This window comes from Simochromis diagramma, unplaced genomic scaffold, assembly GCF_900408965.1.
Source record: "Simochromis diagramma unplaced genomic scaffold, fSimDia1.1 OVJJ01000483.1, whole genome shotgun sequence".
NCBI lineage: Eukaryota > Metazoa > Chordata > Actinopteri > Cichliformes > Cichlidae > Simochromis > Simochromis diagramma.
In genome coordinates, this window is record NW_024386835.1 from 331718 (window position 1) to 390628 (window position 58911).

Sequence of the window (58911 nt, forward strand, 5' to 3'; positions counted from 1 at the left end):
TTTTGTTTTCATTATGATAAAAGAATTCAAGTATGTTTATGTTAAAACTTTATTGTATAGTGATTTCAATACTGTTTCTTCTGTCTGCAGGATGAACGCAGACGAATTGGGACTCCGACAGCGAGAGCAAGGGTTTGTGAAGTCTTCGGCATAGACATAGATTGTTTTTTGATTTTGATTTTTTGGCTGATTTAGTTGCATTTCATGTGAGGAAGAAGCAGTGCAAATATGTTTTTCCCTCCCCTGAAGGTAACAATGGAGTTTGGCTTGGACAAACGGGCACAGACTCTTCAGGGTCTTGCGTTTCCTTTACAAGAAGAGGCCAAACGAGCTCTGCAGCAACTCAGGCATAAACGCATCAACTACATCCAGCTGGTGAGCCCCCATAGAAAACATTTATAGCTCATTAAACAGTGAATATTTACATGTATACAGTAAAAAGTATACAACATATATTTGATAACAACATCTAAGGGTATGTTTTTGCCAGTGAAACTAACTGCACGTGACTTGACCCCTCAAAAGTAATTACATTTGCTTGCGTATTTTGTGTTGCAGAGGCTGGATGTAGACAGAGAGACCATCGAGCTGGTTCACACTAAACCTACAGAAATCCACGAACTTCCCTACAGGATTCCCACAGATTCACCTAGATACCACTTTTTCATCTTCAAACATTCCCATCAGGGCCAGCAGGAGGAAGCTCTGGGTCAGTAAAAACTCACTGAGTTCCTCACGCACTGTCTGTGACTTGTAAAGCACTAATTTGGTGCTATAAAAGTGAAGGGCAATGAAAGTATCTTACAGAGTTCACACATATTGTTTTAACTATCATCACCTCCACTTTTTTCAGGATGTTAGTCTCTCCTAACTTCTTCTAATTCTTGCTGAGTGACACCATGTGGTTTGCCAACCACAAGTTAAACTGTACATAAAGACTGGCTTTAGCTATTGTGACATCATCAATTGGTTTGGGGACCATTATTTTGAAGCTTTGAGGTCATCCAGGTGAATTTCTTTTAGCTAACACTAGCAAGTTTAGTTAGGCCTCAGTCACACAGGTCTAGAGACTGGTCAGTAACCCCACTGGCAAACTCCAGGAGGCTGGGGAAAAATGCATACTCTCCGACGGGTTGGTTGTTGAGTGGTTGCTGGGTAAAACTGGTCCCAAAGTGGGTGCTACACCAAAAATCTCCCAGTGATTGCTTTGGTCCCCCATAGTTTGCATGAAAGATGCCAACTCATCTACAACCACTACCTATATGCCAGATTGATTGATTGATTGATTGATTGATTGATTGATTGATTGATTGATTGATTGATTTTAAACATGAAAATAAAAATTACAAAAATAATTAACAAGTGTGCACAATACGCATATAAAAAAGGGCAATGAATTGCCGCCAACAACACTGCACCGCTCAGTTTATTCACTTCAAAAATAAGTGTTTTTATAGATACTGACAAATCACATTTGCTGTGTAATGTGAACTCTGCAGTGTCCTCAGGTCTGTGGGGGATTTTATCATCTTTCGCCTCGTTGTTTGGTTCTGTTGTTTATGTTCTCTGCTTTCACTGGCCTGATTTCAAGTAACAGGCAGCTGTGAAGAAGCTCTGATAAAGCCAGCACCAATAAGCAGACACAAACAGTTAGAATTATGAACATTGATGACCGAGCTACAGATATAGCAGCTATTTCTGTCAGCGGCTGGGCCAAAAAGCCAAAAAGATTTGAGTGTTAACTTGGACTTGACTAGTCCAGTCTCCATAACAGCTGCAAATAAATGCTTGTTTTGTTCCAGTACACGTGTAAATGAATTACCATTGACAGTGACAGAGGAGATATAAGCTTGTGTCTCCTTTTCATGCGAAACCTATTTAAAAACATTGTTTGTTTTATATAATCAGCTGCCGAGCTGTTAATCTAGTTTGAACCTTTTGTACAAGCGATTTTTATACTGAACAAATGAGCTGGAATTATTCAGTTAGTTACTCTGAAAAGCAGTGTGGGGTTAGCCTCATGTGTGCTTAATTATAGGATGTTCCAGTCGGATCTACAATATGTAACGTTTGCAGCTATCTAGGCCTGTGTCTCTTTTTATTTAAAACCCACTATGGTCTTGCGCATTTTCATGTCATGAATGATGCTTATGTACAAATGAGGAAATCAGCACAGTACGTCATCTATAACAGAAAGTAGTGAAGTAGCTAGTGAAGCTGATTGTGTGAGGCAGAAAATATCAACAGATCAGCTTCATCTTTGTTTCAGTGTTTATATACTCGATGCCTGGGTACACCTGTAGCATCAAGGAGCGGATGTTATACTCCAGCTGTAAGAACAGGCTACTGGACGAGGTGGAGAGAGACTACCAGCTGGAAGTCACTAAAAAGGTACAGCTCTCCCACAGAGACGGTGACAAATAATCTGTAGTACCACTGTCACTGTGTAAACTGTCTAATGACTGTCTACTCTCCATACCTGCTTAGATGGAGATAGACAGTGGTGATGGTCTGACAGAAGACTTCCTGTATGAGGAGGTGCACCCCATGGAGCACACTTTAAAGCAGGCATTTGTCAAGCCCCGTGGCCCGGGAGGGAAAAGGGGCAACAAACGCCTCATCAAGGGTGCTGGAGAAAACGGGGAAGAAAATTAGACATTACACACATTTGCATAACACAAGCACACAACACGATATCTAAGAATTGACTTGTTATTTGATTTGAATTTATTCATGTCTAGTTTCTTAATCTAATCATTTTTTTAAAGGGGATGCATCATCATCATGAAACTGTAAATTCTTGTTAAAAGTCATTTTAAATCATGCAGCAGACATTATAAAGCTTACATTGCATTGTAGGTTTTCACTGTGCAGCCTTATCTCTGTGTAAAGCTCTAAAAATAGACAATAGCAACATACAATAACATGTAAAAGTCTTGGGCCACACGTCATTTCTTTAGATTTTGGTTGGAAGGAGTCAGGCTTTCTGCAGGTCTTTTATAGTTTTTTTTCTCTCAACACTGAATGCTTTTTCAGTTATTTTGCGTCCAGTCCTTGACCATTTTCAGGAGATTTTTTTTTTTACTTATTTGTTAAGACTCTTAACACTGACCTATGAATCATTTGAATCATTCAAATATATAATTAAAAAAACTTAAGGAGTAAAACAGTTTTGTTTTACAACAACAAAGAACTGATTTCTTTAGTTCAAATCTATGAAAGACGTCAGCTCAAATAGCTTTTAGCCAAAATCTTGGCTTATCTCAACATGGTGTGCAGTGTGTCTGTAAAAACGCTGATAAAGCGGAACAAGTGGAGGATAAATGTGGCTTAAAAACTTCTTTAAAACTATCAACAGCAGATGAACAGTCTCTGAAATTCATGTCCTGAAGAAGTGGGAAAAAATCCAACAAAGACCTGAAACATGACCTGAGAAATGCATCTGGCCCTTCAGCTAACCCTTCTACTGTTCACTAAAACCTCTCCAGAGCCCAGACCTGATAATTAATAAAGCAGTGTGTGATAATGTTGATAGAGAACAGAACAAAAGGCAGCCAACAAAGAAAAAAGCTGAATGTCCTCCAGAACTATTGCTGAATAGTACTTAAAGAAAATACAGAAAAGAAAATACTAGAGTTTAGACTGTGCTGAAGATTTTCGAAGTTGGTCACATAAATTATTGACTTTCAAGCTCATTATAATCATACAGACATTGTTTTTGCCTTATGTACTGGGGCGATCGTGGCTCAAGAGTTGGGAGTTCGCCTTGTAATTGGAAGGTTGCTGGTTCGAGCCCCGGCTTTGACAGTCTCGGTTGTTGTGTCCTTGGGCGAGACACTTCACCCGCCACCTACTGGTGGTGGTCAGAGGGCCTGGTGGCGCCAGTGTTCAGCCTTGCCTCTGTCAGTGCGCCCCAGGGTGGCTGTGACTACAATGTAGCTTGTCATCACCAGTGTGTGGATGACTGGATGTGTAAAGTGCTTTGGGGTCCTTAGGGACTAGTAAAGCGCTATACATCATTTACCATTTACATACCCCATTTCCGTGTATGATTGCACATTTCAAATTTAGATACACCAATTTCCAAGCAAAATATAAAGAAAAGGGGGCTGGCTCGAGATTTTTACATAGTACTGTAACTGTTGGGGGTAGCCTCTCTGACATTGGTCATTTGACTTCAAAGTCTCAGCTGCTGCCGTCTTGTTTTAAGACATCTAGAGTTTTAAAAAAAATCTAGATGTGTCAGTCTGAGAGGATATTCCACACTCATCTGATCGACTAACTTGTCGATCACAGGGTAACTACTCCCTACAGCATATTCTGCTTTATCGACTGTTTTACTCTGCATGTGACTATGAGCAACGTGTAGTTTCAAAGCTTACTGGAAACTATCAATCAAGATCAAAATCTCATCAGTGGCTGCAGATCAAGAGAGCAGTGAGGTCACTTTCTCATTCGGCTCTCTGTCGCCCCCTGCTGACCATTAGAAACAGTGCAGACTATAATGAGCTGCCAGTTAAACCATATCTGTGTTGTTGTATACAGTATGAACTGGACTGCTCTGCTGGTCTCCAGAATAAAGCTGGGGGAGGGGGGGGGGGGTTAAGGGTTAAAATTTTCTTTTACTCTCCACTCATCCCCTGCCTTTTTCTTTCCATCTTTTTTGATCGCCTGACTAATAATTAGTTCAGCTCATCAAGATCTGTGGGGGAAGTTACATGAATTTCTTTGCTTCAGGGTGGAGTATCCTTTACAGTACACTACCCAGGCATGTGCTGTGCCCACAGACCACGCTTTAGCAGACACAAACTCATCCACATTATTTACAGTTGCATTCATCAGTGACCTGATTGAGCTCTGACAGATGAGGGCTGTTCTTTTACAATGGTTCTACAATAAAATGTTTTCTGTATTTTCTAGTGTGTGTGTCCTCATTTCTTTCCCTCTAATTGTGCACATGTGTTGGTGATAAAAAAAAAAATCATGCAGGAAAGCAGCAGCAGGGGTCACAGTTCAGCAGCAGAGGTCAGCTGGTTGTATGTGTATGTGTGCAGCATGTGTGTGTGGGTGTGTGCGTGCGTGTTGGTGTTTTCCGGGAATGCGCTCTACTCGGAAGCCTTCAGCTGTGCGTTCTGCTGCTTTTGTATCTCATAGGAAACTGAGTTGATTTGAGCTTGTTTTCTTGGAAAACTGGTTCAGAGCTGAATAGCAGCTTTCATGAGGTCATTATCTCTGCACATGGAAACTGTGGGGTACATTAGGATGAACCTGTTTGAAGACATACTAATTTTAAGCACATTAGCTCATCTGCAAGAGGGAAGGCGCCACACCTAATTTTCTTCATGATAACATAACACATTTAGTACAGAAATAAAGAGCTGAAGAATTAAATATTAACATGCTGCAATGTTTGGACATAATCTTCACCGAGTGTCATACAATAAAATAATAACTACAGTCTGCACACTTAAAGTTGGTATTGCGTAATATCACAGTCTTGCGCAGAGTAATTGTAAATAAACAATATTTCCTTCGAGCATGACAGCAGCACTTATCACAGCAGCATGGTAAGCTGAACATAACCGGAAGCTTTCAAAATAAGAGGTTGACTTTGTCAATACACGCTTTAATGCAGCCAGTGTAGCGTACCAGTGATGTTTTGTTGTAATAAAGGCTACCTTTAAAATAATTTTGTTACTATGTATTATATGATAAGTTCCACAGACTTTGTTTATTTCTCAACATTTTTATTATTTACAAAAAAATATTATTTATAATATTATAGGGTATAATCAAATTTATCAATTTTCCATTTAAAATCTACAACTTTATTTATAGTTATTATTATCATGGTACATGTGGTGTTATCTTCTCAGCATTTTGAGTTAGAAGTCTCAGACCAACCCTAACCCTTATGTAACTTGAAATTTAGAAATTCTAAGTCCATTTTGACTTACGGGCACAAAAGACAGATATACAAACAAATATGTGTTTTTCTAAATAAAGAAAAGAAAACGTCAGTGGCGGAAGCAAACCTCTATGGCTGTTATTTCTTAGCTTTTTTTTTTAAATTGCACCTGCAGTGTTAAAAGATTAAAACTAACTAATTTTAACATTAAAAAAGAATCAAAACGAAAACTAAATCCTGCAAACGTGACAGCAAACAATGAGGCCATTTAACAGCGCCCAGCTCGTTGCGGTTCCGATGCAATTCATCCCGTTTAGTTAAGAGTTGAGAGGGTCTTTTACATCTTATTTTGAAAGGCTTGGCGGAAGTTGTGCTTATTGACGGAGCCCGACGCAGAGGTTGCCAGCAGCGGGCGGCTCTTGCGTCCCTGCGGGCGTTGAAACACAAAACCTTTCTTGGAAACAGATTCCGGGAACCTCGGTGAGTCCGGATGAACCGAGCTGCTGTCTCCTCTGCGCCTCACTCAGTGAGGGGAGCGCTTCAGTCGCACATCCAGCGCTCAGCACGCTTATATATATTTGAATCATTTTGAAGGACTGAACCGAAAACTTTGGAGGACCGTTTATTATTATTTTATAAATAATATTCTAAATATTCACTGCAGGGCTGTTTTTACACTGGTTTCAATCCTTATGGTTTTTCCTGATTTGAGGTAAGAACATTTCTAATATGATTTGGGTAATTATGGGTATTTTATTGCAGTATGCATGATTCAAAGTAAGGTACAAAATAAGGTGAAGAGACGAGTTATTATGAACTGGCGCAGTATAAATAAAGCTGGATTCGGCGTAACTGAATTGGCACATTTACTTGAGTTGTGTGTGTGTGTGTGTGTGTGTGTGTGTGTGTGTGTGTGTGTGTGTGTGTGTGTGTGTGTGTGTGTGTGTAAATATAGATGGGTGTCTTTTTAAAGGTGCTCTTTAACCCTGTGGTGAGGGGACCCTGTTTGTAACCTTAGCGGCAGGCTTCACTGTAAATAAGCACAAAGGTTTTCTGACTGATCACTTTTCCCATTGTCCTGATGGGAATGGTCACTTTCATGATTATAATGCTTCCATCAGTAGGGTGGTGGAGTGTCGACAGATCTCCAACCAGCTAACACTACGGGGAGATTTGGGACAGACATATTTGACATAAGCAACTCAATTCGCATTAATTAAGGGAATATAGTTCAGATGATCTCTTAGTTAACTTTCCTACATGGTCATCATCGTCTCCACAGGTGTGCTGTCAGTCAGCAATGGTTGTACAGGCGGTGACCATTTTCCATCATGAGGAACAAAGAAAGTCATCCTGCTCGGATCCTGCCCCTTCATCCTGGGACCCAGCAGATGACCTCCGCTGCATCACCACCACCTTCCAGTATCTGCAGACTTCTGGTATGCCAGCCACATTTAAACACTTCTAGTGTCAGTGTCCATGTGGCTATAAAAAAACAAAAAAAACAAAACACTAATAACTGAACTGTCTTTTTCCCCAGGTTGGTACTGGGGTCCCATCTCAGCAAGTAAAGCTCGGGAAGCTCTCCTCACAAAGTCTGAAGGCACATTCCTGGTGCGGGACAGCAGCCATCCACAGTACATGCTGGCTCTGTCAGTGAAGACTCGCTGTGGACCTACCAGCGTGCGTATAGAGTACAGCAAGGGCTGTTTCTGGCTGGACTCTGTCTCCCCTGGCCTGCCTCAGCTGCAGTCCTTCCCAGATGTTCTCAGCCTTATACAGCACTACACCAGCTCAGGCCACGCAGCACAGGACCAGACATCTAGTGACATTCACCCCCAAATGGAACCTGACCCTTCCCAGCACGCAGCTAAAGACAGAGGAGTACCCCTGAAGCTGAAGCACCCGCTTCACAAACTGGAGGTTTTCCCTTCTTTGCAGCACCTGACACGCCTCACCATCAACAGGCACACTAACTGCCCCAACCAGCTGCCCCTCCCAAAGCCTCTGCTCTTCTACTTGCAGGACTATCCTTTCTCTATATAATACCTGCCCCTCAGCGACAGGACAGTCAGACTGGAATATGGTCGCGTCGTTGAGCGGATACTGTGAATCGGGGACTCTTTGATATATTTATGTATAATAAACCACTCTTGACCTCACTGCTCATGAATGAGCTTATTCTTACTGCACTGCTGCTGGTATTCTTCAAAAAATATTCAATTATTTTTACATGCCGACCCCAGCTACTGTGAAATGTGCAATGCCAATATGTGAGTTGTTTTCTTTCCTTCTTTTTTTGATAATGTGGCCCAGTGAGAAGAAAGCAGCTCCTAAATCAGCTGTATCGAGTGTTCTTCAATAAGGTAGCCTCCACTTATAAATAATAAATCAGTGAAGAAAACAGCTACTCTGTGCTTTGTTGCTCTAGCAGAGATGACAGTAACAATTTGGGGTTTCGTAACTTAAAAGCAGTTTTTCTCCGTGCCGGAGCCCAGTGGAAGAGATTAAAACTCCAAAATATACACAAACAGATGTGTAAACTGCAAAACGAGACAAAACAACATGTGAGACAAATAAAGGAACTATGCAGAGTCTGTACCCAGAGTTCTGCTGTCAATTCAGTGTTTGCATATAATGTGATGTGGACTTCTTTAGTGTTCACAATCCTGACAGAAATCTGATATCTTTCATTTCCAGAAAGGAAACATAAACAAATCAAATGCTCTTCAACGAATGCAAAAGCCAACAAAGAGGGCCTGTTTGTAGCTTGTAGAAGAGGATTATAAATACCATTTCTGAGAATTAAATCTCGGAAATGTTTGTTTTTCCAGCTGTTGTGTGTGTGTGTGTGTCTTTCCCTCCCTCCCCTCTTCTGAATTACTGGTCACTTGAGCACACAGATAAATGTGAGGTATTACTGTTTTCATGGAAGCGCATCTGAGCTCGTTTCCACGAGTTGGAACTGAGCAGCGCAGAAAAAGCCTCTTATCAGGATTAGAGTAAGTGCTGCGGTTATTAATACACTGCTGCACTGCCAGCTCGCGCTCTGTTTGTGTGCCTTTCAGCTCCAACCTGCCGCCGAAAGGCTTAAATCATTTCTCAGGCCACAGTTAAATGATCGGGATAAGCAGAATAAAATCTCTATCGAGATCACATTGATATTTATCAGAATTAGGCTCCTTCATTGGGATTTACTGCAATATTAAATGAAGCCATGTGCCATTTAAGAGCTATATGCTGATACAGGAGGAGAGCTCAGGATGAAGTAAATGTTGCAGCAGCTCAGTGTAGAAATACTTCATTACAATTTAAAATTCTATTTAAGTAGTGACTAAAGTAAATGAACTTAAAGGATCAGACCATTAATACTCATGATACAGATAAGTCAGTCTACAGTAAATTCTTACTGGCAGCTGGATGTCAGTAAAGTTACTGTAAAAAGTGACAGTAAAAACTTTTTACAGTAAAAAAAACCCTTCTGTAAATGATGTAATTGCATTTACAATAAAGTTGCTGTAATTTGATTTCACAGTAATTTTTCTGTAATTTCTATATGCAGTAACAATACTGTCATTGAATAAAGATCAGACTTCTACTATACTGTACTCTATAATCTCTTAAATCAGACTTTATAAGATGCTCATGTTTTTTGTAGTCTTTACAAAAGTGTATAACAGCGTGAACACAGTGCTGTCATGGAAAAATGAGATTTCATATCCACTGACATGAAAGCACTGATGGGCTGAACTTTATCTCTGGATCTCAAAGCTGTGAAGCAGATTTATTAGAAGTGATCACAGAAAACATTTTGGCACGTCACCCTTTTTCCTGCTTCAGTTTCACGCTGTCAGGCGTGCCTGTGGCCTATTGAAAAGGACATTTAGTCGATGCATTGACTTTCATGGTGCGTACGCCTAAAATAGTTTAGGATTATTTTAAAATGTTGCAGCGTTACCTATCAAAAATCAGTTAGCAGACTAAATCCAGGTAATACTCTAGAAACAAAACTGAAAGCCAGCAATTGATTTTTACTCTAAATCCAACAAAGGTAAAAAAAAAATTTAAGACTGATAAGGATACCGATATTTGATCATTTTAAAATTACGATATTCTGAAATATCAGCTGGGATTGTTTTCATTTCAGACAAACAGATTTCCACAACACTTACATGTAGTTATTATTTACTCATTTAGGCCTTGATTATTCTCCATTGCAGACATGAACACAGACAGCTGGAAACCCGACAGCCAACTAGCCATTATTTATTATACTTCTCTGAAGTCCACTTAAAGTCCATGACCTTGGGTGCATGCATAGTTGATGTGCTGTAATATAAACAAAAAACAGGCAGGTACACAGACAACCACACTGACTCTCGTATTCACAGCCTGATGAGGAAATTTACGTCACGCTGACCCTAGTGGCTCATGGACATGGAAAGTGTAATCCCACCTTTACTCTTTGCCCCACTGCTTGGATCACTTTGTTGTCGTTGTTTGCAGACTTCAAAACAGGTGTTTCCAACAGGAAGTTGCCTCTGGTGGACAAACTATGAAACATCAACACTCAGAACCAGGTTGAAGGGTGTTTCTCTTGTCTGTCCTTTAATTTTTACAGTGTGTGTGTGTGTGATCATTCTCTCTGTTCTTCCTACCTTGCATTTCCATATTCATTATGTTATGGAGTCCAATATATTCACTATCCCCCCTTTGCACCTGTCCAGAGTATCTCAGCTTTACCTCTAACTTTTTTCCAAAATGTTCAATCTCAGCTGACCCACTGATGTACTCCTTTCTGATATTGCTCATCCATAAATACACAAAAGAGGTAGAGGGGAAAATCCATGCAATATAAACTAATACACAGTTTTTATTTCACTCCCTCTAAACTTCATAGTATGAGTGTAACGTCCAACGACCTATGTTGGACATGCAATCTAGACATGCAAACATTAGCACATGCTACTTGGAAATATAAGCAGGTATAGAGCTCAGAAGCTCAGATATGGATAAATTTGATAATACCCTTATTACCAAAATTATGTGTATTGGTAGGCTGATCAGTCCCACCCACAGCATCGAAATACAATTTAGCGGTGATAAAAGTAAGGGCAATCACAGTTGCAAGAAGAATTCTTAGTGCATGAAAAGACACATCCTCCCCAAACTTCAAATATTGGACCAAAGTTATATTAGAAATTGTATCACCTGGAAGAAAATTGTAAAGAGTCAATGATGATGATAATGACAACTCAGGTAGATCTTTGTAATAAAATGTTATTAACAATGTTGATGTTGCAGTTTGAAGATATAATTGCAGGTGTGAGTGTCAGTTCCTGCTTGAAATTTTTATAATGATGCTCTCTATTCAAGTTTAATACAGGAAACGCAAATTTCAATAACAGAAAGTAAAATACGAAAAAAAACCCAATAATTATATGGTACTCTGTCCCTCCTTATATATAACATATGTGTTTAATCTAATATATAAAAAAGCTCTGAACTAAAAGAAAAATATGTTATTTTTATGTTGCTGTATACAAGTATTGATTAAAACAGTGATATTATTATTATTATTATTATTATTGTTGTTGTTGTTGTTGTTGTTGTTGTTATTATTATTATTATTATTGAGAAGTGTGGTGTTGTACTGTAGTGCATTGTTGTGCGGTCCCCACCCCCTCACTTCCCTCCTGTTAATCCTTCATAGCGGCGCACAGTAAAGAAGCAGCGGCGGAAGCTAACAAAGCACTACTTGGGCTTCATTTGAGTAGATTTTTAACTAATAACTTGGTGAGTTGGAAATATTTTCAAGAATCCTGTAGCTGTTATATTTTCTAACACTTATTGTGGGTAATTATACTATTGTTCTGACTATAAATCTGTGTCTTCACCAATATTTCGCCTAGCCTAGCTAGTGAGCTAACGGACCGATAAAGTCATATAGACTTCCGTTATGCTAAGCTAAGTCTAGCTATCTAGCCTAGCAGGCTAAACCGGTACCGGTTTGTTACTGAAAGGAGAAGCAATGATTCCGGCTCAGCAGCTTGAAATAAACAACAAACACGACCTGAGTACATTATATCACACGTGTTGTACGCATTTACTGTAGCACCCCCAGGTTATATTGTAAACATTCAAATTGAGCTTACAGGACACACATCCGGCTAAGCTAACGTTCGATGATTAGCTAGCTTCAGTAAACACAACATCCTCCTAGACTAAATCTGGGTCAAACACCACTGCGGGGGTCCTAGTTATATTTCGCTGACATACATTTGCATGTTAATACGGCCAGTGTTGTAGTGATGGAATAAATGTTTGACGGGATATGTATGTGTATTTTTTTGTTCGAGCTTGATGCCGGGGAGGGTCAGAAACACCGGAGCGGAAACGTAACATCACAGTAGAGGGCTTCACTGTATGACTCTTAATTTGTAAGCCAACTATGTCGCGATGGGCCCTTGACAGTATGTACAGTATGGCTGATCAGGGGACCATGAAAAGCCGTGATGGTGGTGATATTGTCGCAGAAAGCTGCACAGTTAGCCCCGGTGTTATTTTGTTTGGACTTTGCCAGCACAGCTGAAGGTTGCTGGCAGTTCATCGTTTATCACAGGCATAGTGTTAGAAAGTTGGACAATGCTTCAGTGTAATAAAATAAAATTACCCACTCTGATATAGATGACGTTCACGTGTTTTAATCAATCTTCTATATTTTTTCCTGAAGCTATGGCAGCAATCAGGAAAAAGCTGGTCATAGTGGGAGATGGAGCCTGTGGGAAGACCTGTTTGCTCATCGTGTTCAGTAAGGACCAGTTTCCAGAAGTCTACGTGCCCACAGTGTTTGAGAACTATGTTGCTGACATTGAAGTCGACAGCAAACAGGTAAGCAGTATTTATTTCTTCCCAGAATTGGTGTTTTGTAACTGGAGGACTCTAGTGGCTGCACTCATGTCATGCTAAACCTATAGACCAGGGTGGGCAGTTAATTTTCACAGGAGACCTACATGTTAGATCTAGTCTAACCTGCACGAGTTTGAATTATTGAGCAGATTGAGTTCTGCTTATTGGCAAAATTAATTGTCTGACCTGCCCACCTGCTACCGACTGTGCACTGCTCGAAGATATTTCAGCTTCTAAACACTTTTGGCAGGTCGAGTTAGCACTCTGGGATACAGCAGGTCAAGAGGACTATGACAGACTGCGCCCGCTCTCCTATCCAGACACTGATGTCATTCTCATGTGTTTCTCCATTGACAGCCCTGACAGTCTTGGTAAGTAAAAACAGAGGAGACTCAGCAATGTTGCAGCTCATTTTTAATTTTAAATTATTATGACTAAACCACCAAAGGCTTTGTGGGAGGGGGAAAAAAGACTATTAAAAAAGGGAGGGGATAGCTCAGTAGTTAGAGTGTTCGCCCCATGATCAGAAAGTCGGGGGTTCAAATCCACCGAACGGCTACCTGAGTAAGGTACCATCCCTGCACACTGCTGCCTGGGCGCTGGATTGATAGCTGCCCACTGCTTTACTGAGTGAATGGGTGCAGAGAAGGCTCTCCTTGAGTTAAAACCTCTGGAGATTGTTTTGAAATCTGAAACTCTTATGTGGGCCAGTTCTTTGTGTTTTCATTGGTGGTTAAAGGTGATTTTTGAACAGCTTCTAGTTACTTCCACCACCTAGTTACCCCTACTCTAGTTAAGGTCTTTGCCTTGTGTAGCACATAAAAGACAAATTCAGGATTCAAATATTGGCCTGAAAATTCAGAGTAAAATGTTTTTTACTTTCCATTTGTTTGTTTTACCTGATCAGCTTCTCTGTTACATCTAAATGTTTAAATACAAGGGTTTCCATTAAAAAACTGTATTAGAAAAAATAAGATGGTAATACAGAAGAGGCAGGAGTTATGTGCTATATTATTACTATATATATATATATATATTTAACAGTAGCGCCTGCATTTTGAACCAGTACCAAGGTAAGAAGGAGTATTGACAATAATGTCACAGCAATCTTGCCAGGAATAAGACGAAGTGTACTAGAGGATACTGGCTTATAGCTGCTCCCTTATTCACATGGTGTCACCACAGTAGGTTGCCCCCCATGTTTGATTTGGCAGATTCACTGGATGCCCTTCCTGATGAATGTGTAAACCATAACACTATGGAGCCACTATTTTTTTTTTATATATATGTGTATATTTATTGTAAATAATGGCTTGAGCACTTGCAGTGCCATTGGTAATGAGAAAAAAGAGTTCACTGTAAACAGACCCGATGGAAATTCTTGAGATTTGGTCATAGCTTGAATAATCTAATATTAAGAATCAGAAACATAGAAAACAGCTGTTGGACACGGAGTCATGTTATGACTGTCTCCCACCATGAGTCTCAGTTTGCTCTCCTCTGTACATCACAGTGGACGCACATTTATCATGTGATCTGTACCATTACAGCACACCTTGTTCTCAAGTTTCTCCATCTAAAGTATCTGCTCTTCTTGATTCAAGTCCACACCACCTTATCTCGCATACAGTCCAGAGCTGCAACTTTTACAAGTTAAAAGAAAAGTCACTAGCAGTGATTTTAAGTTAAGACAAATAATCGTTTAATTTCTGCTTGCTGCCAAATGTCAGCATTTTATTTATTTTTGCATTGTTTGCACAGCAAAACATGTTAAATGACATCCTCTTAGGCTATAGGAGTCTGTGATCATTAGTGTTTTCCTGCTGGGTTACAGAGCAACAGTAATCCATTAGGAAAATAATCAACAGCCGTGTGTCTCTGCTTTGAATGCTGCTATATTTGTCTCCTTATTCAGAGAACATCCCTGAGAAGTGGACCCCTGAAGTGAAACACTTCTGCCCTAATGTTCCCATTATACTAGTGGGAAACAAAAAGGATCTGCGTAATGATGAGCACACTCGGAGGGAACTTGCCAAAATGAAGCAGGTAAAACTTAACGCCCTGAGCAAGAAAACAAACAAACTTTGTCAGTGAAAGATTTTTTCCTAGCATTGCTTCTTGACCTTTATATTTATTTTAGGAACCCGTTAAACCTGAGGATGGGCGGGACATGGCTAACAGGATTGGTGCCTTTGGATACATGGAGTGCTCTGCAAAAACAAAGGATGGTGTGAGGGAAGTATTCGAGATGGCTACCAGGGCTGCACTACAGGCCAGGCGGGGAAAGAAGAGTAATAAATGCGTCCTACTGTAAAAGGAGGCATGAGGACTGCTTCCTGGAGGGGGAAAGAAGGAGAATTAGGTCAAACCTACCCCCAACACACCCACCCAAAAGACTGTTCTCCCCAGTTTTTACTAAAGGTGTAATGCTTTTACTTTTCTTTTATTTCTTTATTTCTTTTTGGTCTTAAGCAAAACTAGTCAGGTTCTGTCAGTATTCAACTTTGAAGTTATGGAAAATACTTTTTATGTACTTAAACATAAGTAAATTTGCCATAATAATCAAACCTCCTTTATCCACACGTTCTATGTAATCAAAAAGGTCAGCGGGGGAACCGTGGTGTCAGCCTGCCAACTGCAGTTAAGTGCTTAAGCCCTGCGAGCTGATCAGAGGAATGTTTCCACAGCCAACTAGGGTTGAAGTACCTGCTCACTGTGACCCGTAGTCCTTTAATTATTGACAAACTCGTGCACACAAAGTCAAAATTTGTTTGTGTGCTTCATAAACAAATCTGCATTATGATCACATGCACAATGCGAGACTGGAAAATCTTTTTGCTAAAATGCAAATGGAAACTTAGTGTTTTGTGTAATAAATTACTTTGTAAGAATCTGGATAACTTGCATCACTTGATTGAACACTGAATTAAACTGAACTAATGAATTAAAGCCCTGCCTAGGAACAGAATTCAACTTTATGCAGTGGTGAGGAAAATCAAAGGCTAGTCTATGCTTTAGGCTCCTCAGTTTATGGTGAACATTTTGGATTAATACGGGCCACTCTTAGGCTCAGCTCACAGGGGAACGGCCAGAGTGCACACAAGCATGTCAATGAATCCCATTAATAGTTGTTAAAAAACTGACAGCCGAGATGTTTACTGATCAGGACGGTGAATGTGAAAAATAAACCTGCCCAGGCTTTCTGGGGGTCAAACTGCCTCTACCTTCACTTTTTGTTCTAAGAACATCAGTAATCATCTCTAGTTGAAGGTGATCTTTTTCCTGAATGAAAACATGAGCCAAAAGTAGTTTCAAACTTTTACTCAACATTTAAAGCAAACACAATTGAGAACCCCACTTCTTTGGTGTCTTTTCAGTTTTACATGTAAGAACTGAATTTTTGATTACAAATAATTATTATTAAACTTACTGAGCTTTATAAACAGTGAAAACAGAGGTATGTAACAAATGTACAGTTAAACAATTCATTGGATGCACATAGCTAAAACTACTGCAGTTTCACTTATCAGTGTATTAAATCCAACCTTAATAATGCAAAGTTCTGAAGAGTGTTGAGCACTTAGTTTTGTCCAGGACTGTTGGATTCGACTGCATTTATTTTTAACTGGGTGAAAAACATTCAAGCTAAAAAAAAAACCAAACATATAATGGAAGGAACAACTTTGGTGAAGTAAAAATTTATATATTGCCAGTGAAACTGATGCATGCTGGATTAAATTTATTTAACCACAAAACAAACCCATACACTCAATGTTTGTTTAAATCAACAACAACCCTTTGTGCAGGCTGTAACAAACTGGGGGGAAAAACTGGCAACACAAAACATCTGCAGCTCACCATCAGAAAATCTATAATCATCAGTTCAATAGTCATGCGTTCTTCTTGGCGGGAAGTCCTGAGCGGGCGAGAAATATCGGAAGAACAGCCAGCGCTCCTAGAGCTACTGCCACCAACGGTCGGTAATGAAGCCAGCTGAACCCAATAACGATAAGAGACAGCGAGCAGGAGACGCACAAGGCGAAGATCTTCGGTCCAATGGACACGAGCTCTCTAAGGACAGGAACCCAGTCCACTGCAGGAACACAACAGACAGGAAGTATGAATAATAGAAGCAAGGAAGGAAACTCACAACTGTACAGCAGCAGAGTTAATTTACCCAGCGTGTAGATGATTTGCATGCTCAGCTGGATACCAAGGAACATGAGGGCCCAGCCTGCAGCCCGGAGTCCCCAAGTCTTCATGCTGTTAAACTGGTGCTCCCTCGCAAACACCTCCTACAGATAACACAGAAATACGCTTTACCCAGATAGACACACAGAAAGAGAATTTAAACCAACAAATGGAAATGAAGCCCACGCTGACCTCCGCAGAGAGCTCCTCCAGATAAAGGATCTCCAGAGTGTCTCCTGATCTGGTTTTAAATGGCAGCAGCTGCTCCCCTCTCTGCATGGCAACAATACTGACCTGAAAAACAGCATGTGAAGCAGAGTTAGAGACTTAGTTTTAATCTAATATAAATACATAAATGAGCAACTCTTTTTGACAATATTTGTTCCTGCTCATATTTCATGGTAAACTGAACATTTGTTTGTTTGGGGCTTTTGGTTGGAATATAATAAACTGCACATTTGGCTGAAGAACATACATCTTTTTCCTCAACAAAACAACTTTTTTTTAAATAATCCCATAAATGTAAGCAGCATGCCAAAGGAGACCAGAACTGTCCTCATGTTGATCTACTAAACTTTCAAAAAAAAAAAAAAACAGCTGTGAAAAAGTTTTACCATGATTATTTGGTACTGTGTAAATTTACTCATTTAACAGTATAGTACATTCTATATGTTTACAGTATACAATTTTTTATTTCATGTGCAGTTTTATATTAGTACACGGGTACATTTTTAGATCAAAACAATCAAGAAAATATCCCATGCCATTCTGTTATGGATAAAACTTAAAAACAATATTAAGTTTCCATACCTCCACCAAAATATTCTAATAACTACTCATAAACAGTAAATGTTTGAAATACTTGATCATATATTTGACTATCCAAATTCTATTTGTATTAATAATCATTTAAAACACTACTTAAATTGATTTTTATGAAAGTTAATGATAAAATATTTTATTATTGAATGTTATAAATAGCAACATAAGAACATCATGTAGGTTGTGACCAAAGACAGTACATAAAAGATGGACATAGCTGTAGTGAGGTCAACCTCAGGAGTAAGGGTTAGAGTTTACTGAGAATATTGCATGCTCATGACTATTATGTTCTACTGAAGATTTGATGCTAGCAACTGAGACCATAAACTTATTAGGAAAATGTTTACTGGGTAACAGTGAAATGAAAAGTAGGGTCACTTTTCCATAAACTTCTACACAATCAGACTTTGTTTTTAACCAGGAGTCTCCCCCTGGTGGCCATCAGAAAGAATGCAGGTTTAAGGCACTGAATTCACTTTTCAGATCCTGAAGGTACATCAGTCTCCTATAAACAGACTACAGTCAAGACCCAGTGCAAATGTAGGCAGAGAATGTGTTAATCGGACATTTGTAGCTTGTACCGTCTGAGCAGGGCCGTGGCGTGAGTTGTCACTGCTCAGTCCAGCGAAGGAGAACCTCACCCGCACGTCACCCACCTCATGAATTCAAACAAATTCAAAGTCAACAAGTGTGGAACGCATAACACATAACAGAGTGCAACACTGAGATTATTTGCGAGGCACTCACGACTAGATGCTCACCTCTGGCCTGCGTGGATTTGGAGTGTGATAGAAGTAGTCATCATGAATAGAGAGAAAAGGGTCCAAGTTAAAGACAGGAAAATCCCCCAAACTCAGTGTCTGGAAGTTATTTATCTGCTCCACCAGGCCTGATGATAACCAGGAAATTAACTGAGTACTAAAATCCAACACATGAAACACAGCATATGTGTAGTGGCTGTGTGTTTGCCTAGACACAAACCTTTAGACAGAATGAATGGCCCAGTTCGGACTTCAGGAGACACCACCATCACACTCTCAACAGCCATGGCACTGAAACACAAAGACTGAAGTGAGCATGGACTGGATGCACACACAAACACAAGAAGACCATATTAAATATGTTTTAGTACCTCGGGTTCTGGTGACCAATCTCCTTATCAAAATTACGACTGTTCACCAACTCTGCCTTCCACTCAGTGTCTACAAAAAAGGAGTTATAATATATAACCTCTATACACAGGCTGTGCTGTTACCAAAGATTACAGACTGCAAAAAAGAAACTCACTGTAGGTGTATGTAGTTTCTGTTTTGGTTTCACCGTTCTCCTGGTAATCCCTGAATTAAAACGTACAGTCAGCTGCATTCTAGCCAACATGTCCACACCCAGTCCCACCCTGAGTGCTGACAAGCCTTACCTGCTCTCATGGTACTCCACCCACTGATACATCTCCACCTGCCGCTTCAGCTTCACTGCATGCACCACCACTTTGTAGTTGGGGTCATATAGGGGCTGCACAGACACATCAAAATTTAACAGCAACAAACCAGATGAAAACACTTACCTGAAGACAACAACACTTCCACCTCTACTAATAATTATGATCAGCTGATTGGTGCATACAAAATTCTTAATGCTGGATTATTAAACACGACAATGTCAAAGTCTGACAATGTAATCAGTACAATAATGCATTACTATAAACACAAACAAAAGAATTCAAGTGAAACTATATGAAGCTTCAGTATACAGATTAAACAATAAAACATTAGCAGAATCAAAACAAGGAAGCCAACTGGTGGCACATTTACGTCCACAAAAAATAAATTAAAAATGGAATCAAATACTAGCAAAAATATTTACATGTTGTACAACTCCTGAGGTTGTGTATTAATTTAACATAGATAAATACAACACTATTTCTCACTGTCTGAGTCTCTCTCAACATTACCTTCTTTTGTCCTCCTCTGTAAAGATATGAGGGTAAACACAGCCAGATAACAGGCACCACCGCCTGTTTATCTAAACAAACTAACTAAGGCAGCCCTGAACTTTTTAGACATCACCTGACAGAGATGCACGTGAGAAGGCAAACAGCCAGAGCAGAAACTCTTTAACCTGCCAGCCCCATGGAACAAAGTCTGCGTGATGTCCAATTGCATCCATGCGAGAAAAACATACGTAATCGGTCACAGAGTTCAGAGCAAGCAAGCGGTCGTCCGCCCGAGCTGATTCCTCACCTAAACTGAAAGGAGTATGTCCCGACCCGATTCCCCCAACATTGCTCAGTTCTCTACAATGGATCAATGGATGGATGTTCTTTTACCAAATGTACATACAAAGGTTATTAGATTTCTATCACATATTTAAACAAATGTTTAAAATGAGCTGTAGGGAACATATAGTTAACTGAAATGACAATGAAAACTAGACTTGGAAAAAAACTAAAGCCAACTAAAATAAAAATAAAACATCTTCCAGAGTTGTCCTTTATTTTTAGGCTACTTGTCAGTTTGGTAAAATTCTGTTATCACAGAGTGCCTGATGGGGCATGAATACACATGTTGAGCTAGACTCTGGATGACATTACCGTGAGTCAACAAAGAGTTTTGTTCGTGTAATCCCTGCACTGATTTTAATTCATTAAATGAAAAGATTAAAAAAAAAAACACTTCTTATCAGGAAGTGATAAGTGTGTAGCTCAAGCAAATGTAGAATGATGGAAGTTCTTAAAATATCTGGATGTTCGATATCTGAGCACAGTTTCGGAGGCCTGCAGAAACCCTAATTTTAGGGGTAGGGGACTCTAAAACTATACAGAAGGCACAAGTTTTGAAGTGCATCTCCACCTGAAATTTTGTCATGCAAATCTGTGACAGTCAGGTTAAAGGCTCCAGACAAATATCCTCCATATCTTAATAATTAAAAGACTGAAACTAATACAGAACCTTTGAACTGCTCTGTAAACTAACAGAAACTGAACTCAATAAAAAAAAAAAAAGCTAAAACATAATAAAAAATATACAAATCAGGGACACCGACACATACACGCTAGGGCAGACCACTGTTCAAAATACAGGCGAGCTCACCTCTGCAGTATGCAGCTTCGCAGACAGGTGAACTAAACGGCCGTTGTTTTGTGTGTCGAAGCTGATATACGGCCCCAGTGATACAACCTGGAAGAGACCTTCATCCAGGGACTTTGCTGTTTGCAGAGTCCGTCCCTGCACAAAGAAACCATCACAGATACAAAGTGCTGTCTTTAGTCTACTGTTAAATCATCGTGACCATGATGATCTGAGCTACTTAGAAGGAAATGTTTCCTACCTCATTGGTGAAGAGAACATAAATCGAGAGGAAAAACAGTCCCACACCAACAACTGCTCCTCCTGTAGTTTCACTCAAACGCTCCAGAAATCCAGGGTTGGACTTTGCAGACACAAGCTTGTGTTGGTCTGGAAACTGGACAAACATAAGAAAAACCTGAATAAACACGACATCAACAATTGGGCGACAGAACCAAGTTTTGGCTTCTCATTAGTTATTTTCTATATTCAATCTTTTAGTAATGACATGACCATAACAAGACATAACCAGTAACTTAACAATAAACTGTCTTTTTAGTGTGTGTGTGTGTGTGTGTGTGTGTGTGTGTGTGTGTGTGTGTGTGTGTATGTATGTATGTATGTATGTATATATATATATAATATAATACACCAGGTGTTTATCTGAAAACGTATGATGGTTTAAATACATGAATCTTAGAAAGCGAAGACACACATTCCTCTGATTTATTACAACTAATCCGGTACCAGCCAACTGCAGTTCCGGTGAGAAGTTTATATCCACTCATCATGGACATGAATGTAATTTTGAGCTTTTTGCTATGTATTTGAACTGTTCTGCTTTCAGGATGTAATCATTGTACAACATACATCTTTACTGACTTTAAAAAACAAGGATTGGGTGAACAAAGTTGGAATTTATTTGGGATTTTCTCTAATCCACACAAGGTCAAATATATACATAAACCCCCACCAATATTTGGTTAAATGTCTCTTGGTGTGTTGCACCTCAACCAGACACTTTTGATTGCTCAATAAGTTTGTGTTATAATTCTGGCTGGGTATTTGACCATGCGTTTTGACAAAATTGGTAGAATTCATTTGAAACAGTCGGTTTCCTGGCATGGACATGGTTTTAAGCATAGTCCACAAATTTTCAATAGGGTTGAAGTTGGGGCTTTGGGGAGGCTATTCGATAAGATTAATGTTAGCCTGCTTTATCCATTCCAAACAGTCTTTGGTGTCTGCTTAAGATCATGCAACTGTGTCCAAGTTTAAACCATCTAACTGTTGATTTGAGGTAAAGGTAGCCCTCCTCCTTTACTATTCCATCTACTTTGAACCAGTACTGCTTGCAGCAAAATTTGTTGTTTAGAAATGAGTCCAAGAGGCCTTCTTAACTTGTGTAAATCTGCAGTTCTTCTTAGATCATTATCAAGCTCCCCTTTCTTCTGGTCAATCATTGGATCGCTGTCCTTTTTTATGCTGAGAAACTAGCATTTTTAGTTGATCTTGATAACCAGTGTAAAGTTAATAGGCCTTGGTTTATCAATTTAACAGACGCTGAAGATCCTTCAGTATCAAAATACAGTGAATGTATATTTATACTTGAGCCCGTAGAAAATCTAAATTATTTTCAAGCTTGTGCACCTAGTTCTTGTTTTTAAAGTCACCACCCTGGAAAAAAAATTAAAGAACAGTTCAAAGAAATCATTAAAAGCCCAAAATTATGACGTTCATGCCCACGATGAGTGGATGTAAACTTCTGGCAGTAATTGTATGTGTCCCTACATGCAGCCTGTGGTCCCATGTCTCATCATGACTTAGGCGTGAAAGTGACACGCCCCTTTCACACTTCCTAATTTAATTTTCATGTCTGGGCGAAAAAATTAAGACTAAACGACGACTCACCGCTGTTGCCATTGTACGTACCAAATTAAAGCATTAGAAATGATTCGTCAGATTAAACTGACTGAAAAAAGGCGGCAGTTGAGGGTCTAACGCTGCAGCAAAGTTATGTTAACTGCACACATAAAGGAGTTTACATTTATAAAGTAGAACCAAAGACCATTATTCGAGCCACCTACTATCTGTGCTGAAGACATTTCTCTACTTTCTCGACCGCCAACTTTCAAGGAACACGAAGATGCTAGCAACCACAAACTGACACGCCAACGGCCAGTAAGCTTTCACTTTTACGCTGGTGTATCCCGAAACTCGCCCAGAGAGGCGGACTATGTGACAGAATAAACTGTGGTTCCCGCTCAACTCGTCGGTTGCCCAAGTGATATTAAGCGATTGCTTTAAGGAAAAAAAAAAAAAACAGTTCCGGCACGGACCCGGAAATCTTTTTTCTCGAGGCTTCATGGGAAATGAAGTTTTTTTGGTGACTGTTGTCAATAGAGACGTGAGAAAGAAAAAAAAATACTAGAAATGTATTAGATATTTATTGATATTTAATTTGTTTTAACAGTTCAGAGGAAATAGTATACTGTAAACATATATAGAATGTACTATACTGTTACTGGAAAGAAAAACAAGCAGGCTCACTGAAACCCACATACATCATAAAGGAAAATATTGAAAAATATTTATTATATTTTAGTTTTATACAGAACATGAAACTTTATGGACGGATGTTGTTCATATTAGGACACCTAGTGGTGATAAACAGAAGTACCTCAAGAATATGCACATTTGTACTTTTTCTCCACCACCTGGCATTTAGTTTCTTTTCAAATTATAACCACGACAGCGTATCATTAATATAGCTGTTTGTTTGTTGCTTGGTTGTTTTACAGATTGTAATCATATTACAAGAAAGCAGCATACTCTTTTTCCTTCAATAATATAATTTTTAACAAAATAAACAAACAAAAAACTGAAAAACAGACACAGTAATTTGAAAATGTGACTTAGTATCATTACAACAGTGGGATATATTATATGTATAATAATACCTCAATCTGCAGTGACTGAGAAGCTCATAGAGCCAATCTCTCTCTATCACACACACACACACACACACTGCATAGATGGGTCTTAAGAGGATTATTGCAAAGGGGAACACCAAGCAATTGGTGTCACCTATCATCATCACACCTGTTTCTGTCTTACTACACACAGACCCACACTCATAGACTGTGACAGGCTGCGGAAACAAAGCACTGGTACTCAGTGAGGATGGAGCAAGAATATGATATTATCGTGCTTGGAACTGGACTGAAGGTACGAAATTTATATTTGCTGTAAAATCTAAAATGAAATAATCTCTTTTGAATCTCTCTATATATATGATTCTGTTGGTTAACAGGATTTTATGCCTACTTTATTGTCAGTACAAAGCTTGAACCCCGTGAACTGAGCAGGCCATCTTTTGTCATGTGGTCTGAGATGGAAATGTTCTGAGCTGACCAAAACCAGAAACCCCGCTGTGAGCAAGATATATATTTTCTGCAAAGTGCTAAAAAAAAGATGCCTCACAATAACTGCGACCTTACCAAAACAGTTCTCAAGCAGAGGCACAGTCCTTTTACTGAGCACTTGCAATCATGACTTCTTTCATTTCCTCTTTTCACTCTTGATTCAATAAGTGATTAAAGTCTGTAAGTGAGTGGACTTTCTGCCATGTTTTTCTCGCTTTTACTAATGATCCACGTGCAGACTTGTTAAGCTCTTGCTGGCTGCTAAGGGGGATTTATGGCAATTACCTCTTTAGTCTAGTCCTGATCTGTATACCTTAAACTACCAGCTGCTGATTCGGACACATTTGCCCCTCTGTTTTCTTCCTCATCTCTTTCAGGAATGCATCCTCTCTGGTTTAATGACTTTAAGTGGGAAAAAGGTTCTCCACATTGATAAGAATCCTTATTATGGAGGAGAGAGTGCATCCATTTCTCCCCTTGAGGAGGTGCAGGCAAACAAATACAAAACTCATGAGCATGCATGCACGTACCTTCATTTGAACACTGCTGATAATAAGGTGTTTCCTTTATTTGCAGCTGTACAAGAAGTTTAAGACTCCTGGTCCTCCAAAATCGATGGGCAGAGGGAAAGAGTGGAATGTTGACCTCATCTCCAAATTTTTTCTTTCCACCGGTGAAAGTTTACTGTTTATTGGCAGGTGTTTGTGCAATGTCTTGCTGATTGTTTTGATAGAAATGAGCATGCTTTAATTTTTGGGTGCTGTGGTTTGTGCAGGTCAGATCGTAAAAATCTTGTTGCACACCGAGGTTACTCGGTATCTGGACTTTAAAGTCGTAGAAGGCAGCTACGTATACAAAGGAGGAAAAGTGCACAAAGTCCCCGCCAGTGAAAAAGACGCAGATGCTTCAGGTGCCAAATCAAGTCATTCCACTTTTTAAGACAAGTTTCCAGACGGCCATAGCTTTATAACGCTGAAATATACATATTTTCAGATCTGATGGGCATGTTCGACAAGAGGAGGTTCAAGAAGCTGCTGCTCTTTGCTCTGAACTTTGACATAAGAAACCCTCGTACCCACCATGATGTGGATCCTCACAAAACGACCACAAGGGAATTGTTCCATCGCTACGACCTGGGACTTGATGTCATAGAGTTTATAGGTCACGCCATAGCCTTGCACAACAGTGAGAGGTCAGTTATAGGAACTTAAGTGAAACAACACTGAAAACAGATTAGTAGGCATGATTTAAACCTGTCCACCTGCCGTCCTCGCAGTTACCTGGACCGGCCCTGTGTGGAAACCATCAGTCGGATCAGGCTGTACTCCGATTCGCTGTCCTGTCGAAACACCAGTCCGTACCTCTACCCACTGTATGGTCTCGGGGAGATACCACAGGGTTTTGCCAGGTCAGGTTCTCACTAGTTCTTTGATTTATGTTCATCAACAGTTTAATTAGTTTAATTCGACTTTTTTAATTCGAGTGCAAAAATCCTAGATATTTGCACTCTAGGATTCAGTGCAAGTATATCATCATCAGCCTCCAGCAAGCATGACCTTTAGTGGATGTTCTTCCACTGAAAGTTAAAAGTGGCCCCTTTTTTAAATTTCCATATTATCAGTCAGTCAGTCAGCATGATTCACAATTCAAAATAAATCTTATTTATCATATACCAAGCCCCTCAGTTCATCCTTTAACAAAGGCTTCCTTCCACGTCCCTTTTAAGAAAACTTTCTTCTGATTGGTTGCTCCTTGCAAACAAAAGGTTTGAGCTGCAGGTGGGTGGGGCTTATCTTCTCAAAGCTAGAGCTGCGTACCTGAAATGATCACATTAGGGAAATCCAGTCTTAATGACAACATTCAGAGCCAAGAGTGGGAAAAACTTTATAAAACCAAATGTTCAGAGATGCTGATGTCTTTCTTTTAAACTTTTCTCATTTTTAATGTGAGCATGTGCCATTATAGCACTTTCTAGCACACATAAAGAAAAGCATAATAAAAGCTGTTTAAAGGAAACGTTCAGACATTCATGCTTGCACTTATAAGATCCAGTCCTCTTTGTGTTTCAGACTGAATGCAGAGTATGGAGGAACGTTCCTGCTGAACAGGGCAGTGGATGAAATTGTGATGGATAGTGGCAAAGTGAAAGCTGTGAAATCTGAGGGGAAGGTGGAGTAGACAAAATTAAGCCCTGCAGTCACTGTCCAGGAGGCATTTGTACTCCCACTGATGTGGTCTTTTTTTCTCTCCTTCTAACAGCTGTTCCACTGCAAACAGTTAATCTGTGATCCCAGCTACGTTCCCAATCAAGTGAGGAAGGTGGGGTGTGTCGTTAGGGCGATCTGTTTTCTAAATCATCCAGTTAAACACACTCATGATGTCAGCTCCTGTCAGATCATCATCCCTCAAACTCAGCTTAACAGGAAGTCAGGTACTAAGTTATACTACCACAATATCTAACATGTACAAAGTTGAACCCTCTGACCTGCTCTTCCTGGATTTGCTCCTCTACTACTTCCTCCTCCATGCAGACATTTATATATCTGTAGTGTCCTTTGCGCACAACGTGGCATCAGATGGGATGTACATCGCCACAGTCAGCACAACTGCAGAAACCACCAACCCAGAGAAAGAACTGCAGCCAGGACTCGAGCTCCTCGAACCCATCGTGCACAAGTTAGTGACACTCTGAAGACTTAAATCTGACAGTTTGTGTTTTTGTGGTGTGATTTAATTCGATGCAATTCCTTCTTGTTGAATTCAGATTTGTGTCTGTCAGCAATCTGCTAGTTCCAAATGAAGATGGAAAAAAGAGTCAGGTAATGATGGGGTTTCCCCAAAACTAAAACAATGACAGACTGAAAATAGGATGGTGGCCTTAATTTTTTTTTAAATCTCTTCTGTCCTTTTAGATATTTGTGTCCCGCTCGTATGATGCAACAAACCACTTTGAGACTGAGTGTGAGGACATCAAAGACATGTACCAGCGACTCACAGGGACAGAGCTCAGCTTTGCAGGATCCAGGCACCAGTCTCATAACTCTGATGACGACTGAGGACAGCTTGATGTCAGCAGCTGGGAGGCCGTAAATGTATGTGGTGTATAATCATCATTCATGGATGATTATATGCCACAGCTGTAAAGCAGAGGGTGTGATGTAGGGTGTAGACTGAACAGAGAGTGTGCTACGTAACTGCCTGACGTCTCTTTTGCCTCTTAATTTGTTTGCTGTAATTTCTCTCTCGTGTGAAAATCTGCTAAATAATGATGTTGCTACTTTGTTATGAGAGAAGGTAATACATCAATAGAACTTTTCTGCTGGATAGTTTTTACATCGGTTGTTTACACCAGAGTGAAACTTTTTTTTATTTTATATTACTTATCAAGTTATATTGACTAAAAAACAGAAAATGTTGTGAAAGTATTGAATGCAGTGTCTACCTTCACATTCAATGTTTGTTTGCTCTTCAAATTCACTTAGGAAAATAGGTCGCCTAACTGGATGTCAATCAATCAATCAATCAAGGCTTTATTCGCCACATGCAGGTTGCCCTGCAGTGAAATGGCCTTACACACACAACACAGACATCACATGGGGATACAGGTCAGAGATCGGTAGCGTTACAGAAAAAACACTGAAATATACACTACAATAGGAAAGTACAAGAGGAAAAAAAAAAAAAAAAAGAGACCTCTAGTCATGCTGGGCTCCTGGGAGGACAGCATGAGAACAGGAGAAAAAAAAAAACTCCTCTGCACAAAAAGCACATAAATGTCCACAGCACAACATTATGGAACACGTGACAAGCAACAGGGATGGGTAACTTTAACCAAAGTTAAAGTTAATTAGATAGATTTTTTTTAAAGTGTTGATCAGTGAGAGTGTTTATGAGCTGCAACATGCAGCTTGTGAGCGATGAGGGTTTAAAGTGTTCAGCCTGACGCTGGGCATCTTCACCGAGACAGATGATTAGCGATGAATCACACTGATGTGTAAAGGATTACTGGACTCTCTTATCTGTGGGGCTTATGTGTGAGAAGGACAAAGCCAATAAATTAGATGCTGCACAAACAGCTTGTCAGCGGCAGCGTGCTGGATGCAGAGGACGGACAGACGCACGGAGTAAAGAGGCTTATCCAAATGAAGGACACTGGCCACCACCACCTCTGGTAGCCACATTAAAACTATTTCTTTAACAAACGATCCCCTTTAACTGCTGCCCAGATCACATTCAAAATGAAAACACTGCATGCTGAGGTGATCTTACTACTGATTTATTGTAAACAATAAAAATACATTACACTTATGCTGCGGTAAAGCATTTATATTTTTATACAAGCAAAACTTGTGTTTATATATAAGAACATGCTTACACTTTATTACAGTCTAATTCTGGATTCCTTGACTTGAGTCTTCTTTTAAACTCATGCACACAGAGCTATAAGCAGAATTACAACGGTGATGTGAGACATTTTTATGTGCAACCACATGCTGACTGAAATGTGTGACAGGAAACCCAAAATCAGCATTCACTGGTACACAAACCTCACAGAGATCACTGGGTGAAGGTGGCTGCTACTGTGCTCGTTTACAGCTCTGTATTTATAGACTGTCAGATAGTTATGTTACACTGGGCCTTTGTGCAGCCCTCAGCTGTACGAATTAAGCTTTTAGCATTTTAGCTCCTCACCCTTGAGCTAGCTTCTCCTGACTGGCTGATCCTTCCAAACAGGTTTGAACAGCCAGAGGTGTGCGCCTTAGGTGACCACATTAAAGGTATCAGCTCCCACTGACATCATCCAGAGACTAAGTTTAAAAAGAAGTTTTAAATGAACATCTTCTGGTACGACACTATAAATGTCAGGAAAAGCGTAAAAGAGTCACTTAACTTTGTCTATAAGGAAATAAGAGTTGTAATAAAGTGTTGGAGCTTGTTACTACTGGAGTTTTGTGCACAGGCAGATCATCAGTAAACTGCTGACCATTTGCAGTGATCACCTTCTACATGTTGTTGTTGTTCCCAAGGACTTCAAGTGCTGTGCTGGGTGATGGAGGGATCAGGCCTGCGGCTACAATTCTTCGCTCGCTCATTAGGAAGTTGAAGGTTGCACACGCGTTTGGCTGCAAATCAGAATAAATGAATGAAAAAAGACATAAAAAGAGACAATAAGAAGTATTCCAGTGTCTGTTAGCTCATGCCATGCTGTCAGAAAGAGAACAGGATCACTTGTATTTTACCGTGTCCTGCACCTCCACAGAGATGCCTTTACTCTTCAGAAGTGCGAGCACCGAGGGGTTGATTCGTTCCAGTCGTGCGCCTGTGCCCAGCACGAGAATCTCTTCACAAACCAGGAAGAACAGACAATGAGGCAGATAACATTAACAATAACATTTCAGTGGACACATAGAAGAGAGTGGACACTCTGGCAAGGACATTAATGTACCTCACTTAGTGGAACACAAATGATTCTCATGTACAAAGACTGAGCTGAAACAGACTGAGCGCGCTCGCTGCCCGACTGTTAAAACAGGCAGACACATGAACAGACGTTTGCCAAAAGAGAAGCGACTGTGCCAACAGTGTGGTGGAGCCATTATACAAACGGAGCTGCACTTTCTCACTGCCACTGCTCAGTTTCTCACACTTTCGCAAGTCCACATACAGAGTGTTGGTGGTGCTGACTAATGAGCCAGAGCAGACTTTCAAGACGGGAACCATGACAGATAACCCAGCAAATGCTTTGGTTTTTTTAATAACTGTGGACCAACTCACTTTTCTCAGTATTTAGTTTTGGTTTAAAACTAGCTTAGAAAAAAAAAAATCAAACAAAGAAAACATCTGCTAGTTCTGCTTTGACACTGTTGGTCATAACATTTTAATTCAAAGCCTTCATGATGCAGATGGTTTAACAGGTCCGGTCCTCGATTGGTTTTCATCACAATAATGAATCTTACCTTACAATACAAAGTGACCTGAGTCAACTGTTGTCGTTGTTGACTGTAGAAATAAAATTGAATTGTACTGAATCACACCTCCAAAAAAACTCCAAAAGTAAAAATTAATCAGGGGTTCCTCAGGGGTCTGCCCTTGGTTCTTTACCTCTTTAACCTTTAAATCTTCCTGTATGGTTCCATCTTTAAAGAAGACAGAATATATATTCTTATGCAGATGATACATGGTTCTACCTATCATTTCACGTTGATGATAATTTTACTCTGAAAAATTACTGGATGTTTAGAAAATTTTAGAACTAAACAGACCAGACAGAGATATTTGTTGTTGGTTCAGAAAGTCAGAGACAGAAGATTTGCTCACATGAATCAACTCTGTCTCTGAAAGACCTCGAACAAGTCAGAAACCATGGCATCATTTTGCAGTGAACTCAGCTTTGATAATCAAGGTTACCAGAACTGCTTTCTACCACTTAAAAAAACTCATCTTTAACTGACTCTGTGAAATCGGTCCATACTTTCATATCAAGCAAGTTAGATTATTGTAATGTTCAATTTGCAGAATTGACAAAATCATCAGTCATCTGTTTAAAGGTCTGCTTTAGTGCGTATATTGGTACCTATTTTTGGTTCAAGCATGTGGAAGAGTGAAACACTTTCTTCTGTGATATCTTTCGAACTTCCGATCTGCAGAGAGAGAAAACACACACACACACACACACACACACACACACACACACACACACACACACACACACACACACATATATAGTTGTTAAAATAAACTACAAAAAAAAAAGAGAATTTCATAAACTTTCACAAACTGCAAGGACAGACTGGAAAGCACTTTCACCTTCCACTGCAGGATAGCAGGAGGCAGCACGGCACAAGGCCCATACACCCTGTTTCCATCGATATTGAATCCTGCAGAACTGTAGCTGTGGATGAGGACCCCATTGTCTACATCCTTCTGCATGACAGAGACTGTGGTGCGCTGGTACAACTCATCATCGGAGGGTTCCAGTCTATGAGCTCGGGACAAAAATGGGCTAAAGAAAGACAACAAAACCCCCACAAGGGTTAGAACCAGAACCATAAACAGTAGCAATTGTTTTCTATAGTACTGAAAAACTGTGGGTGTGAAACAGATAGAAATCTCTGCACATTCGCCACCACTTTGAATTTCAAAAAACAGGCTGCACCACGGAGCTGCTGCCCAACGGCCCACTTTACACGCCAACCCACTGATAAGGATGTGAGCCAAAAGCTTTAGGCCTCGTTCTGCAAGCCAGGAGCCAAAATATCTGCTCGTCTAAGGAGCTGCAGCAAATGTTAGCCTGCTGTCACACTTTCTTTCCAGGCTATTCCAGAAAACTGAGCTAGATCAGCACTTCTTTGATTCTGAGCTTCTCTGGTCAGATGGAGTCTCACCAGCGGCTTTTAGCAGTGTGACTGGCAATATAAGCCCGGGAAACAGCATGTATGACAGGTAGGTATGAGATAGTAGTAGATGAGAGGTCTGCTGCCTCTGTTGTGTGGAGTGGAGCAGGTGTGGTGGGTTGTCCACGTGCAGTTTCTTCAGTGACCTCCTGTCGCTCACTGACTCAGACAGCTCCATATTCTGACCAATGATGGTTCCAGCCTTGTGAATTTGTTTGTTGGTCCTGCTGGCATATCTGGCACTAATGCTGCCAGCAGACAACAGGCTAAGAGAAGAGCTCCAGCATTCTGTTGCACAAATTGATCGTACCCTTCTTGCACAAAACATCAGTGTTGGCCCTCCATATGATGAACAAACGCAATAAATAAATAAGAATAATCTCAAATTTAAACCTGGATGAACTGCAGTTTAGGTTAATCTAAATTTCCCCATCAGCTGCATAGTTACACTCAAGTCAAGTGGCTTTATTGTCATTTCAATCATGTGTAGTGGTACAGTACACAGTGAAGTGAGACAATGTTCCTCCAAGACCATGGTGGTACATATAACAGACAATCAATACATGATTACATAAAGTGCAAGTGTGCAAAAATTGCAAAAAAACAAAACAAAGACAGTGCAACACCACCATCATCACATCCCAAAAGTGCTCTAATGGACTGAGATCTGGAAACTGTGATGTTTAAATGATGCTCAGCTGGTACTAGGTGGCCAAAACTATGCCAGGTTCGACATGCTGTGTACTTACAGATGCCTTTCTGCATGCCTCGGCTGCAGTGAGTGGTTATTTGATTTACTGCTGCCTTTCTGTCAACCACAAAGTTGGCCATTCTCCCACAATTCTCCTGCAACCTCTGACAAAAAGAAGGGATTTTCATCCAGAGAACTGCTAGTCAGAGGATTTTTTTTCTGGACCGTTCTTTGCAAACCTTAGAAACGTCTGTGTGGAAAAATCCCAGTAGACCAGCAGTTTCTGAAATATTCAGACTAGCCTGACAATCTGACACCAAGTCATATTTCCTCGCCATTATAGTGCTCAGGTTCAGGCTTCATGCTGTGTAACTATAAAATATGCTGCCCTGTGATACCATATCAAAGCAGTCAGCAGTCAAAGCAGTATAAAGCAGTCAGTTCATTCATGACATAAGCTTGCATAATTTCTATTACCTTTTTTAAATCATTTTAGGCATGACAAACATTAAGCCGCTAAGCTTCTTTAATATAAGGATATGATCTTTATGAGCAGGTTGTATGCTCATAAATACTTTGACACTGTAAGTTAATGAGGTCATTGTGCTTAAATTACGCTTTTTCATGGAACAGCGATTTGCAAAATGACAAGACTGATACTGCATACTGACAATAACTTATTTTTATCGAGACTTCTGTAACAAATGCAGGTATTTCATCAAGGTTTCACGACTACAGAGGGAGAAGGAACGCTAAAATATAGGAACTTAATTGAAAAGTGAGCCTTAAAACGAAACACCGCCCTACCTCGAGAAAGCGGGCACCGCTCTGGAGGAGAACAGAAAGCCCTGGGTTGATTTCTGAAGGAGAAATCTGGCAAAAACCGCAGCAGTGGCCATGTTAACAGGGAAATGACCCAACCGGTGGCAGGCTGTGGGACATAACACAGTGTAACACCAGGCACTCGTTTCCGGTGCTGTGTAATGCAAAGTCGAACATCTTTCATTTATTCCTTTTTTGTTTATTCTTTAAAGAAAACATCACGTTATCTTGTTTACATCACGCATTTAAGTTAATCAGATGCACAATAATAATAATAATAATAATACGTACTGAAGGAAAAAAAAGGGGGGGGGGGCGAAATTAACGGAATAACGGCTAACAGTTGGTTACATACGCATGCAGGTAACTCTTACGTAAAAGTATAGATATTAAAATATTAATGTCATTTTTATTTCCGTTTTTGTCGCCTATATGTCGGGTGTTATCCGTATTTAGCTGAAATTTCAATAAAGATATAAAATAAAATACCAATTCAGCTCTGTCTTTGATTAAAATGTCTGGGGGGCGTGTTCGGTGGGATGTGACAGCGCCCTCCTACGGTGTTTACGGTAACAGTCGGGTCAGATGATCCGAGCTGCATTGTAAATAGACATGCCTTCGTAGCCGCTTTAAATCACCCCCAGCAAAGCAGATTTCGGCACTCGGGCACTGCTTATCTCCAGATAACCCTTCTCTGTCGTTATCGGGTCGTTTCGCTGTCTTAAAGTGTCATTAAAGTATGTACCGGTCTTTGTACGCCTTCCGATCCTCGGAGCCCAACTCGCTGCACTTCGCGGCCGGAGAAAGCTTTCTAATCCTGGAGAGGAGCAACAAACACTGGTGGCTGGGGTCCCGCTGCAGCTCGGGGGAAACCGGCTACATCCCCGCCTCGTATATCGAAAAAATCCAGGTAAAAACAATGTTTGCAATGCTCACTTTCCCTCTTTGGTTTCAGTGAATGGCATCAGTGACCGAGCTGCACCCTGGGGTGACGTGAAATCCAGGGAATGCGTAGTAAAGCGGCTGAATTGATGCGATCAGACGGATTCAGTGTACCGCTATATGTGCTGCAGTGCAAGCCATGTTGAGGGTGTCAGGGTGGGGGAATGCATGCTTGCGAAATAATAAGCCATAAATTATTGCAAAGGTTGCAGTATGTAGGGACATGGGGTGGCTTTTTTTCTCCCTGCACTGCAGTTGCTGACTGCGACAGAGAGGAGCTTGCAGGAGGATGGGACAGGAAAAGAGTCAGGAAAGGATGCAATATAAGAGGATGACAAGGGGAAATACTGAGTAAGGATGAGAGATAGAGCAGATTCAAGGCCACCACCTCTGCCACACAGAGCCATTGTTTCTGCTCAGATTAACTCATCTCCTCCTGTGACTGTGTATCATTTTCATTCTGAGGATTTTCTGCTCTCTCATTGTTTTCAAAAGTAGCTGTTCCTTCCACATAACTTTGATTCCCTCTCAGTCACACCCAGATGAGCTCAGCAGTCTCCAGACTCATAGTGAACTAGTCAGAGCATGTTATTTAAAAGAAAAAAAAGTGTCTCACAGGAGAGGAGCGCTGACTGTAATTAATGACATTGGCCTGAATGTGCAGCCTCAGTGAGCATGTGTGACTCTGGTTAAAAGGCTGTTCATGTTAGATAACCGTCCCAGTTTGTCTCACCCTCAGAGCCATATGGCTTGCCCGGTTTTGATCATTTTGTATGCCACTTAATATTTAATTGAGTTTATCCCCCGCGTCTCTCTCTCAGGCTCCGGAGCAGGATGAGGTACTGCAGTCCATCGACAGAGCGATCGAAGGAATCCACAATGTGGCCTTAAAGAATGGAGGCAAATACAATCTGGAGCAGCGGGATGTTCTGCAGTGAGTGAAGCTCTTTATGGAGATGGTACAGCTCAGTGTTTCTCTCTGTGCTGTGTTTGAATCGCTGCCCTCCTCTGTCGCAGAAAGCTCATCCATCACAGAAAGGAGACCCTCGCTCGGCGAAGTTCGTCCTCCGCCAGTCACAAACAGGGCCTCCCATCTTCCAGCAGTGAGATATCGCTCAGTCAAACCCCTCCTCCACCCAATGGCCTTAGCAGAGACTATCAACGACAGGGAAGCGTGCCGTTATCAGGAAGCATGGACAGTATGCAAGGACAACAGGGTTTTTATCAGGTAACAAGCAGGTGCAGTTTTTCTTACCTCATGCTCCAATTAATCTGTTAATATAAATGTGAATTATTAACATGAAAAAGCCTCGGTGCACGCAAGAGGTGCAGGGCATGGCAATCAATCTGATATATACATATAAATATTATTGTTTATTATTGTCTGCTCAGCTGTGATGCTGCTCTGGTGCATGTGCTGCAAAAAAGGAGTTTAAAGAGGGGAGTCAGAGCCGCTCTGTACCTGTCGGGTCGCATTTTTAAACAATGTTCTGAAAAAAAATGAAGAAAAGTTTCATACTGGTGTTTGTGTATCATGCAGCACTGTGCAAAAGTCTTGAGCCACTCCTCGTTTCTTTATATTTTGCTTTCAAGATGTCAGACGAAGTTTTTTTAAGTGGTCTTAAGCAATAGTTCTCCAAGCTTTCTGAAGGTCTTTTAGAGTTTCTCTTTGAACATTTGCTGTTTTTTTTAACTTATTTTCAGTTCAATCCTTTTACCTGTAACCTGACTGTGAATCATTCAGGCATACAAAAGGCACCTAACTCACAGGATGAACCACCGTTGTGTCTACGTATAACAGACAACACAGGAAAGAAGCAGTTAGTGTGTACTTAATAAATATGAGGAAACTGGACAGGTGAAGAATAAAAGAGGAAGTGTCAGGTATTAAAAAAAGCTATCTACAGCTGATGAACAGTATCTGAAAGTCATGGCCAACAGAAATGCAGCAAAGACCTGACACAGTACCTGAACAATGCATCTGGCCCTGCAGTTGATCCATCAAAAATCAGTGGCAACAGCGGAGTCAGGGATGAATCCAAATTCAGACTCAACATTACTGAAGCTGTGTGCGCTTTCACTTTGACAGAATGAAATAAAAGGCAGCCAAAAAGAGCTCTGAATGTCCTTCAAGAAGCCTGGAGAACTATTCCTGAAGACTGCTTAAAGAAACTAGAAGAAAGTTTGACTAAGAGAGTTTAGGCTGTGCTGAAGAGGCGGCTGTGGCTCAGGCCGTAGAGCAAGTCTTGTGCTAATAGGAAGGCCGGTGGTTCAGTCTGCATGCCAGATATCCTTGAGCAAGATACTGACCCTGAGTTGCTCTGTAATGCCTGCATGGGAGTATGAATTTGTGTGAATGTCAGACAGAAAGCACTTAACTGTAGAAAAAAAGTGCTTGTATGAATGGGTGTGAATGGGTCTGTGAGGCATGTTGTATAAAGCAGTTTGAGAAACTTGCTGTATTAGAACCATGATACCAAATGTTGACTTTCAGGTGCATTTCAAGCACATAACGAATGAGGCGTTCCTCAAGACTTTTTGCATTATAATGCGTGTCCCAGTACTGATCTATTTGTGAAAGGCGATGATATTAGCCGGAGTGTAAATGAGTTTTCATGAAGCTCAGACAACAGGTTGATCTGCTCATTGGTTCCTCCACAGCGTGACCTGCTTTCAGTGTCTGTCTTGATTTTATACAGAACATTTTTTTTAACCCAATAATTTGTTAGTATTTTTGTTAGTATAATTGTAAGTACACTTGGTCTTCTTTGTGATTGTGCCGTTAATCTTCTTTAATATGTGCTGTTCAGGTTTCACAAGGGACCTGAAATGTGGGAGCTTTGTTTGTGAGCCCTTTTTTTTTTTTTTTTTTTTTTGCTACTAGTTGGTAATTACTGTGACCCATAATTATTTTGTAACAATAGACAACACGTTAATACCAATAAACCGCATTAGTTACTTATTTTTATTATTCCTGCTCCTTTTCTCACGCAGTGCTTCACCATCTGTTCATGGATAGACTTTGCTGTAAACACATTTTTTGTGAGGCATGTCTGCGTGTGGCAGCAAAGATGAGCAGCAGCGTGAATCTGGATCTTTCTCCTCTGTGGAGAAAAGATGAAATGAAGTTAATTTGAGAATAAGAATAATCTGTGCACAAAAGAAAATATCACCACATCGAAAAACACATTTTTTTAAATCTGATTTTATAGAAAAATAGGAACGTGAATACATTTTTTCTGTGGATATTTTTGAGTGTTTGACGAGATTATTTTATCTTAAAAAGATTAGTTCTCTGAGTTCAATGTTAATGCTGAGCTGTGGAAGTTAAGTCTCCATCAGCCAGCTGTGCTCCTCCTGGACCGCGAGATGACATGTTTGTTGTCTCCGTCCCTTCCATCAGGTGCCACCTCAGGCCCGGCGTGCTGCTCCGATCACTCCGCCTCCCCCTGAAAAGCAGAGGAACCACCGGCGTCCAGGTGACTTTAAGCCTTGCACTCGTCACCTAAAAACAGATTACGCTCTCAGTGTTTTCGCTCCTGCAGCTCTATTCTTAGTCATTCCTGTTTGCGCTCTCCTTTCTGTAACTGGAGCTCTCTTCCTCTCTCTCAGCAGAGCCAGAGGTCCCCTCCAGAGTGTCCTCTCTTCCCTCGTCCCCTGCTCCCTCCCTCTCGATCAGCACCACCTCCATAGACACGGGCTCCTCCCTCTCTCCGATCTCCTCTGAAGTCAGTCTGCCAAGTATTTCCAGCACCCCTCCTCCTCCTGTGCCGTCCCGTGTCAAGCCCCCCGGGCCGCCTCCGGACCTGCTGCCCTCTGACTCGTCTCCTCAGCCGGCTCCTGCAAAGAAAAGCCCCGCACCGCAGCCCCCCCAGCCTACCCCACCCTCCCAGCGCAGCACCCCTCCACAGCCTGCTGCTCCTGCTGCTCCTGCTGCTGAGGAGGACCAGCGGGAGCCTGAGTGGCCCGTCGCCCCCACGTCTGTTGCTGAAAACCCTCCTGGCAGCTCCTCGACCTCTGAGGTGGTTCCCATGACCATTGGAGCTGAACTGATTGAGCTGGTGCGAAAGAACACGGGCTTGAGCTACGAGCTGTCGCGGGTCGCCGTCGGCGTGGTGGTCGCCCATCTGCAGACCACTTTGCCGCAGGCCTCCCCCGCTTTGGAGCAAGTCCTCGTCTCGTTGGTGGAGAGCAAGGTCAGATTTGTTTTCATCACATGGCGTGGCTCCAGCACACTGGCGCCCAGCCAGTTTAAGAGCAGAACGCCGGAGTCGTTTAGAGTTTCAGCTCCCGCTGCATTTAGCAGCGAGGGCAGTTCACACAGGATCACTCACACATCTTTAGATACAAGCGTCACGCTTTTCTGTTTCCACTGCTGTCAGGTGGAGATTGTGGTGGAGTGGGTAATGTGACCCCAAATCCCAGTAGATGCCAACTTGTGGCTCCATCCCGTGTTTACACGCTGACATGTGTGCACACATCCTGTCGAAGAGCTCGAATAGTCTGCGGTCTCATCAGGTTGTTTTAATATGTAAAACACTCAACTTAGAATAAGTTCAAACAAAATCAAAATTAGAGTCAGCCACAGTGTTAAACAGCCTGCCTTGTGTTGCTATGGCAACTTCGAACTCTCAGGACGTGAGTAGGGTGCTGTCCTGTGGTGTTTGGCAGCAGATCAGCTGGACTCAAGGGGGTGGAGCCTTCGTGGGTCTGGTTTGTTCTACTCCATGGCTTTGATTGTGATCCTGATTGGGAATTCCAGAAAGCTGGTTTAACAAACTCTGAATCAAACATTTAAATCTGAGATGGGAAACTTGAGTTCTCAGTTCCAGAAAATCTTATCAGTCAACTCAGAGTATGTTCACCCCGAGTTAAGCACATGGAGGATTCACCATGGCAACAGGTAGATGAAGAGCGTCCAATAGAATCCAGTGGAATGTTAATTTGTGCCGATGCGGACCGTGATGAAGAAAGAGCAGGAGCAGAGAAACGATTCAGTGTCAACGCCCAACTTAAATGTTCACGATAGAAGTATTAAAGCCTCGGATATCATTATTCAGCTGAGAGGGACGAAGAACGTGGCAGATGAGACGCAGCTCATGTACCTTTGAAATCAGGAAGACTGATTTTGGTGATTTGTAGTGGAAAGGATCTCAGGGTTTAAAGTAAATATTGTTAGATTTTTTTTTTATTGTTCTCAACAGCGTTTAAAATCTTTTCTTCCAGCCTGTCATCTGTTTTTATGATGAAATGCTGCCACAAAGGTTCAGACCGCCTGCAGCCTGGATTCAAAGCCCCACTTTAAACCACATTTCTTCCCATTTTAGAGTCCCAGTGCATCAGTGCACAGTCTTGACTCAAATATTTATATAAATTGTAACAAGATGCCATCTGTGAGCTGTGATATGAGCTTTGATGTGGACCGTGTGAGTGAGGAAATGAAACTGAATGTCAGACAGATGTTTCAGGTTCAGCAAAGGAGGGGAGGGGGCAGACACAAACCTGCCAGGAAGCTGGTTAGATTCAGAGTTAGCTCAGAGTTAAGTCTCATGCTGTATCAAAAAAACAAGTTTCACTAAACCTGCTTCCTGGACCAGGACTCACGCCAGTGCCATTACCACGGGGGGGATGGGGGTCAGTGCTGGTAAAATCCAGATAAATACCAGTTTAATTTTGTGGCTCATCAGTTCATGCTGGCTTTAATGCTTTCTTAATGAACTGCAGAGGACAGCCTCTTTATAAAACAACCGTCAATGTGCCCAGCTGTGCTGCCCGCACACATCCAAGATCTTCATCGACTTCATTGGATTCTTCCTTTATGGGTCACCACATCAGGTCATCTGCCTTCCTATCATCCTCCTCTGGCACACCACTGCTCTACACGTCCTCCTTCGCTGCATCCATGAATCTTCTCTGAGGTCTTCTTCTTTTCTTCAGTGTCTTTTGTATCCATCTCAGCCTTGCCTCCAAACCGCTCGACCTGAGCCGTCCCTCCAATGGACTCGTTTCTAATCCCGCTTAACCTCCAATGAAAATCTTTCAACTCTGCCACCTCTAGCTCGGCCCTGTGTGTGTTTCCGTTAGCGCACATCCAAGATGATTAACACAAACACCAAGAAAAAACTCTGGTCTTCACCTTTAAAGCTGCTCTGATAAATGTTTTTATATTTAAGGATGACACAACTAATAATTGTTTGGAGATACGTAATAGTGATGGTTTTCTTTATGTTACAGCAGCAGTGGGGAATAGTTTTTTATTTGGGTGTTTTTAGTCAAAAAGTTCCAGTAAATTCTTTGCTCGTGTGTCTCTGATCCAAAGGAAGAAGGAGGCTTCTCTTTGGAAGGTTTCAAACGCAGTGAAACGATTAGAAAATAAATGTTTTTCTCTCTTCATGGAGACAAGAACATAGAAACATGAGAGCGAAAGCCAGGTGACCTGAAATGCAACTCCAGCCGTCCACTAAACAGAAAACGAAAGTGTTGTTTTGTCTGTCCTTTAGTGTGAGCCTGTGTGTTCGCTGTAACGGGTTAAACAAACGCAGGCGTGTGCTGATGTTTCTTATCCGTCCCTGTAGGACCTGAGTGCGGCGCTGCCGCAGGGCCAGGTGTGTCACGATGAACAGCGGCTGGAGGTGATCTTCAGCGACCTCGCCCGTCACCGGGACGACTCCCAGCAGCGTAGCTGGGCGCTTCATGAAGATCACGCTCTCATCGCCTGCTACCTCGAGGAGCTGCTGAAGATACTGGTATGCGTTTCTGTTAAATATGCCAACGGGATTCATTTATTAAACTGTAACAAGCAAGAAGAAGAAGAAGAGCAAACTTCCAAGGAAACTGGAAGGAAGTGGATTTAGGTCAGGAGAGGGAAGCTTTTCAATGTGTTTTTACATACCTAGTAGACAGGACTGATCTGTTGTTATGATTGTGATGTGAACATTTCCTCTGATAAGCCTGTGATGCGAACCCAGGACGCGTCCAGATGTTGTGTAGTAAATACCAGACGCGTCTGATAGGATCAGAGCGGCTCAGACGGCTCCCAAATCCAGCGACGCACTTAAAGACTGAATCTGGAACCGCTTCAGGCTGCTGAATGAGCTTTGTTGGCAGTTTGTGCTGAGCCACAGTGGGATGCCCAGATGAGCTGTTAATGGCGCTCCTGCGATGTGTGGGAGTCTGATTGTTTGGGGATTATGAAGTTTCATTGTTATGTAATGTGACTGCCTTTGCTTTGTGTCCTCAGACCGATGCAGATCCAGAGGTGTGTAAGAGGATGTGCAAGGCCAACGACTTTGAGAACGTGCTGTCCCTGGTTTCCTATTATCAGATGGTGAGATGTGATGTGAACACAACAAAGGATTTGATGTTTGACTCAAATAAAAATAAAGCATCAGCCGTAAAATGTCGCGATGCCTCAGAAAGAACTGCGGCAAATATTGTGTGTTTGATATTTTTCATATTTTTGGTAAGAAGTTACACTGAATGTCATCATTTTGGGCTTTTAATTATTTATTTAAACTCTCCTTTTACCAGGATGGAATGATTGTACAGCATACATCTTTAATGGCTTTAAAAAACAAGAACTGGGTTCAACAAGTTTGGATTTATTTTGTATTTTCTCTGAAGGTCAAAAGTATAGATACACATCTGTAATCTTTTAATAAGTAGTGCTGAAGGTCCTACAGTGCTTTTTAACTTGAAAAGACCAAGGCCTCGTAACGTGATTGTATCATGACTGATACGACTGGTAGTTTCTCTTTGCTTGCGTAAAAATTGATTCGTTTGACAGCGTTCGCTGGATTAACTCAGAACAACGGGAAAACCTTCTAGAGAAACGTTTGATGATCAGCTGTCAAACATGGTGGTGGTAGCATCACGCTCTGGACTGTTTTGTTTCCAGTGGTATTGGTACATTGCATAAAGTGGATGGAATAACGAAGGAGGACAACTACCTCCAAATTCTTCAACTTCACCTCAAATCAACAGTTAGATGACTGAAACTTTGACACATCCGGGTTTTCGGACAGGACACTGATCGCTGGTTTTGGCTAAAACAGGCTAGAATTAGTCATGTGGAAAAGCTTCCCAAAGGCCTGACCATAACCCTATTAATCATTTGCTGTACCTAAAAGTTGAGCCCATGCCAGGAACCAACCAGTTTAAATGAACTTTATCAATTCTTCCAAGAAGAAGAGTCCAGAGTTGTTCCAGAAGCTTTTTGATGGCTTCCAAAAGTGTCCGGTCTGTGCTGTACAATCATCTGACTCTTGTCAAACAGTTCAAAGAAACCATTAAAAGCCCAAAATCAGCACGATGTTCGTGTTTGTGTAGTTGGATATCTGTGTGAAGCATCTGTCAGAGCCGCCCTTGTTCAGCCTGGCTGACCTCAGTCAGAGCTTTACTGTTGTTGTGCGTGTTGTGTGATGATCCGGTCTCGCTGTCGCCTTCGTGCAGGAGCACCGTGTGTCTTTGCGGCTGTTGCTGCTCAAAGTTTTTGGGGCAATGTGCAGCCTGGATGCTGCTCTCATCTCCGCCCTTCTCAACTCAATCCTCCCCATGGAGCTGGCAAGAGATCTTCAGACTGACACACAAGGTGAAAATGTCACTCATTGCAGTTCCTCTTGTTTTATAGCTCAGTTAAAATTAGCCACGTTTGTCTGATTCACTCATTTTTTTTATGTTTTTCCTTCAGAACACCAGAAGATGTGCTACACAGCTTTGCTGCTAACTATGATATTCTCAATGGGAGAGCAGGTTCCATATCATCACTACGGTATGTCCGCTCGCTCATCATTGGATGAATCTGCTGTGTGACACAAAGCAGTGCTTTGAGTTCAGTTTCCTGGCTGTGCTTTTGTCATCATTTCCAGCACATTATGAGAGGCTTATTCAAGCTAAACACATCAAGAAGTTTGACACGTGGGATTTAAAAGCTCAGCCTAAAGGCTATTGTGTGCAGTAATAAAAACACTGGACTCTCCCTGCTTGCAGAACACTTGAATGCCGAGTTTGTTCAGTTTCTGCTGGGTGTGGTGGAGGACGGGCATCCCTCTGATCCCACAGAGCAGCTGCCTGACATCTTCCTGAACCTCGTGCTTTCCTTCAACCTGCACCACACTGGTGAGAACAGCCTCCACAGATGCTTTTATCAGCGTTTTTGTACAAATCATAGCAGGAACCTGAAGGAGTTGGTTTTATTTGTAATTATAACAAATGGAGCAAGGCCATAATTTCAGTGTTCTCTGGATCATTTTTACCTTGAAATGGGTTTACGTAGAAAGGAGTTTAATAGTTGTGCTGCATGTTTGTGTCAACCAGCTCCCAGCAACAACGTGATCATGAACGAACTGAAGCAGAAAAACGTCAAGATCCTCTCAGAGAAAGTGCTGCTGCTCCTGAACAGAGGCGGTAAAAGAAACTATTTTTGGGAGCATCCTCACTTTTATCCTTCATAAATATTCTTCATACGTCTTCTTTTTTTTTTTTACATTTTTCATGTCCTTTCCCGCCCCCAGACGACCCCGTGTGCATGTTCAAACACACTCCGCCTGCACCGCACTCGGTGCTCAAGTTCCTGCAGGATGTTTTCGCCAGCCGAGAGACTGCCGACATCTTCTACCGCACCGACATGATGGTGATGATCGACATCGCCGTTCGACAGATATCTGACCTTTCACCTGGTGACAAGGTGGGACACTGAAAGCTGCTGATGTAATTAAGTTGCTGATAAGGAAGTGGGCTTTAGTGGGCCACTGTGGCTCTGGAAAGAGAGAGAGGGGTGATTCTGTTGTTTGCTTGTTTGGGTTACGGGATTCAAAGGCAAAACGTTTAAGTCAAACTGTCAAACAAAAGGGGGAAATCATATTTCATGGATGCACTGCATCCATATTTGTCATGCACATGATTATTTTTTCTCCTTGTCCCTCCCTGTGAAGCTGCGGATGGAGTATCTCTCCCTCATGCACTCCATAATGCGCTCGACGGACTACCTCGAGCACCGGCACCGCCTGTCGGATCTGCAGGGGACGCTGCAGAGGATTCTCAGGGAGGAAGAAGATCCCGGCGAGGATGAAGGGAGCGCTACGGCGAAACAGATGGATAAGCTGATCGTGCAGCAGATCTACAAGGAGTTCCCGCAGATCTGCGAGAACCAGGACTAACCGGCGCCAGTATCACAAACTGTAGTCTACTCCCAGCTACTGCGGCGAGGTACGGTAAAGATTAAAAGAGGAAGAGCGGACGTTTGAAGACGACTCGTACCCCACGCCGGCCCGTGCTGAGAGAAGCCGGTGTTTACTCCAGTGCTGCAGCGTGCGTGGGATGCTGAGTGTTATTTGAATAATGAGTGTGTGAGAGTGTGTGAGTGTTTAAGAAGGAAGAAATCTGACAAATGCACAAAAGGTTTGTGCCATATTTGGTGAATTAGTAAGTGGCCAATCCTTGAAGCTCATCTCAAAGCGAATCCTTAGCAATAATGTCCTTGTGAAGCTTACGTGGACTAACTGCATGCACCTAAAAGTATTGTTGAAATTAACTGACTAATAACCACAGGTAAACTCTATTCTAACCAAACTGACTGCAGTTTACAGATTTATAGCAGGAAGGCAAATCAGTGCTTACGGTAGATGATTTGAGGCCACAGCTTCAGTGTGGAGAGAAAGCTTTGAACCTTTACGTGCTTCCCTTTTAGTGGGACCAAACTACTGTGTGTTACTGACAGCGATATTTTCACCACAGGTCACTGCACTCTTAAAACTGACTTCCTCTTTTATTCATATCCTCCATCCTAATTTAAGACGAGTAGAACAACTTGAGCAAGTTTACTTCTCTGGCGAGAAAAGCACAGTCTGACTCGCGCGTTGCCGATACTAAGCTTTTTGCTGATTAAGCTGCCGCTGCTTATTATCGAGTCTCTTCTCGCTCTGGTACTTTCCTCACAGCTTTTCGCTCTGTACCTGCAAAAGCGAAGCTCCTCAAGCATCACGCCTCATCGACCGTTTACGGCTTCTGTGCTGCAGTAAAGCAAAATTCTGATAACTGGCTTGTGAGCTGTGGCAGGAGTGTTATTACATTATCAGTGTTGTTGATTTCCAGTTTCTCATGTTCATACTTAAAGTCAAGAAGAAGAACTGTAATGCAGGGCATTTATTTGATCTCACTGTGGTTTAAATACTTTCATACCTTCCCCCTGATTGTTTTTTTCCCCTCCTCTCAACACTGTAGTGATGATGTTGTTCATTATTATCTGATTTTTAATCCCTGGCATTGCTTCTCCTGACACGATCCAGAGGTGATATCAGACTTTTAGTGTGAGTGTTTCATTCTCTGGTTGACTGTGTGTGTCTCTTTACGGTGTATGTGCGTTCCTTTGTGCGCGTGCGAGTGGTGAACGTCTCCATGATTCACTTTGTCTGCGAATGTGCTGCGGCTGTGTTATAATGAAACTAATAAAGCTCTATTTTAACAGTGAACTGTATTTTTGAGAGTGTGATTGCGGGGCAGAATATCCTCATTCACAGTCTTCACTGCACTAACGACACAACAAATGTGAAAGTCAGATTTGGCTGTTTGTTTGTTTTATTCAGAGTTCAGAATCATTTAATTCTTTTATTTATTTTATATTTATTGTATTCAATTTATTTTAAACATTATTGCACAACTAAGGTGTTGGAAACATTGCTCTGAGATGTTGGTCCATACTGACATGACGGCATCGCAGAGTTGCTGCAGATTTGTCAGCTACACATCAGTGGTGAGACTCTCCCGTTCCATCACATCCTCGAGGTGCTCTGTTGGATGCATCTGGTGGCCATTTGAAAACAGTGAAATATTCATGTTCAAGAAACCAGTTTGAGATGATTTGAGCTTTGCGGCATGATGATCCTGGTAGAAGCAGCCACTGGATGATGGGAACACTGTGGTGACAGAAGGATGGATATGGTCAGTAACAATACCAAGCCAGGCTGTGGTGTTTAAACGATGCTCAGTTGGCACAAAAGGATCCAAAATATGCAAAGAACATTTTCCCTACACCGTTACAGCTTTTATGCTTTCATTATATTCTGACCCAACCGTCTGAATGTTGCAGCAGAAATCAAAACTCATTAGACTCATTAGACATTTTTCCAATCTTCTATTGTCCAGTTTTAGTCAGCCTGTGTGAACTGTAGGCCGGTTGGTGGTGAGGTAACTAAGTAGGACAGATCAAAAGACACGCTGTGGAAGAAAAGAGAGCAAGAGGTGGCCACACTCTGTTTCTTCCCCATTCTCACGCTCTGTTTGAACTTCAGCAGGTCATTTTGATCATGCCCACAGGCATAAATGGACTGAGTTGCAGCCATGTGATTGGCTGATTAGATAGTTGAATTACGGAGCATCTGAACACTTGTACCTAATGAAGTGGCAGGTGAGTACACTTAGAAAACACATTTACCATGTTTGAGACTCCAACACTTCTCATTTCACTGAAATACAAGACAAGTGTATCATCTTTGATCCATCAGTTTTTGAGACTTCTACATCATCAATGTGAAAAAATGAAACAAAGTGTACATTTATAATACATTTTTTTAAGGAATAAATAGCAAACATTACACTCAAATTTTGTCAGAAGATTCCTTAAACACTTTTTAAGCCATGTTCTGACAATTATTTCTTTAAAGGGTTACAAAGATGTCAGGAGCTTGAATACTAAACGGCAGAGGGCAGGAGTACTTGTGTGCATCGAGTAGTCAGTCTGATAAAAACCAGTAGAAGAAGAATGCTCAACACTTCCGCCGGACAACAAACAGAAACGCACAGGAGTGCGGCGGTGTTGCAGTCAGATCGGTCCGGGTAAAGTGGGTCAAAGGTCCAGCAGACCGGAGCGGCTTCAGCTCTCGCAGATATCCGTCTCTCTCCCTTAGGAAAGCCCGAGCAGGTGAGGTGTTAGCGGCTGGCTCCGGCACCTCTGTGTTTCTTCTGTGCTTCATTCATTCCGCTTTCCTTCCTGCAGACTGTAAACATGTCCAAGCAGCCGCAGCCGATCAGCCCGCTGAAGAACTTCTTCGCTGGAGGCTTTGGAGGGGTTTGCCTGGTCTTCGCCGGACACCCACTGGACACGATCAAAGTAAACAATAAACAGCTGCGTGGGTTTATTTGCCACCGTGCCGTGCATGTATTAGACACACAGCAAGGGTGTGAGGTGTATGGGACACTTTGTGCAGGCCTCGGGGGTGTTAGTGAAACACAACCGTGAGTTCAGTGTGAGTGTTTCTGCAGCTCAGAGATTACCTTTGACCCACTTTCAGGCTGTGAAGTGACTGGGCTCACCTGGATACATGCAGGAGGGCTGTCACTGCGTCAGACACTCAAGATCAGATCAATACTGCTGATAATTCAATCTTGCCTGTGTGCTGTCCAGTTTCAGCCTGCATGAAGGCATGGCGTGATACATCTGCATCTGGTGTTTTGTTGTGATTCCTTGTCTGCACACTGTGGCTAAATACTGGGGTTTTTGTTACTCACAACACTTAAAAGTGTCACTACTTCATGGTGTGTTGAAGCTATTCAAATGTGGAAAAAAAACAAGTGCTACATCTCAGACTTACAGGTCTCAGCTAGCATGAAAACGTGTAAAATTCATGACAGTACAAAAAACACCACACAAGTATGGCTTGTTTGGAAATGTTGTCAGGAGAAAGTCTATTCTGTCTAAAAGGACATGACATCATGGCTTATCCTTGCAAAGACTGCTGAAACAAAGTCCTGTGGTGTTTGGCCATAATGCACCACACCGTGTTACAAACAAGGCACAAACACCACATAGCACCTGTCAGCACGGTGGTGGAGAGTTAAAGTTTTGGTGTAAGCTATGTCATAAATAAAGCTTTAGCTCGTATGATGGGCTGATGTCGCGTGCGAACCGTGAACATCTGCATGCTTCCAGGTGAGCTGAGTCACTTCACAGCCTGAAAGTGGGTCAAAGGTCATCTCTGAGCTGCAGAAACACTCTTGCGCCCTTTAATTGGATAAGTGGTTCCTGCAACGGTATTGCTGTCACATCACAGTAGATGAAGGTTCTGGGTTTGAAGCCCGGCTGTGTGGAATTTCCTCCAAGAGCTCAGCTCCTGAAGACATGCATGTTAGGTTAATTAGTGATTCTGCACTGGCCATGGAGGGGAAGTAGATAAATTGCTTAAAGTGTATAGAACAAGGTGATGTTAACATGTGACTTGTAGTCTAAAGACTAGAAAAGCGCTACATAAATGGGAGTGCGCTACATTACAAAATGGATTATCAGTTAAAATCGAAAAAAGTAATGTGTACATATCTAACATTCAGATTCTGATATGAATGAAAAATCTCAAACTGCCCTAAACTTGCATTTAAATTCAGTGGAAACAGCCTGTATGTAAAGTGTGTAGAAAAAAATTCCACCCATTGCATGTCCTCTGTTATGCTGTAAATATTTTGGGTGTACATCATCTCTTTCATAAAATACATGTTTTCAGGTAAAATGGGTCCTTAGGGAAGTTCCTTTCTACTCAAACATGCTATTTTTGGCTGCTCCTTTATTCACGAGGGGCCGTCACATCAGGTAGCTTCACATGTTTGGCTTGGAGGCGTTCACTGTCGCAGGCAGAGAAGAGGGGTACATGTGGGACAGGTTGTCGCAGGGGTAACACATTCACACCTATGGGCAGTTTAGAGTATCCCGGTAACCAAACATGCATGTTTTGGGGAGGAAAAACACACAAGCTCCGCATAGAAAAGACCCCACACCCCCTCTTGTTCAAGAGTGCACACCACAGCACTACCCTGTCCCAAGTGTTTTTACCAAACAATCACACACAGACTGAGATGGAGTCCTCAGGGGTAACTCGGGCTTCTTGCCCAAGAATAATTTGACAAGCAGTGGAGGAGAGCCACAAATATACAAATTAGACTTAATTCACATAACCTCTTTCTGTAAAGATATGAAAATAACCAATCACTAAAAAGAAAAAACCTTTCATTATATATACCGTCACCGCGCAGAAGGTGACGTATTTGCCAATAACCTTCTGAAGTAGGGCTGTGCGATACGACCAAAATCTCATATCCCGATATAAGACATCTATCGTCCGATAACGATATAAATCACAAAAATGTAACATTTTCTGTAAATTCTGTGAATCTCGGGCAGCTCGACTTGCGGGAAGTGTTTCCAGCTGCGCGTCATGTAGCTGGAGTCGAGTGTTTTAACTGATGCATGAAACATACATTTTTAGACATAAGTTGTAACGGCTGCTGTTTTCTTTGTGAGTATTTATTACACAGCGTGCTGCGGAGAAAAGCCTGTTCTAACGTTTGAGTCTAAGGTTTCTTTTTTAGCACCTGGCGGCTGTAAATAATCTGCTCTTTCATGTGATTCAGTTTATTTTGAAAAGTCTCAACAGGATCTTGAGCTTTATTGCGAAAGGTTTATGTGGAACATAAACAAGCGGACACGCGATGGTGTTACCGTCGTTGTTGCTAACCACAACGCATAAAAACAGGCACTTGTCCGTCTGTAGTGTGGTTATATAAAATATAAGAGAAAGAGAGAACTTTAAGAAATTAATATAGCCACTACAGTGACCATCAAAACGATGAAAAAATATTGCCGTAAACAGTTTATTTTGCGACACCACGAAACAAACCATAGTGTAAAATGAAACGATAGATGTTTTTATATCGTCGAACAGCCCTATTCTGAAGTCTCTTCCAACTATGAGGTCCATGTTCCCTGTTCTGTAGAAAGGCAGGTCAAAGGCAGGGTTTCACTTGTTTCACTTGATAAATGGCATCTTAGATTATTAAGACTGGTTTTGTAAACAGGAGACACTGGAGTTGTTTTGGGGGGTTTCTCTCAGGGTGGCGTCCACCCGACCTCCCCGTACAGGATAGAGTGATGGGATCTGAAACTGTCTCCAGTGTTAAATCCAAGTCCTGAGATTGTGATACCCAGCAGAGCTCTGGCAGCAGCGTGCATGCAGATTACTTTTGCATATTCAAAAACTGGTCAAACCTGCTGCTAAACCAGAGCAGCTGCTTTTTTTCTAAAACGAAACCCAACTGAGCTTTCAGCTTCCTCATCAGTTCCTTTTAAAGTAAACCAGGCAATTTTAATATTTCAGCTCCTGTTACCATCACGGTAGTAAACCAGCACATCTAAGTTACCTGGGGTTTGGTGGTGTTTAGTGTTAAATGCCTTTAGTTAAAGGATAAGTCTAATCAGACCCTTTTTAAATAGCTAAAATAATCAGATTTGAAGTTAGGCAGGGCTCTTTCACTAGAGGGCGCTGTTCCAGCTGAGTGCACAGTGTCAAACTGCAGCCAGGTGAAGAATATGACTGAAACTACTATGAATGAATCGATTTTTTTTTAAAGAAAAATAAACTTTTTTGATTGTTAATCATCTTTTCAGGTTCTGAAGTGCGCCCTGATCATGATACATGTTACACAAGTGATTTCATTGTTATCTTGGTCAGTGTGTCGTACTGATAGTTACTCTGTGATTCCCACCTTTTTCTTCCACTCATGCTCCTGAGCAGACAGTATAAGGAGGTTCAGAGGAAGACAGAGGTCCTTTCTAGTGCTCAGATTTGCAAACGAGGCTACAGAAATATTTATAAATAAAGCAGATGCACACCTTAACACAAACGAAGTTCACCAGACTGTGGTGATAGAAACAACATTTTTTTTTTTTTTTGTGTGTGTGTCCCGCTTGGATCTTTAGCCATCAGAATTGTTGTCTTAAGGCCAAGAAAGATGCCAAGCGGATTTATTTTACCAAGTGGATCGTCATGGCCTTGCCATATTGGTCCATTTGATTGACCTTTATTATAATTATGAATTTATTTTATTTTCAGTTGCTACAAACGGGACAGACATGACTGGAGGATAGGACAGGGAGAAAGAATGAAAGAAAGAGAGGGAGAGAAAGAAAACCAAATGGGAGAAGAGACGGTGAGAAGGGGGGGAAGAAAGGGAGAAAAAAAAAAAAAAAAAAGAACAAAACACCTGGGTCACCTGTATGGAGAAAAAAAACAGAAGAGAAAGCAAACAACAAAGAGCAACATAATAAATAAAAAAAACGGCACCATCACAATAAACTAGCTAGCAGTAGATATCAGTAGATACTAAATAATAAACGATATTGTGCAGCACGCAAGATAGACAGCGCACAATGTGCTTTGAGGCAGCAGCCAAGAAAGCTGTAGTCCGTGTCTGTGAATACCCGTGTGTACACCTGTGTGCATACCTGTGTGGATCAGCATGCTTGCATTCCAAAGGTTTCTCCATGTAACGATCTGCTAGGGAGTGTGGGGAGCCACAGCCCTGTCCTCCAGGGTATGAAGCAGGTATGGAGGAGATCAAAACTCCAGACATCCAGAGGCCCCCAGAACACAAGAGACCAAGGAAGACCAACAGAGGGGCAGCCGCGCCACTGTCCCAGTAAGAGCTGAGGAGAGTCCCAGATGAGGGCTCACTCAGCAGCCGCGGAGCAGAAGCCAGGGGGAGTTGCAGTGACGTGCCCGTGAGCTCCGCCGGCAGCCAGCTGTGCCTGAGTGACCGAGCCCCAGGCCGAGAGGCCGGGGGCACCCCACCTCCGAAGTGGCCCGAGCGAGCTCCAGGCTCCAGGCCCCGATAAGCGGCTGCCGAGGAGTGAGCCGGTGTGTACCCGGACGCCCACCCCCAGACACAAAGAACCACCAACGCACCGACACCTGAGGGAGTCCGCCACTGGCAGGGGAAGTGGTGGTGGGTGGAGATAGGCCTCCAAACCTTGGAGGGCCTGAGATGTCCCCAGAGAGGTGGCGTCTGATACCCAACCTGACATATAGACACAGACATACAGGCACACACAGACACAAACATCCATTCCCACCCTCATGCTCTCATATGCACTTACTCCACACTCAACCAACATGGAGACAGACATAAAGAGACGCTGTACACACGGTCACACTCCCCAAGCGTACTCTACGAACCGGGTCTAGGTACCCTTACCCCTGGAGGGGGGAACTGCACCCAGACCCAGGTGGTGTTACCCTTTTCCCTGCGGTGGGGAGAGGCAGACCGCCCCGACTCTGCAGCAGCAGGGAGGCCCCACACTCCAGACCGCAGTCGGACGGCCAACTCCTCCTCCTAGCCCCCCCGCTCCAGCAGGCCGATAGAAACGACATTAAAGGAGAAGGTCTATGAGAAGTGTAAAGTCAGTCAGTGACCAGCTACATGTAAATCTGTTGTGTACTTTGTGTATCTGGTGGCCGTGTTTGGATTAAATCATGCACGCAGTCCACGAGAAGAAGAAAAGAGCACGTTTCCATGGAAACCTCAGGTTATTTGCACACTTCACATCCTTTTCTCGCTCCCTCTCTCTCAGGTGCGTTTACAAACTCAACCAAAACCCAAACCTGGCGAGAGCCTCCTGTATGCTGGGACCATAGACTGTTTTAAAAAAACTTTAGCCAAAGAGGTGAGCATGCACACTGATGCAAACTCTGGCATTTATTAACTAAAATATTGTTTTTGAGTCCTCAAACTGATGTTTCCTCCTCCTCGTCTTCCTTTACAGGGTATTAAAGGACTCTATAAAGGAATGGCAGCCCCCATAATCGGAGTCACGCCCATGTTTGCTGTCTGTTTCTTTGGGTTTGGGCTGGGAAAGAAACTGCAACAGAGAACTCCCGATGATATCCTTACGTAGGTCATTGCTTTGTCATGGGTGGCGACAGTTTGGCTTGATCCTGTCAGATGCTCTGTGGTCAATTTCTGAGAGTATATCAGCCCCGTTCTCTTGTCTCCTGCAGGTATCCACAGCTGTTTGCTGCTGGGATGTTATCTGGTGTGTTCACCACAGCCATCATGGCTCCTGGAGAGCGCATCAAATGTCTCCTACAGGTCAGAGGTTAAACATGCATCTGATTTCTCTCACTTTGTTACCTGAGTAGTTGATTCGACGTGTGGAAACACCTAGTATTTCTTTCAGCCCTTCCTGTCAAAGGTTAGAAGTTATTATTTGGAACAAATCTTCAGTAAGTGTAAAATTATGCGTGTGTGTTTGCAGATTCAAGCTTCCACGGGGGAGGTGAAGTATGCAGGACCCATGGACTGCGTCAAACAGCTGTACAGAGAGTCTGGAATCAGGGGAGTCTACAAAGGCACCGCTCTGACCCTCATGAGAGGTGCTGCTTTACTTAAATATTCATTATTTGCTCTTCATTTCTTAGTAGATCAAATATTAACACTTCATGTCATGTCTTCACAAACTTTCTGCTTACATTTAGTTTTACTAACCAAACCCCCGGAGGCCTGACAAACATGCTCATGTAACCTTTCCCAAGATGTTTTTAAAGCTATTTTAAGTCCTCCATTGTTAATGTCGCTGTGTCTGCTGCCACATTGTTGCAGTGTTTGGTTCATGACCAGCACCACCATCAGAAAAACTCCTACCACATGACATAGAATGAGTGAAATTGATGTTTTTGCTTTGCCAGCAAGAACAAAGTTGCTTTAATTGTTCTGTCGCACTGTGTGCATCTATCCACTCATCCACACAACATTAAAACCACCTTCCCAGTACTGTGTAAGATCAGATCGACTTTATTTATCCCAAAGTTGGGAGATTTCTCTGTTAGAGCCGATGAAAAAGTATAAATGGATAACATAAGAAGAATGGTATGAAACTCATTTTTTCCTGTTTTTTTAATGTAAAACTTTTGAGATTTAGGAGAGCGTTCTGGCCAAGAAGGACAACAGGACAATCATAAGATGCATAAATTAGTAGCACATACATCCAAATACAAATCCAACCATCCAAATCCAGTTAAGTAAAAGCTAAATATATATATTTTTAAGGATAGCTGCTTAAACTTCTGATGCAAATCCAGTCATTTTGTTCTAAGAGCAAGCATGAAACATGATGGAAAGTGCTAGTTCAGAAAAGAGCTTCAAGGTTTTCTATATAGAAGCTTTCCTGGGGTAAAGAGTTCATGTGGATGCCACTCAAAAAAAAACAAAAAACATAATTTTGGAGATCCAAAGTTGAACTTTCTGGATATTATCTCAAAATTCTGCAGTTATTTTCTCAGTTTGAGTTGGTAAGTTTTTCACTTGGCAAAAAAAACTAGATCTTTGTACTGGTAGAAACAAGATTCTATAGCACAATAAGGTAAAAACGTATCAGAAAGATTACAATAATGTAAAACTAAATAAAAGTATAAATGGGGTGGGGGTGTCCCGTGGTGTCTTCCACTGAGGCGTAGGCCTTTGATGCTTCGGGTCCTGTGGGTTGAGGGGTGGGGTATCTGTGGGGCAGGATTGTTTGGGTGCGGCCCACGGATCCTTGATGGGGTTGTGGTCTAGGCGGTTTGCAGGACTTGGGCTCTCTGTTGTGCATTGTTTATGGTGTGGTGAAGCGCATTGTCCTGCTGGGTGTTGGTCTGCGACAGTGTTTAGATGGGTCGCGTTTGAATGCCAACACTCTATTCGTGAGATACTTCTGGAGCATGCGGAGAAGCAGCTCGAGGCCACGTTAGCTGCTAACTCACACGAAACTGTCAGCAGCTGAGTCTCGCCGTGAGTGACACAGGCACCACGTTTTCATGAGGAGGAACAAACCAGCACACCCGAGGACGTGGAATTTAAAAAAACCCAAAAAAACAAGATACTTCTGTATTGAAGTTCAGTGAAACTCATTCTGATTATCATCATGTCTTTGATGTGTAAAGATGAAAACCATCACAGGGCGATCTCTGCCTGAACGGCTAACTAGGGCTACCCTCCAAAAAACCCGAGATCTCTTCTAGTTTTGGTCAAACCACATCTGAGGGCTCAAAACTGAAGGAAAGGGTTAAACAGCTCTTACAGGCTTTCAGAAAATGTCAAACACTTGATCTTTAAATTAAAGTAATTATGACTTTAATCCATTTAATTTTATATTATTGGGTAAAGTAGTCATATTTAAGTTGTTTGGGGTGTTAAAGTGGAAAATTATGAAGTTCAAACAGTGTGTGTGTGTGTGTGTGTGTGTGTGTGTGTGTGTGTGTGTGTGTGTGTGTGTGTATGTTTGTTTTGTAACTCAGATGTTCCAGCCAGTGGGATGTACTTCATGTCTTATGAGTGGTTGAAGAATCTCCTCACACCTGCAGGAAAAAGGTTCATATTTGCTCTGCCCTGCAGCATTTTCAGCTGTGTGTTTATATAAAACAGGCCGTCTGAGCACTTGGACTTGTCCTCTTGTCTTCGCAGCCATAACGAGCTCAGTATTCCCAGCGTGCTGTTTGCAGGAGGGATGGCCGGCATCTGTAACTGGGCTGTCGCTATTCCCCCCGACGTACTCAAGTCTCGTTTCCAGACAGGTTGGTGTTTGTGATCAGTATCCATCCTGGTTTAGTGCTGCAGATCCTGGAGTTTTTTTCAATTCTGCTGATTTATATTTGAAGATTTTTGCACTTTTTGTATTTTAAGATCATCTTCAGTTTAATTTTGTTCAGTGATTTAAAAAAAAAAAAAAATTACATTCATGCTAAATGAAAGGATGCTCTGTAGCCTGTGGAAAGTTTGAAGCTGATTTTTCCATCAGCCAGAAAAACTGAAGATGAGTCCTGTTTCTCTGTCCGCTGCCTGACCTCCTCCTGGTATAAGCAGCTTTGTCTTTTAAAACGTTGTGTGTGACCAAGTTAATAAAGTGTCTTTCTCTCAGCTCCTGAAGGGAAGTATCCCAACGGTTTCCGTGATGTCCTGCGGGAGCTGATCAGAGAGGAGGGCGTGGCCTCTCTGTATAAGGGCTTCAACGCTGTCATGCTTCGAGCTTTCCCTGCAAACGCGGTGAGTCTGCTTCACTTATTCTTCAGGCATGATTGATGCAAAAAGAGATAAATTTCACTGGAATGGAAATAAAGTGATTAAAAAAAAATGTAGAGCAGCCAGTTTGTTCGTGCTACTCTTGTTCGTGCCGTTTGTGCACTTCAGCCTTCTGCAGAGGCGAAGTGACAGCAAGCAAAAGCTGAAGCAGTCAAAGCAATGAGAAGTTTTCACTGCAGCCACTGTTTGTGCTTCTCATGCAGCTTGTTTGATCTTTGTAAATCATGGTGAACTCCTCCATCACTCCCTTTCCGTTTTTCAGGACAACTGCACACAAGCACATCTGCTGCAAGTCCCTCATTCTTCATACACATTTATAAACACGTTTTTTATTGTTATTTATTTGGTTTTTACGTCAGCTGTAAGAGGCTGATGGGTATTGTCAAGGACATCCAAGTTTGATAATGCGATAACTGCGATAAACAAATTTGAATCTCAGTGACCTCAATTTCAAGGTCAGAGGTCAAATTTTCTGAAAATATTGTGAATGTGATAACTCAAGAACAAGGTGACGAAGGATTTTGAAATTTGAAATTGATAGCCTAGATGTGTCCACTGGGAGCCCACTGCATCGTTTTAAATACAGTTTACAGTTTAACTCTTGGACCATAAACAAAGCCCAGATTCACTGTATTCATTTCCAAAACAGCAAATCTGCAAAATATCTGCCTACTGGCATCTTTAAATATGATTAATTGGCACATTTTATCTCATACATGGAAAAAATAAGTCTGGATATTCATCCATGTTCATATTTTGTTTGTGATGTTTGTTGGGCTGTTAGAAGATGGAAAACCAGGAACTTTTCTGTCTTCTAATTGTTTAGTTATTACTTTAGTATGAATAGCCTTTGGGGAGGTCCTTATCAGCAGGAAAAGTTGTAAAAGTTATGAAAATAGAGTTAAAGTTTACACCCTCCTTCACATTTTCCAATGCTAACAAGTATCGGCTTACATGCAGATGACTGCTAAAAAAGTGACACCACTTTAAAGCACACAGTAAGCGTCTGGTGTTAATTTCAACAGGGGAAGCACAGCGAGCCTCACTGTTCCACATAAAAATAACACTAATAAAAGCCAGCTGATTATTTCTGCGTATCTGTGGTGAGCTTTACTTCCTCCCCGCTTCGTAGACTAAACAGTTTTTGTTTCTCGTCTTTTTGTTACCAGGCTTGTTTCTTAGGATTTGAGCTCGCAATGAAGTTCCTGAACTGGTTGGCACCAAACCTGTGACGGAGGCTCGGCGTCACCTCGTTTGTGATCCCTGGGAAACGCACGCACGGATCTGAAGAGATTTTAAAGAATTTCTAACTTTTTGATTGTTTCTGAAACATTTTGGTACAGTGCAACACGTGGATGGTTCAGACCTGCTGAGAGTCGATTGGAAAATGTTGTGATGGCCTGGCTGTAACCATGCCAACACACACACAACACACACACTCAGTCGAATGTTCTCACTCCTTTTGGGGTTTTTTTTGGTTTTTTTTTTTTTTTTAAATTGAGTTTTTATATTTTAAAAAAATGGAGTGAAGTGAACATGTGCCTTACCTTTTATCTGCGAGCTGGTGGACGTATCAGGGAAAAGGTGCATTCTCTCGTGCTTTGTGTGCCGGGCTCTCAGCAACACACACCTCTGAACTGTCTGCATCCTGTACGGTCACGCTTCACTCAGTGATCGATAACACAACCTTCACTTTCTGTCTGACTAATGTGAAATTATAGGAATAGGAATAATGGCTGTGATCGAACAGCACATGAATGGCAACATCTGTAAAAATAAATAAATAAATCAGAATCCATAAACAACAAAAAAATTCCCGCTGTTTTTTTTGTTGTTGTTTTTTCTGTCATGTCTCCAGTTTTTGTTTTTTTTTTGTTTGTTTTGTTTTTTCAGTTTTTACCAGTTCAGTGTGTGATTACTGTAGTTGGAGATGATGGAAAAGCCCCAACTGCTCTCCTGTCTGCATGTCCTTATTCAGGCTGGCAGCATATCATCAATTTCAAATAATCCTAAATAAGCAGTTTTGATATTTTGGGTATTTTGAGTTTTAGAGACAAAGGAAACCATACTGGGGTGGAGCAACTTTTATGTCCTTTAAAATACATAAATGCATACAAATCATTTTTTGTCTCATTTACAGTGGGGCAAAAAAGTATTTAGTCAGCCACCGATTGTGCAAGTTCCCCCACTTAAAATGATGACAGAGGTCAGTAATTTGCACCAGAGGTACACTTCAACTGTGAGAGACAGAATGTGAAAAAAAAATCCATGAATCCACATGGTAGGATTTGTAAAGAATTTATTCGTAAATTAGGGTGGAAAATAAGTATTTGGTCACCTCAAACAAGGAAAATCTCTGGCTCTCACAGACCTGTAACGTCTTCTGTAAGAAGTTTTTCTGTCCCCCACTCGTTACCTGTATGAATGGCACCTGTTTGAACTCATCATCTGTATAAAAGACACCTGTCCACAGCCGCAAACAGTCAGACTCCAAACTCCGCCATGGCCAAGACCAAAGAGCTTTCGAAGGACACCAGGAAAAGTATTGTAGACCTGCACCAGACTGGGAAGAGTGAATCTACAATAGGCAAGCAGCTTGGTGTGAAAAAATCAACTGTGGGAGCAATCATCAGAAAATGGAAGACCTACAAGACCACTGATAATCTCCCTCGATCTGGGGCTCCACGCAAGATCTCATCCCGTGGGGTCAAAATGATCATGAGAACGGTGAGCAAAGATCCCAGAACCACACGGGGGGACCTGGTGAATGACCTGCAGAGAGCTGGGACCAAAGTAACAAAGGTCACCATCAGTAACACACTACAACGGCAGGGAATCAAATCCCGCAGTGCCAGACGTGTTCCGCTGCTGA

The 58911-nt window shown here is 41.7% G+C and overlaps 7 protein-coding genes across 9 annotated transcripts; 5 read left to right on the top strand and 2 right to left on the bottom strand.

The window, feature by feature from the left end:
• The first annotated feature begins 6341 nt into the window (after positions 1-6341).
• Positions 6342-9511, top strand: LOC120731544 (cytokine-inducible SH2-containing protein-like). The gene is made up of 3 exons (XM_040028600.1): positions 6342-6620; positions 7191-7347; positions 7449-9511. Exons 2-3 carry the CDS (start codon positions 7209-7211, stop codon positions 7952-7954), a joined length of 645 nt encoding a protein of 214 aa, XP_039884534.1. The 5' UTR covers positions 6342-6620; positions 7191-7208; the 3' UTR covers positions 7955-9511.
• Positions 9512-11578: 2067 nt separating this feature from the next.
• On the top strand, positions 11579-16035 carry LOC120731545 (rho-related GTP-binding protein RhoA-B). The gene is made up of 5 exons (XM_040028601.1): positions 11579-11704; positions 12642-12799; positions 13068-13188; positions 14733-14863; positions 14958-16035. Exons 2-5 carry the CDS (start codon positions 12644-12646, stop codon positions 15129-15131), a joined length of 582 nt encoding a protein of 193 aa, XP_039884535.1. The 5' UTR covers positions 11579-11704; positions 12642-12643; the 3' UTR covers positions 15132-16035.
• An 88-nt stretch (positions 16036-16123) lies between these two features.
• On the bottom strand, positions 16124-23100 carry LOC120731543 (transmembrane protein 43). Its single transcript, XM_040028599.1, has 12 exons — positions 22983-23100; positions 21158-21292; positions 20920-21054; positions 19248-19342; positions 19118-19167; positions 18963-19032; positions 18812-18882; positions 18592-18719; positions 18412-18486; positions 17201-17302; positions 16995-17112; positions 16124-16910 (listed from the first exon to the last, which is right to left on the bottom strand). Exons 1-12 carry the CDS (start codon positions 22998-23000, stop codon positions 16708-16710), a joined length of 1200 nt encoding a protein of 399 aa, XP_039884533.1. The 5' UTR covers positions 23001-23100; the 3' UTR covers positions 16124-16707.
• Positions 23101-23195: 95 nt separating this feature from the next.
• Positions 23196-27926, top strand: zgc:112334 (uncharacterized protein LOC619199 homolog). The gene is made up of 12 exons (XM_040028597.1): positions 23196-23302; positions 24022-24123; positions 24698-24805; positions 24897-24993; positions 25096-25230; positions 25314-25512; positions 25597-25728; positions 26390-26489; positions 26580-26751; positions 26852-26996; positions 27085-27139; positions 27233-27926. Exons 2-12 carry the CDS (start codon positions 24079-24081, stop codon positions 27374-27376), a joined length of 1332 nt encoding a protein of 443 aa, XP_039884531.1. The 5' UTR covers positions 23196-23302; positions 24022-24078; the 3' UTR covers positions 27377-27926.
• Positions 27927-28580: 654 nt separating this feature from the next.
• Positions 28581-34060, bottom strand: ndufaf3 (NADH:ubiquinone oxidoreductase complex assembly factor). 2 transcript variants are annotated; one of them, XM_040028620.1, is made up of 5 exons: positions 33973-34060; positions 31128-31323; positions 30895-30961; positions 29561-29661; positions 28581-29443 (listed from the first exon to the last, which is right to left on the bottom strand). In XM_040028620.1, the coding sequence occupies exons 2-5, from the start codon at positions 31248-31250 to the stop codon at positions 29324-29326; spliced, it is 411 nt and encodes a 136-aa protein (XP_039884554.1). In that variant the 5' UTR covers positions 31251-31323; positions 33973-34060; the 3' UTR covers positions 28581-29323. The 2 variants fall into 2 exon arrangements, with proteins under 2 accessions (XP_039884554.1, XP_039884553.1); XM_040028619.1 differs by lacking the exon at positions 33973-34060 and adding an exon at positions 33213-33386.
• Positions 33534-45637, top strand: LOC120731547 (NCK-interacting protein with SH3 domain-like). 2 transcript variants are annotated; one of them, XM_040028609.1, is made up of 13 exons: positions 33534-34137; positions 34991-35103; positions 35187-35397; positions 37573-37648; positions 37785-38365; positions 40745-40915; positions 41410-41496; positions 42621-42759; positions 42859-42939; positions 43158-43286; positions 43485-43574; positions 43682-43854; positions 44102-45637. In XM_040028609.1, the coding sequence occupies exons 1-13, from the start codon at positions 33967-33969 to the stop codon at positions 44324-44326; spliced, it is 2247 nt and encodes a 748-aa protein (XP_039884543.1). In that variant the 5' UTR covers positions 33534-33966; the 3' UTR covers positions 44327-45637. The 2 variants fall into 2 exon arrangements, with proteins under 2 accessions (XP_039884543.1, XP_039884540.1); XM_040028606.1 differs by having other exon boundaries at positions 33535-34137; positions 37782-38365.
• Positions 45638-46949: 1312 nt separating this feature from the next.
• Positions 46950-57844, top strand: slc25a20 (solute carrier family 25 member 20). Its single transcript, XM_040028615.1, has 10 exons — positions 46950-47085; positions 47161-47274; positions 52558-52650; positions 52750-52877; positions 52985-53075; positions 53242-53359; positions 55259-55331; positions 55425-55534; positions 55879-56003; positions 57209-57844. The coding sequence occupies exons 2-10, from the start codon at positions 47170-47172 to the stop codon at positions 57269-57271; spliced, it is 906 nt and encodes a 301-aa protein (XP_039884549.1). The 5' UTR covers positions 46950-47085; positions 47161-47169; the 3' UTR covers positions 57272-57844.
• Positions 57845-58911: the final 1067 nt, after the last annotated feature.

What these genes read in the sequence shown, in the direction of transcription:
- LOC120731547 (XM_040028606.1), top strand. Translation starts at nt 33,967, where the DNA reads ATGTACCGGTCTTTGTACGCCTTCCGATCCTCGGAGCCCAACTCGCTG. An exon ending in TCTTCAGACTGACACACAAG is followed by an intron (nt 42,760 to 42,858) that starts GTGAAAATGTCA and finishes TTTTTCCTTCAG; the next exon opens with AACACCAGAAGATGTGCTAC. An exon ending in GCTGCTCCTGAACAGAGGCG is followed by an intron (nt 43,575 to 43,681) that starts GTAAAAGAAACT and finishes TCCCGCCCCCAG; the next exon opens with ACGACCCCGTGTGCATGTTC.
- slc25a20 (XM_040028615.1), top strand. Translation starts at nt 47,170, where the DNA reads ATGTCCAAGCAGCCGCAGCCGATCAGCCCGCTGAAGAACTTCTTCGCT. An exon ending in ACTCCCGATGATATCCTTAC is followed by an intron (nt 52,878 to 52,984) that starts GTAGGTCATTGC and finishes TGTCTCCTGCAG; the next exon opens with GTATCCACAGCTGTTTGCTG. An exon ending in GAGCTTTCCCTGCAAACGCG is followed by an intron (nt 56,004 to 57,208) that starts GTGAGTCTGCTT and finishes TTTTGTTACCAG; the next exon opens with GCTTGTTTCTTAGGATTTGA.
- ndufaf3 (XM_040028619.1), bottom strand. Translation starts at nt 33,304, where the DNA reads ATGGCCACTGCTGCGGTTTTTGCCAGATTTCTCCTTCAGAAATCAACC. An exon ending in GCGGTGCCCGCTTTCTCGAG is followed by an intron (nt 31,324 to 33,212) that starts GTAGGGCGGTGT and finishes GTCTTTCTTTAG; the next exon opens with CCCATTTTTGTCCCGAGCTC. An exon ending in CTGTGGAGGTGCAGGACACG is followed by an intron (nt 29,444 to 29,560) that starts GTAAAATACAAG and finishes TCTGATTTGCAG; the next exon opens with CCAAACGCGTGTGCAACCTT.
- LOC120731544 (XM_040028600.1), top strand. Translation starts at nt 7,209, where the DNA reads ATGGTTGTACAGGCGGTGACCATTTTCCATCATGAGGAACAAAGAAAG. An exon ending in CCAGTATCTGCAGACTTCTG is followed by an intron (nt 7,348 to 7,448) that starts GTATGCCAGCCA and finishes CTTTTTCCCCAG; the next exon opens with GTTGGTACTGGGGTCCCATC.
- LOC120731543 (XM_040028599.1), bottom strand. An exon ending in GCCATTCATTCTGTCTAAAG is followed by an intron (nt 18,720 to 18,811) that starts GTTTGTGTCTAG and finishes GGTTATCATCAG; the next exon opens with GCCTGGTGGAGCAGATAAAT. An exon ending in GCAAATCATCTACACGCTGG is followed by an intron (nt 16,911 to 16,994) that starts GTAAATTAACTC and finishes GTGTTCCTGCAG; the next exon opens with TGGACTGGGTTCCTGTCCTT.
- LOC120731545 (XM_040028601.1), top strand. Translation starts at nt 12,644, where the DNA reads ATGGCAGCAATCAGGAAAAAGCTGGTCATAGTGGGAGATGGAGCCTGT. An exon ending in TTGAAGTCGACAGCAAACAG is followed by an intron (nt 12,800 to 13,067) that starts GTAAGCAGTATT and finishes CACTTTTGGCAG; the next exon opens with GTCGAGTTAGCACTCTGGGA. An exon ending in AACTTGCCAAAATGAAGCAG is followed by an intron (nt 14,864 to 14,957) that starts GTAAAACTTAAC and finishes TATTTATTTTAG; the next exon opens with GAACCCGTTAAACCTGAGGA.
- zgc:112334 (XM_040028597.1), top strand. Translation starts at nt 24,079, where the DNA reads ATGGAGCAAGAATATGATATTATCGTGCTTGGAACTGGACTGAAG. An exon ending in CCATTTCTCCCCTTGAGGAG is followed by an intron (nt 24,806 to 24,896) that starts GTGCAGGCAAAC and finishes CTTTATTTGCAG; the next exon opens with CTGTACAAGAAGTTTAAGAC. An exon ending in AAAAGACGCAGATGCTTCAG is followed by an intron (nt 25,231 to 25,313) that starts GTGCCAAATCAA and finishes ACATATTTTCAG; the next exon opens with ATCTGATGGGCATGTTCGAC.